Source organism: Prosopis cineraria, unplaced genomic scaffold, assembly GCF_029017545.1.
Source record: "Prosopis cineraria cultivar Desert tree isolate PC_DT_omini unplaced genomic scaffold, ASM2901754v1 PC10, whole genome shotgun sequence".
Taxonomy (NCBI): Eukaryota; Viridiplantae; Streptophyta; class Magnoliopsida; order Fabales; family Fabaceae; genus Prosopis; species Prosopis cineraria.
This window is the reverse complement of record NW_026555341.1, coordinates 14,693,971-14,766,059: the sequence shown is the minus strand read 5'-3', so window position 1 is coordinate 14,766,059 and position 72,089 is coordinate 14,693,971. Positions and strand designations below refer to the sequence as shown.

The window sequence follows — 72,089 nt, the reverse complement described above, 5'->3', positions numbered from 1 at the left end:
ACAAACAATGAGAATTGAAAGACAGAGAATTAGCACGAAGAGCATGCCATCTCATCGGAACCATGCATGTATGAATGTGCGGGTGTGTGTATGTGTGTGTATTCCTCCAGTTCTATATAATAATCACATTTTTAAAGTATAATCTAATTCACTTTATAACTCACTAACTGATGAGATTGTTTTGCTTCAAATTAAAATATCAAAACTACCTTTAAAAAGTAAGAGAGAGAAAAACAGAAAAAATAATATTATATTATTTGTTTACTTTTTATTTTTTATTTGACAATTATATTTGAAATTTCACGTATTTTTAATTCCTTGTACTTTTGTTGATATTGATGAGATTAGTATAGATAACTTATAAATATAATCAAAGGGAGTATATAATATCAAATATTCTTGCCTTTAACCCTTTAGTTCTGAATGGAATGAATTTAAATAAATTTTGTTGTGAATTTAAGCAAGGTTACTTGTGAGTCAATGGATACATGATTGTGAATGAACAGATAGTTTGATAAATTTATATATCACCACTTATGAATTTAAAGACAATCTTTTGTGAATTTGAGGAAGGTCAATGAATTATATTTATGAAAATCCACAAGTAGTTGTCCATAAATTTACATGTGTATGAATGTTTTAAAAACTAGGCCAGATATTGAACCTAAAATGTAAGGGTGTCTGCGGTAAAACTGGTGACATAAGAATTAAATAAAAATAATATACATATATTTATATATTTAAACTTATAATATAAATTAATATTTTTATATTTCACCATTTACTGAACAATGACCTTGTAAGTAAAATTGATATCATAATAAAATAACAAGATTGGTTAATAATAAAAAAATATAATGTATAGATAATATATAATAAATAATGATATAATGGAAAGATATAATATATCGATCAATAGATAATAATAAAAAATATCATGCAAAATTTTTTATTTTCGTTGTTCAAAAAATTCTAGCTTTTTCTTATTTAATTTAATCAATTAAGAACATAAATAGAGTCGTTAATTAGGGTCGAGTCCGTCGGGCCAGCCCTTTTAAGTCTGAAAAAAATTTAGGACCAAGCCTCTAGTTTAGAATGTAAAATGACAATTCAGACTTAAAGCCCTAAAATAAAAGGGCCAGGGTCGGCCCTTTTAAGTCCTTTTATAATTTTTTAAATTTTAATATTAAAAATTTAAATAATATACTAATTTTAAAACCCTAGCCTTATTTCACAAGAATGAAGAAAGAATATATGAAAAGATTAATATCTTTTTTACTAATTAGGCTCTACAAGGAGAAGGATGAAATTATATTGATGTTGATGATAATAAAAATAATCAAGATTTAGTTGATGATGCTAGTAAGGTTTGATTGTTATCGATATTGATTTTATGATAATATTATTTTTATTAGACTTAAATTTGTTATTGTATGTATTGACTTAAATTTATTTTTCTATATTTAATGTTTTATGTAATACTCCCTCCGTTCAAAATGTAAGGCATTTTTTGAAAAGTTGGATGTTTAAAAAATATATGACATTTTTAGTCGTTTAAGGTGTAATCATTGCCTTTTTTCAAAAGTACCCCTATTGATAATAACTTTATATTTATTGTAGGGTGTTTAATAGAGGTAAATATAAAAAAATAAGATTATTTTGAAAGTATGTAACTACTTTATTGGGGGTGTGATTCTGTCAAAAATACTTTATATTTTTGAATGGAGGGAGTAAATTTTTTAGGATCTTAAATATGTTTCTTTTTTAGATTTTTAAATTGAAAGATAGAAAAAAAAAATAGGGCCGAGGCCCTAAGGACTAAGGTTGGACTGACTAAAATAGAGCCCTACAGTATAATCTGCCTTAATAGGGTCAGCCTATTTAGGCCTCGGCCCTTCAAGTACCGGCCCTTTAAGGTCAAGCTAGCCCTAATTAATAGCTCTAAATATAAATAAGAATTAAAATAATAACATAAAGAATAAATTTTAAATACAAATAAAAAATTTAAAAAAATTAAAGTGGTAAAAGATATTGATTTGATTTAATTTTTTTTGATAAATTTTTTTGGCCAAATTTTTAGGTAAATTAAGTCTTCAAAAAAATAATGATTTAATATCAATAAAAGTCTTTTTTAGATGGCAATTGCCAAATTCGAGATTCCCTTTACAAAAATAGATTTTTAAATATCTTTTTATTAATCATTAAATCTTAACAAACATTACCACAATCCCAATCCATTAAACTCTTTAAAATAGCAGTTAGATTCTTAATCTTCTTTTCTTCTAAGCTTCTTCAAAAATAAGGTAATATCACATTGCTTTTTAGTAGAGTTGTACGCTCATGGCAAGTAAGAAAAGTAACAGCTATATGTATTTGCTACTCTGACAAAAGATAGGTAAGTTAATATCAGTAGAGCCAAATGCTACACCTATAAAGGATGAGGATAGATTTGATTAGTGTTTAATCCTAATTAAGCTTGTATATAAAAGGCTTCTAGGTAGATAATAAGGATAAAACAACACTTAGAATGTGAAAGGAATGCAAAACGAATGAGACTTGAAGTTCACAAGTTGTGAAATGCAAAATAGAGCACTTTTCTTCATAGACGTATCAGTATAAATGTCCACTCTAATGGTATAAGAAAAAATATTTTGGAGAAGAAATGCTAAGATATTGTTTGGGTACAAAGAAATTGTATTGGAATAGTTTTTTTTTTTAAAGATGACTAATAATGTATTGCCCTCACTAACATTATCATATGCTCTACTACAATCAATCTAATCACTTCGAAATCATTTAAGTTGTAAGCAATGAAAAGTATGGAGATCCCAATAAAAGATTTTTAGAAATCATTTTATAAATCACTTGGGTTATAAAACCCCATACACAAATACATATACAGTGAAAGCATTTTGTCTTTGTGCATTAAAGATCAAGGAAACATGTGCAAACCTGGAAAAACAAGGTGAAATTTTGCACTGTGTGCCGCAGTTCATGTCACATGCACTACGGCATGTGGCATAGAGACCACAATTGCTCGCTTTGTGCCGTGCACCACGGCATGCGGGTACATGTATCGCAGTACACACACTTGAATTTGCTGTCAAATGACAATTTCTGATATAAAATTTAAATGCGTGTCATTTTCACATATGATGTTTGATTAGAATGGTTCAAGTGCCCACACGAAGCTTGTTCTGAAATTTAACTAATGATACTAGTTTCATTTTAATCCGATATTTCTATCAAAAATTAAACACTAAAGTACAATTTGACCATTTTTTGGCAAAATTTTGTCACCTAAATGTCTCAATTTGAAACCAATTATCATTAGTCACTTTTTGGGTCTTAACTATGTCCAAATGGACAATACACACTTGATTAATCACACACATACATAATATATCACACATACATATATTTGGCTTATAAATCGCCCATTTCACACTTTGGGCCAAAGTCATATTTTCACTTCTTTAATCCCATACAAGGCCAAACCACTATATATACTCTTCAACCAACTCATATTCACACACATATGCATTCATCCACTAGCCCATCCACTCATTTTGTCTTTTACACATACATGAGGGCTAGGGTACTTCAAATTCATCAAAACATGACATAAATACAACTTCATGCATATGATTGAATCTTATGGCAACTTATACTTATTTACAACCACTAGCAACAAATTCATTACACCAATTCTTACAAAGACTTTGGCGAGAGATGCCAACTCAGCCTATATCTTTTTCCTTTGATCTACTAGCACTAAAGCTTGAAAAATGTAAATAGCAACGGGTGAAATAAAAATCTCAGTAACTAATATAGCTCATTTAATGCCTATTACCACAATATAACCATGCTCAAGTAATGAAAATAAAGTAATATCACATATATATCAAAGTATGAAGAAATATCATCTTTTTAAAGTCATTCCACACAAATACGCTTTAGCGTGATCATTTAGCCACCAAACCTCTAATGCTCCCAAACTTGAAATCATAGGCTCTCCTGGATCAACCACTTGTTAACCCGAGTACACTTTCAGTGGTAAAAACACTCGACCAAAGTAATCTAACCCACCTATGGACTATGGTTTCCCTCTTCACATACTTGTGATAGAAGCATCGACTCCTAACCGTACCCTATCGGGCACTAGAGAGTTGCCAGACTATCCAGATGTCTCATGGTAATAATTCTATAATATGCTGTACCGGATTACCCATGATAATAGCCCGTATAATGCTGCACTAGATGTTCTATGATGTCCGCCCGACCATATGAATTTTTCACTCACATATCTCCACACACACACATCCCTACATATCCTGGGTGAACTCCCACCCCCTATGGTCATGCTCTTTTACAATTATCACTACTTATCCACATTTCCACACATATACTTTCACATCATATATATATATGTATATATCATTTGAAATCAAACAACCTTTCAAATCTCATTTCTCAAATCATTATACATGCTAAAACCATTTTAATAGCAAATCATGCACAAAACTCTTAAAATAACAATTTTTCTCATTTGATATTTACTTCTACATAGTTATAATAGTTAATAAATATAATAAACTATATGGTTACCTCAACCCTTCTATTTACTAAAAAGGATTACCTATGTAACTTCAACCCTATTCAAGCTCCTTCCTCATAATTCATGCATCACGTACTAAAATCTAAACAAAATTAGCAACCCAAAGTCCATTTTTACTATTGACAAAAGTGCCAATTGTCACATTTAATTACCAAATCGCTATCACATCCACATTTCATACTCGATTACATGCTTTACCATTGATTACCCCTCATTTCAAGCTTTAACATTTTCTAGCAATTTTATCTCACTACTCTCTCTCTAGGTTAGGGCAATTCTCACCTAAAGCTTCAAAGCTTTATCATTTTGACTTAAACCAATCACAAAGCACTAGTTTAGTTTCGAAGAACCTTTTTATTACTATAGGGTAAGAAATCAACTCCTTAAAACTCCCGAATTCAATTTCTCACTAGTTAAAACTAAGTGAAAATGAGATAGAATCAGAGGTTAAGGCAATATGTGACTTATCCAATAAGTAATAGGTCAAAAACACTGTCTTTGCTCTTGTTTATGCTTGCCCTAGCACATCCCTTGCTCTTCTCCATGCTAGACCTCTCCTCTCTTATACACCCTTTCTATTTTCAGGAGCTAGCATGTCCCTATTAATCAAAATTTTGTACCATGCGCCACGGCGCATTCGTCCCCTGTCACGATGTGTGGCACAATGAGAAAAATCCTCACTATGCTCACACGTTTGCTTTGAGATTCTGCTCTTCAGCTCGTATTTGTTCATATAACATCTCAGTGGGTCAAAATAACACTTCACTATTCAGAACCTTAATCCCACATTAAATCACTAATCTATTCCTAATCAGTCATTAACGTAAGATTAAAAATTCAGGATGTTACAATTTAAAGATTTACTATTTAGGAATAAAGGTGCTTATCCTAATAGGCAAGTTTGTACCCAAATAGCGATAACTATTTTCAAATAGGGACCACTATACCCCAAAAAGAATAGCTATACTTAAATAATGATAATTGTTCTAGAACAATGGTTATAAAGTGAAGATTAAGGGAATAAGATCATTATATCGGAATAAGGAGTGATTTTTGAGGGATAAGTCTACTATACCAATATAAGGAAGCTTTGTACTAGTATAAGAATGTTACATGGGTATAAATGAAGAAGGTAAGAAAATAAGGGTGCTATATCGGTATAAAGAACCAAAAAACATTTAAGGCACAGAGAAGCTTCAGTGATTAAAATGATATGAAAGAGAGATTATACTCAAAGGGAACACTTCTCAAATATGTTCAAGAAGAATTCTGAGGGAAATCAAATACCTAACTCAAAAAGAATCTCACAAAATCAAGACTTAAAAATATAAGAGATTCAAACTCATTTCGGTATAAGCAAACAGTAAGGGTATAAGGGCAAAGTGGAGTTTAGAAGAACAAAGTTTAATGCATATGATTACAATTATCCTTAATTGCCATTAAATAAAATATTTTCTATTTTGTAATTATGAAAACCAAGGTTCAACACATTTGTGTTTGCATCTATCTATAATTTGGTCTTTTATCTAATTTTGTTTTCAATAAATGAAAAAATTAATCCTAAACTATAGGTTCATAAGCATTTGAGACTCTAAACTCATCTTTTGTGCAATATTACCTTTTAACTTTTTAAAATAGTGCAATTAACTGTTGCCATTAATAAAAGTTGATTTTTACTGTCAATACACTAAAAAATGCTAGAAAAAGACCTTGAAAATTATACAAAAAGAAGACTCAAAAATTACAATACAAAACCAAAAAAATTATAAAAAGGACAGAATTTTTTATCCTTTTTTATCAATTAACAGTCAAATATAACTTTTATTAACAACAAGAGTTGAATTTTACTATTTTCAAAAGTTAAAGAAAAATATTAAACAAAAAATAAGTTTAAGATTCCAAAGGCTTTCTGAACTATTATTTGAGTTAATTTTCTCATTTACCCATTTTTTTTCCTTCATATGAGTTTTTTTTTTTTTTCCATTCACATGTCATGCCAAACATATTTTTTTAAATTGTGATCGTGTTTCCACTTCCATTCTCAATCCTTCAAAATTCACTGTGGTGTACCAAATAGGGTTTAAAGTGCTAAGCATATATAGACACACGAGGATTCTGATAATGTATTAGAAGAAGCAGTGAACGAATTGACATAAAAAAGAAGTAACTTTTCTGAATAAGAGGAGGAAGAGGAAGAAAACTTTAAGGGCCATTTGGTATGATTGGAAATGAAAAATTTACCAATTTCAATTTCACCAAAATTAATGAAATTGGCTTCCATAAAAAACCTCAATTTTCAAATTACATCCGCCCTTTTTCCTTTTTTTTTTTTTCCGACTCAACGTTCCCATTGAACTTCTCAGCACCTGGCAACCAGTGCAAGCGACCTTAGCATCGGCAACCTCTAACAACCAGCGTCGACAATCTCCAGCACCTGGCTACAGTGAACTCCCGCGTTGAGACACCGATCGTGAGTGACTTTTAACGACAGCAACCTCTATTAATGGCAGAAATCGATGGCAACTCTTCATCTTCCTCTTCCAATGACAGCAACCTCCGATTTTATGGCTAAAGATCGAAGGTGACTCTTCCTTTGTCCTCTCTGTTGTTCTTCGACTCTTCTCCTTCCTTTGAGATCTTTATTCTATAAACATGAGGGTGTTCATTTTGTAAACCTCTCGATCTTCATCTCTTTGACATCAAAGAGACCAGGTGCCATCGTTGTCCTCTTTACATCGTCGTCCTCAGAACCAAGCTTCTTAACTCGGAATCAGAATACTCGAACTCATCATCCTCAAGGTGCAACCTCTAAAAATAAGAACTTTCTCGACCTTTCCTTTTTGAATCAATTTTCTCTTGTAGGTTGCAACATCTTCAATTATTTCTTCTCATCCAGGTCACCTGCCATGCTCATGGACAACAAAGCCACTAGATCCTTCATGGTTCGGGGCCCATTGAAGAGAAAACCAAGCCATTCCCCTACTTATGCCAATTTGATTGATTTTTGAAGGTGGCGACTTTGATTTTGAAGGCAGCAACTACATTTCTTTTCTTTTTTTGATTGTTTTGGATTTTTTCTTTGAACATTGATTGGATTTGGTCATGTTGGCTGTAACTTACTGCACTTAATCAACAATGATGATACTTCGGCGAGGGCAAAATTTTTCAAACAAGGACATTTTAATCTTTTTGTATTATAAATATGCATACTATATGAAAATAACTCATGAATTCATGTCTAATATTTATATTAAACATATTTTTAAAGCCCATCTCCATCTCCTACAAAATCATTTCCACAAACTAAACGAGCTCTAAAGAAGATGATGATGATGGTTAGAGACAAGCAAGACAAGGAAAATGACTCCTTTGACAAACTAAACTTTCCTTTTTAGAATTAGAGCTTCAGACTCAGTGCCGTTGGAACGTCTGAGTGTTTTTGTTTCTGAACAGATCACCCCTGTTGGGGTAGCCTTGACTATTTGTTATTTCACTCTTTCAAGCTGTGAGGCTTGCCCTGTTAATTTTTTTTTTTTTTTTGAGGAAAGATTTTTAAAGTCACTTGTGCACTTAGAAAGATAGCCATTGGTAGACCTGTTGACTTCAAGAAATTTGAAAACTAGAATGTTCGATGAGTTGGAGAATCGTTTGAAATTGGATCTGGTGGGCACCGATTATCGTGATTAATTATTAATGAACGTGTACATGAAGACCTGATTAGAAAATTTTACTACAGCGTGAGGAAGGACGAGAATGGAGATATTTTCTCATTCGTTCAAGGAAAGACTGTCAAATTGAATGAAGAAATTCTGGGAAAGTCAGTGAATTTGAAATTTTCAGATTTAAATTCTATAAAATTGAGATACCGTAAATTTATGTGAAGTTTGCATTTAAAAAAAACAATGAGAATATTTATATTTTATAAAAAAATAAAATAAGAAAAAATATTATAAAATGAAAACTTTACATAAATTTATACATCTCAACTTTAGAAGATTTAAATTTAAAATTTTCGGACAAGGGTTTTTAATTAAAGACTAACAGTAATACAAGTCTATCTTGGCTCTTATAGGCTTGGCAAACTTCTTTTTTTTACTCATAAAATAGTTAATATAGGTAACCTGTGACAGTATATACATATGTAAGCTGTGATAATATATTAAAAAGTCATGAGAGACCCTAAAAATGATTTCAAATATTTTTCAGGAAAAAAAGTCGAAAAGGGAGTTGCCAATTGTCACTTACCAACTTTAGGGTGCAAATTGTTCTTTTTTAAATATTTCACTTGGAACAATATCCCTTAACTCAAAATTTCGTTCAATTTTCAAATATACATGTTACCAAGTATTAGTCAACTATTTTTAAGATTTTGAAGTTAACAAATATTATCGTTTGTATTAATTCAGGGGCCACATTGCAATGATTTTTACACTTGATGAACAATATTATTTCAATAAATAATTTAAATTTTAAAAAAATTAAAACACTAGTTTTAAAAATAAAATGAGCGTAATTTTAAAATTAGTGCATGGCTTTTTTTTTTTTTTCCTGCGCCAACTAGTGTATAGACTGTAGAGTATTTCATGGCTAGTGTTATTTAAAAACTTTTAGGGCATTATTTTAAAATCAACTAGAGCATGTGGACTTAGAACTAATAATATGGGTTAGCTGCCAACTTGTGGGTTGCGTCGCGGTGGGTTACAGGATTGGCAGGACGGGTTAATATAACATACAGTAAATTGGCGGATTAGTGGACTAACCCACCAATAAAAAATATTTTTATATGTATTTTTTTAATTGTGAAAACTACAAGTTCACTTCTTTTCATTGTTTTTTTGTGCTAAAAAAATCATATTTTGTCCCTAAAAACTAATTATCCAAATAACAATAAAACTCTTTCTAAATCATTAAAAAAATACAAATTAAAAATGCATTAACTCAATCCAAAATAAATATATATCAATCACAAACAAACATAGTAAAAAGTTTAATTACAATTTAAAGCTTGAATTAATATTTCTTCTAATCAATCATAATATAAGAAGTTTTATCAGAAGTTATAATAACACTAATTTGAGTAAATTTCTCCAACATCTCATAAAAAAAAATAAAACATAATTAAGCATGAAATATAACTAACATGTATAAGTCTAAAAAGTGAATGAAAAAATATAGTTATTACGGTACGGAGATTTTGATGTCTTTTATTTTTATTGACATAACTAAATTTCTTTCTCTTATATATTATATGGAATAAAAAGTGCAGCTTGGTATATTAATTTTGTTTATATTATATGTTGATATTGATTTCAGCAATGAAAATTTATTCTTCATTTCTTTTTGTCTAAATGAAGGCTTCCTATCCTTTAATGAAGGTTAATTAGTTTAATTGTTAAGGATATGTTATAATACCTTGAGATCAGTTTTGGTTTGGATGATCCAGCTTAACAAATTTTATTTTTTATAATTATTAAAATAAAAATTATAAAAAATTAATAAATATATTTATTATCAGTCTCAATAATATAGATTTCATATTTTGGCCCAATTCAATATTAAAAGTTTTTAGAATTTTTATAAATTAATTATCCAGAGCTCCTCTAGACAATTCAATTTTAAAATTTTGGCGAATTGAAAAATTGAGAGTGATTCTATGATTTTTATTTGTTTTTTTTTTAAATAAGTGGGCTGACTCGCCAACCCGCAAGTTAGCCTGTTACAAGTTCAAACTATACTGGACGGGCCAAAACCATTCTGTATAAAAAGAAATATCTTTTTTCAACCCAACCCACATTTTTTTATATGTTGGTAGGTTGAGCCCATATTACGAGCTATACTTATACTGTGGCCTTCGAGAAAAAAAGTGTTTGCTAAGTTTGAGCATGTCCAGCCAACTAGGCTCCTATGTCTTTAGGGATATAGTTTTACAATTTGATAATTTTTTTAAAACTTATTTTAAAGTCCTATAAATAATCTAAATATAAAAAAAATCTAAAAAAGTTATGAAATTATTGAAGAGTTTTATATTTTTTGTTAGGAAAAATGACATTAAAATCCCACCAAAATATATAAATGACAAGCAAGTCCTTGAAATGTTATAATTCTTTTAAAGTCCTTGGATTCCTTTCTAACGTTAATAATTTTAGGTTAGATGATTAAATTTTTCTTTGTTTAAAATAAAAAAAAATAACAAGTTCACATGCCATGTTGTTCTTGTTCAATGTTTGCTATTCACATAATATAAATTATGATTGCTTAAATAAAAGTTGTAACTAGTTATATTTAAAACTTGGACTTCAATAATAAAAAGAAATTTTACGTAAAACATTGTGATTTTTTATTCAATTTTTATAATTAATATAATCAAAGTTGTGATTGTTTAAATAAAAATTGTGATTAAGACCAATTATTTTCAAAACTTTTTTATTAATCATAAAAGAGATTTCATGTGAGAAGTTGTAATTTTTTATTTAATTTTTACGATTCATAAAACAAAAGTTGTGATTGTTTAAATAAAACTTTAATTCTTTTATGTTCACAAATCTCTTCATATATTGAATTACATTAGTCATTTACATGTAATTTAGGGGCACTGATAGTGGTTGTACTATCTGTTTGTTTGATTTATATGTAATTCACTAGATATCACATATAATTTCTGCACGTGCATGTTCGTGAATCTCTTTATTTGTGGAATTACATGTAATCCATAGCATTTACATGAAATTTAAGGGCACTGATAATGGCATTCTCTGTGTGTATTTTTTAATATAATCTGTAACATCTCAATTTAAATTTTAATAGTTAATTTGGATTAATAGAAATTTTAAAAAAATATTTAGAGGTAAGCAAATTAGTAGGAGATTATTATTAAATAACTTAGGATACAATTCTAAATTAAAATTTAAAAAAATTATTATAATTATAATTATAATTATTATTATTAAATAAAAAAAATGTGTATGAGAAAGAGGAAGGAAAAAAAAAGAAGAAAAAGTGGCTGCTTTCGGTGCTCTCCCACGTGGTGCAATCATCACATATATATAATAATAATAAAAAGAAAGAAAGAAGAAAGAAGAGATAGGAAAGAGGAAAATAATAAAAAAAAATATTGGACCTATAGTATTTTTTTAAAAAAACTCACCTCTTTCTTTCATTTTTTCATTCTTTTCTTCATGCGCAAGCTGAGGCAGAGTGAGCGTGAGTCGCCGGTGAGGGAGATCTGAGTTTTTAAGGTAAGAGTTTTTAATAGGATATTTAGAGTGTGATTTCAAGCTTTTCAAGACTAAGTAAGTGATCTAAAATTTATTCTTAGCCATCCTTCCTCCTTGGTTTCTAATTTTGTGGTGGTAGAAAATTAAGGATTTGGAAGAAGGATGAATTTATGTTGAATAAATATAGTTTTTGAGGTTGTTAGTAGTATAATAAATGTTTTAGAGTATAAATTTATTGATGATATTTGAATTTGTGGCTTATGGATCAAATCCTAGACTAGATTTTTATTAAATCTGAAAATATATGTTGATTTATTGAGGTTTAGATGATTATTTGGGATGAGAAATGAATTATTATGGCTATAGTATTATGATTCTAAGCTAAAGACTCAATTTTTAATTTTTGGGTATTTTAGGTGCGAATTTATGAAATAAAAAGAAAATTTTGATAATAGAAATTAGTTTAGAAGTTGATTTTTAAATTATTAATATTTATTGATGAGTAAAAGAGGAGTTAAAAATTTTACTTAATAGTATTAACTCTAGATTTGTATTAAGATTGAGATTTGGAATTGTGTTATATTTTTAATTCTATTATTAGAATTATTTTATTAGTTTCAAAAATTGAAACTAATATTTATAAATAATATGTTATTTGTAGATTGTATCATTGGTGAAGATTGTGGTGGGAGAGAAATTGTAAGGAATAATTTATTGAAAAAGCCACAAGGTAACCATGCTTTTAATTTGTGATTAGTGTTACTTCATGTTAATTGGGTGATTATTGAGAAAATTGTGAATTTTGTAATATTGTATAATTGTGCAATATTGTTATGAATTTTATTTGATTATTGTGGGAGGTGTTGGGAGACTTGCTATTATTATTGTATTTATGTGCCACGTGGTACGCCCTTATTAGAGCTCAATATGTGGCTTGTAAGGGCTTGGGCTAATCTACCTTTGGCCGGGTAATTTAGCATCGAGTGAGGGTTACGGCTTGAGGTTAATGAAAGGATATAAGGATGGTTGTTTGTGTGTATTGTAATATTTCTTATATTTTATTAGAATTATATTATTTTTGATTCCCACTTAGTAAGCACACACTTAACTGTTTGTACACACTATTATAAATTGGCATTGGTTACTGAGACTTTTGAGTCTTATTATGTGGTTAACAATTTTCAGGAGAAGAGCCACGAGTGACACGTGGAGGAGTCCCAGGGGCTTAGTGGCATAGATCCACTGTCTCTATTGGATATTTGATTTATGATTTATAATATGTTATATTGTCAATATTAGGGCTTTTTGTTTATTGACAATTATATGAATATGTAAATGCAATCATGCCTTTCAAACTATTTCTATTTTTGGTACACTTTGAATGACTATAATTTTAATATTTGATTTACTTTGGATTCGTTAAAATGGCATGATTATGAGGTCAAATAACTGGCTTGTTTTAAAAATTGACTAAATTATTTATTTTACTTGTTGGTCTATGGTTTGCACTTGTTGGGAGTATAAGGATGGACAAATGTGATTTAGCTTAATGGTATGTGGGAGGTAAAAATTTATCTGAAATGTTGTATTGTGTAAGTTTAAGCCAATTATAAAATATTTTTATATTGAATTTATTGATATAAAATGTGTTGGGTGGCTGTAACCCAACTATGGTTGAGTTAAATTATTTAAAAAAAAAATTTGGTATGTTACATAATCAATTAGATATTACATGTAAACTTTCACATACTAATTTATATGCCCTCTATATGTTCAAATTATATGTAATTGTTTACAATTATCATGAAATCTAAAGTCATAAGCTTTCACTCTATTTGTTAAAATTATATGTAATTGTCTATAATTATTATGTAATTGTTTATAATTATATGTAATTATTGATGGTTATCATGAAAGAATTTTGGGAATACTAAGTTTTCTCTATTTTAAGTATTATACATTGTATAGAAAATCATATTAACCTGTAAATAATGAGAATTCAATAATGTAACATGAATGACAACTGAATTATCACCAAAAAATGAGTAAATTGAAGAGGAATAATGAACAACAAAAATTTCAATGAAACAACAATAATACCACTAGGTTTGGTTTGTCTTCTTGTTAAGTATAATCAAAATGATAAATAAAAATTATAGGGCACCCCATATCAAAAAATATAACATGGGAGTAACAATGACACCATGCATATATTAAACTATATCTTACCCTATACAAAAAACAAATAAGGGAGACGGTCATAAGTACACTTCAAAATACAATCACATTTTTATTCAATCTTTCAAGGAAATTTCTTGATTAGCATTTTCTTATAGCTCACTTGAGTTATGAGATGCATACATGGAGCTTCTTGACTTGAATTATTTTTCTCCTCTTCAAATAAAAACTTATGTTTCAATGCGTTTAAAATATTATGCTTGAAATGAAAATTAATAATCACTACAAGTGAGCCATCCAAACATTAATACATAATACTTACAAAATTTAACTAGCTTCTTGGGCAATACAAGTTCAACACAATTTTTTTTTATGACCCCTGAAAGAGTTACTGAAAAGTTAATTTCCCAATAAAAGAATAGATGCCATATAGATTCCTTTGAGATCAAAACTTGTATGTTTGAACAATTCATTCGTTAGTCTTAGAAAGATATTTGTATCACAAGTGTCAGTCTCTATCCTTTGATTTTCACTAAACATATTAAGTAAATTAAAGCCATGTCAAGAACGCCAACTAATTGATCCATCGCCACCCACATGTACAAGTTTATTAGATATCACCAATGGCCCCACACAATAGATTGCATTCAAAGGTGACTATATATTAACAATGGCAAGCAAACCCATCATCTCTTTCAATTTTAATCAACCGAAAATGCGATAAGCTTAGGATAGAGTGTGAGAATTTTTTAGTAAAATCTTCGAAAGTCTTCTCACATTTAAAAATGACAAGTGGATGCATATACATGTGCATGTGATTCAACTATCAACATGTAGGAAGAACATGACAGTGAAGAGACCTGGCACAATGTTTCTCTAAGCATCATCCTAAAAAGACCTCTACAAATAAGTAGTGAGCGATGCCTGCTCACTCCATTCTTTAACAGCCATATCAACTACTCTCAACTCAATCACCAAATAAAGATTGATTAATTAAAATAAATGTTTCAAAGAGTAATGCTGAGTGAATCATAATGGTTATGGGGGCAGGAAGGATGAGGAAATCTTACGTGGCTGTTGTTGATCTCCTTCTCAAGGAACTCATTGATATTCTAGACAAGAGCATTTGAACCTTCAAAATATGATTTTGATGGAAGTGGCAGATCTGGACCTTTGAAATCCATATATGCAATGGCGATGAACTTCTCCTATGAGGCGTTGACAGCAGCGGGCTTCTTCGACGAGGTCTACGGCTCCAATAATGATGGGTCGCTGATTGTAGACGGAGGACATCATTGACAGAGAAGGAGGAGGGAGGCAGGGAGGGAGGGAGAAAGGAGAAAGTTGAGTGAGAGAGCTGAAGCTACATGACCATTTTGGTAAATTGAACATATTGTTTAATGAAAATATTAGACTTGGTTCTTAAATTTGGCTTAATCACTGGAACAATTTGGTTTTCAACTTTGTCTTTATTACTAAGTTTCCCTAATTATTTTTATACTTAAAATATCATGTTAACATATATTTACATCACCAATAGACCAATACAGATTTAGCGAAGACTTTTCTAAGGTTACGAGCCACCTAGACGCTCTACCGCATAATATAATAATGAAGTGAACAATCTATCTCAATCAACGCAAAACAATTTTTTTTTAATTTATTGATACGGATGCTATAAAAAATTGAACTAACTAATGTATTTGGCGGTAGAATCTCCAATCTATCTGTCTTTTAATAATATTATATAAGAATACAATGCTTTGTTTATTTTTTCTATTTTGTATTAATTATACAGATCTTTTTTATTTTAAAAATATACAATTTAGTTCAATCCATTAACTTTGTTAAAAATATTCTAAAAATATTTTAAAAACTTATTTTTAAATTTAAATTTATATTAAAATAAAATTTATTAATAATTTATTCCTCGCCTTGATAAATCCCTAAATTATATTATTGTGAGGGTTACACGAATTTCATTGTGAAGAAGACTATTCAATTTTCAAGTGTTTTCTTTTTCTTTCTTTCATTTTTGTTTAGAAAGTAGTTATTTGCTTAATGTTTATAGCAAATTGGAATAAAAGGTTAAGTAATTTCCAGCTGAAGTAGACGTCAAAATCTTCATTGAAGATTTGATTATTTTTTAAATAAAATTAAATGTGTTTATAAATGTTTGTTGAAAAAATTATGTTTACAAATTTTAAATTATAAATTTAAATAGTTTATATAATCTATTGAACTTACATCGTTTTATGCTATGTGATGAAAAATATGTATTTGAAATATATTTTTAACAATTTATAAAACAAAAAATAAACCAGTATCAATAATTTTGATTAAAAAGTATAATTTATAATTTTATAATATAATAAAAATTAATAAATTTTATAATATAATAAAAGTTTGAAAATGTATTTATTGTATTTTTTATATACAAAAATATTTTTTAGGAAATGTAGATGGTTAGATAATTCTTACATTAAAGAGGGTCATTTAAGTTAAATTAGAAATTCAAAAGTCAAACTTAATGATCAATTAATGGTTGGAAGAATGGAAAAAAATCTCATATATATAAGAAATGTTTATATAACTATATTTTAGTTTAATGAGAGATTTACATAAATTTTTAAAATGGAAAAATATTTATATAATTAAAATAAAATCAAAGGATGGTGAGTGCGATTTCCTCTAATATTAATTCACGGGACCCAATTCATAGTCAAAAGAAACCCTATTCACGAGAGCGTTAGGCTTGCCGTTTGTGACTCAAAAAATTAAAAAAATAAGTATTCACCACTCATCAGTCACCGCACGAAAATGTCACGGGGCGGCGACGTCGTTTATTCAAAAAAATTAGCTTCACAATCCTTGATATTTGAACAATGATATAATTATTTTGCCCAAATTAACTTGTTAAAATTTTGATTTTCTAAAAATTTACATCTTTTCAATTGTACTCTTAAATAAAATAAATATAATATTTGACTTATTTAAAATTAGAAATTCAAAGTCAAACTTAATGATCAATTAATGGTTGGAAGAATGGAAATAAAATCTCATATATATAAGAAATGTTTATATAAATGAGAGATATTTTACATAAATTTTAAAATAAAATTTTTAAAAAATAAAATATTTAAATAAAAGGATAAAAGGATGAGTGCGATTCCTCTAATATTAATTCACGGGACCCAATTCACGAGAGCGTTAGGCTTGCCGAACCCTATTCAAAAAATTAAAAACTCAAAAAATTAAAAAAATCATCAGTCACCGCACGAAAATGTCACGGGGCGGCGACGTCGTTTATTCAAAAAAATTAGCTTCACAATCCTTGATATTTGAACAATGATATTTATTTTGCCCAAATTAACTTGTTAAAATTTTGATTTTCTAAAAAATTTTACATCTTTTCAATTGTACTCTTAAATAAAATAAATATAATATTTGACTTATTTAAAACAATCTCATTACTTAGTAGAGTAGAATATAATAAAATAAGAGTATACTTGAAAAAATATATAAAACCTACCCAATTTATTAAATTTTAAATGTTTTTAGAAAATGCTTATATTTTACTCCTTCTAGTCTAAAATATAACCATTTTCTCCAAACAAATATTGATTCCAAATATAAGTAACTTACTATGTATAGAAATTTATTTCATTTTATTCCTTATATTTATTAATCTAACTTCTTGCATTTTTATTGCTTGAAGGTTTATTAACATAGGATTTTCTATATGTAATTTATAACATTCTTGTTACTTATTATAAATTAAAACTGAGGATAAAAAGAGAAAACAGTACGTTGTCCATCCTTTTATTTTACTTAATTATATAGACATTTCCTTTATGTTGAAAACTCAAATAAACCTTTATTAAAATTAAAATATACGTTACTTAAACCCTTTTTTATATATTTAAAATTTTATTTTCATCAATTCAATTGTTAGTTGACCATTAAATTTGACTTTTAAACTTTTAACTTGACCAACATGCCCCTCTTTAACATAAAATTATCTAAAGTCTATAATTACCAAAACATTTATATTTGTATACAACTAAAAAAATATAATTAATACATTTTCAAATTTTTATTATATTATAAAATCTATTAATTTTTATCATATTATAAAATATTATGATTTTGATTTTTATCAAAGTTTTTAAACTTATATATTTATATTTTTTTAATTTTATAAAACACATACTAAATACATTTTTCATCACAGAATATAAAATGATATAAGTTCAAGAAATTTTATAAATAATTTAAATTTAAAATTTAAAATTTGTAAACATATTTTTTACAGTGAAATGATGTAACTATCAGATTAATATAATTTGGATTTATTATGGTGTGGGGTAAATTAGTAAATAAAATTTGTTTTAATATAAATTTTAATTTAAAAACATGTTTTTAGAATCCAGTTAGAATATTTCTAATGAAGTTAACAAATTAGACTAAATTGTATGTTTTTAAAATGAAAGTCTGTATAATTAAGGCAAAATAAAAATATGGTTAGAACATTTTACCCATTACTTTTTTATAAAAGAATATTGCAATTTTGTTTTGAGGACATATCATCTAAAGACTCTTAGAGAGTTTTTTTTTTAAAAAAAATCAAGAAGAATCTTAAAAATATGAAATTTCATTGCATCCACATGTACATATCTTAAAATAAAATTTTATGAGCATATATTTGGATTTTGATAAGTAATCATACATAATTAATAATAACCCTTTTAGAAATGAACTAATTGTAAAAACTAATAGCACATGCTTAATTGTAAACAAACATTTATTTGGGTGCATAGGTATATTTACTTGTCTTGTATGAGTAAGGATCTATTCAAGTTTTAACTTGTAACCATATGTAAGAATAATTTATTTATAATTAATAAGTAACTATAACTGATAGAACATGTTTAATTATATGAGTGTTAATGTTGTATAAACAAAACATTTATTGGGGTTTTAACAATTAAATCATACATAATTGACAACCTATTAAATTATTGAACTTTAGGGGTCTCTAATTATAAAATCTTATTTTTAGAGATGTGTCAAGGAAGTGTAGTGGAATTTCAGATTTTCAATGCCTTTCTTTGATATAACAACTTTTCAGGGGTCTTGGGCGATATTTTCCCTTTTGTTTTTGTAGCTTGAGGAATTACACCAACTTGAAGTCCACGTTTCTTAAGTGTACTGTTCAGTTATTCGTCCGTCATTACTCATCAAGTCATCAGTCTCGTACGCATGGCCCCATGTCTGAACACGAAGCGTCGTGTTAGAGCCGTTGATAATGGCAGTAGAGATACAATTATATTTGAACCCTTCAAATCTATCGATTTCTCTCCTAACACGTAAAGCACAGAGAATCCGAAATTGCTTTCTCTTCTATCTAATCTTCTCGACATTCAGAATCCGATTCCTTGAGGAAATTACCAGAATACCACCGGAAAGTACCAGTATTATTCTCGAGAAATCACAGACCTCACAGTTCCGGAAGCAGTCTCCTTCGTTCTCTACGAAGCAATATAGATTCGTCACTCAGAAATGTCACCGGACGGCGACGTCGTTCCGTCGACTCCGGGGGCATTCAGGCTCCGGTGGGACGTCTTCTTGAGCTTCAGAGGTGCGGATACTCGTGGTTGCCTCACCAAACCACTCTTCAGCTCGCTCCAATCTCACGGAGTTCGGGTTTTCTACGATGACGATGGATTGGATCGCGGTGACCAGATAGCCCCGAGCCTGCTCGAAGCCATTGATGATTCAGCGGCTTCGATCATCATCATCTCTCCTAACTATGCTTCTTCTCATTGGTGTTTGGAGGAGCTCGCCGAGATTTGCAAGTGCCGGAGACTGATTCTGCCGGTGTTCTTCAACGTAGACCCGAGAGATGTCCGGAAACAAGGAGGTCCATTCGAAGATTCTTTCAAAATTCACGAAAAAAAGAGGCGTGAAGACGAGGTAATCAGGTGGAGGAAAGCTATGAACAAAGTAGGTGGAATTGCTGGCTACCCTTTTCGAAATCCCAGGTCTTCTCTCTCTATTCTCCTAACACTCTTTTAATTTTTCCACCGTTACGTCCTTACTGAGTAATTTGTTTAATTTGCTGTTATAGTGAAACGGAAAATGACTTGACAAGGCAAAAAGAAAAGGAAGATGACCTTATTCGACTTTTAGTGAAAAGGATTATGAGAGAACTGCGTAATACGCCGGTGGGTGTGGCTGAATTTACCGTTGGACTCGATGCTCGTATTGAAGAACTATTGGAATTGTTAGAGGTGAGATCCAACGGCATAAGAGTGTTGGGATTGTATGGGATGGGTGGGGTTGGTAAGACAACCCTTACGAAGGCACTTTTTAACAGACTCGTTGTGCATTTTGAGCATCGCAGCTTCATTTCAAGTGTCAGAGAATTAGCTTCATCCATAGATGGAGGTTTAATTGCTCTGAGAAAAAGAATCATCACTGACATTTCCTCTCAAGCAGTTGACGATGATGATGTTTCTGCTTTCAGAAGAACAGTTAGTGAAAATCGTGGCCTGATAATCCTGGATGATGTGGATGATGTGAAGCAGCTGGATACTCTAATAGTTAAAAGAGAATGGTTCCATGAGGGAAGCCGTATATTAGTCACCTCAAGGGATAAAAGAGCTTTGCCTGAGACTCATGTTAATGTCTTGTACGAGGTTAAGACATTGGATGACCCCAAGTCACTAGAACTATTCTGTTACCATGCAATGAGAAGAAATGAACCTGCAGACAAAAAATTTCTGAAATTGTCCAAGGAAATAGTGTCTCTAACGGGAGGGTTGCCTTTGGCTCTGGAAGTGTTTGGTTCAATGTTGTTTGGTAAGAGAAGGGAAGAGGAATGGGTTGATATTGTGGAGAAACTGAAGCTGATTCGACCTGGGAATCTGCAGGAAGTGTTGAAGATCAGTTATGAGGGGTTAGATGAGCAAGAGAAATGCATCTTCCTTGACATTGCTTGTTTGTTCGTTCAGAAGAGGATGAAGCGAGAAGATGTGATTGATATATTGAGGGGTTGTGGATTTGGAGGAGAGATAGAAATCACAGTTCTCACAGAAAAATGTCTGATCAAAATCCGAGAGGACGAAACCATTTGGATGCATGATCAAATTAGAGACATGGGAAGGCAAATTGTCGTGGATGAGAACCTTTTTAATCCCGGCATGCGTAGTAGATTGTGGGATCGATCTCAAGTTTTTGATGTTTTAAGGAATGTCGAGGTAATTAATAAGGATCCTTAAAGATGTCTATAGTTTGAAGCTAATTTCCTTTTTATTTGATTTGAAGTGCTTAATTCGTCACTCCTTAAATTTTTATTTCCTTTTTATTCAATTTTCCATGAATTATTTTGCTTTCTTAAGATGTTAATTTAATTCTAACTAAATTTATTAAAAGCAGGCTACCTAATTATGATTTAGACTAAATTGAATAATTGATGGATATATAACATATATAATAACATTGTTCTAGCTATAATATATGATTAATGAGTTTTACATGTTTTTTCAAGAGTTTACATTTGTTTATGTAATGATTTATGTAGTTGGTCTAATTTACTCTTTCTGGTCCTTACTGCAAGGAACGTTCTTGATATAGTCATAATGAATATATATATATATATATATATAAAAGGTGTGTTGTAATGCTTTATAATGGTTGGATATTTTTTTATTTCCAAAGCATTTTGGTGAGCCTCTCATAAATTATATATGATAGCAAGGGTGGGAAGATGTATGTTTACAGGGAGAGTTACTTGTGTCAATTTTTGTGCTTTCAAATCTTTTTGGACCTAATTTTACAAGGTAGCATGCTGTGCATATATCATACCAAATGGAAATAGATGACACTAAAACATTGTAGGGTAAATGTGCAAAGTACCCTTTGAATTTTAGGTCTAGTAGCATAATAGACCTTGAACTTGTTTATTATATAAATTATTCTCTCAACTTTTAAAAACACTGCAATTTGGTCCTGCCGTTAACAAAATATAACTTTGTTAGTTCACTCGAAAATGATACGAAAGGATCACAAAAATTACAAAAAGACAAAAATATATATATAAAGGATAAAAGGACACAAAAATTATAAAAAAAGGATCCAAAATTATTTTTGGTCTTTTCCTTGTAATTTTTGAGATTTTTTTTTATCAACTAACATTCAAAATTAACTTTTATTAACCTCAGGGGCTGAATTTTACCATTTTCAAAAGTTAAGGGAACAATTTGCACAATAAATAAGTTTAGTGTTTATGATGCTATTAGATCTAAAGTTTAGAAGATAATTTGCTTATTTTTCTAATATTGTATAATGTATCAACAAAGATTAGTTTGGTTAATGAGGATTTGACTTGTAACTCATAAGGTCATGAGTTTAAATCCTGCTATTGAGGTGGGAATTTATAATTACCTTAGCTTTTTGAGTATGGAGATATGTCCTAATCTTAGTGAAACATCGAAACCAAACTCACATAAACTTTTACTTTATTAAAAAAATATATTACATAATATATAACACGTACCAATTTCTTATACAGTATGATTATGTTTGCTTTGGAAATCATAGGGAACTCGGAGCATTCGAGGGATGGTCCTAGACTTGGAGGAAGGATCTGGTAAAGATCACAAGGATGAAGAAATTTCTGGGAAAAACGTTAGGCGTGGTTCCCGCTGTTTCGCAAATATTTTGAAGAAATATTTTCAACGAGCTGAGAAACACAAAGAGGTTCTTGGGCTTCACACCAAGTCCTTCGAATCAATGGTGAAATTAGTGTTGCTTCAGATCAATAATGTCAGATTGGAAGGCAAGTTCAAATCTTTCCCTGCAGAATTGAAGTTGCTACAATGGCAAGGATGTTCTTTAAAATGCATGCCTTCTGATTTTTGGCCCCAAAAATTGGCTGTGCTTGATCTCTCACGCAGCAAAATTGAAAACTTGTGGAATCGGAAAGGCTACAAGATAAAGGTATGTATTATTCTTCATGCTTCAATTCAGTTCCCATATTCATTATCTCGTTAATTATTAGTTATTAATGCAATAATCAGTAAAGCATGGGAGACCATGTTATTAGAGCTGGTAATTTGGTATAAACTCGACAAACCTACTCAAATATGACCCTGAACCTAAATAGCTAAGCTTGAATAGCCTGTATTTTTTTATTTTTAATAAAATATAATTAAAATTACACAAAAATTGAAAATCTTAAGTTTTTAAAATAAAAAATGAAATTGACTATAAAAATAAAAAATAAAATAAAATAATATTTAACAATTTAAGTATTTAAACTAATTTGAATAAGTCCAAAAGCTATAGGTGATAAGGCGAGCTTAACTATATAAGGTTTTTTATGTTTTGATATTTTAAATTTATTTGAATAAACTCGGTTCAAATTAAGCCTGTCAATCCAAATTACGAAGCTTTGCCTCTGTGTTATTAACTTAGTATGGAAATCTTATAGTTATTGGTCACATTGGTAAAATATTGAAACTCGAAAGAATTGTCAAATTAGCTAGGTCACCTGCAGGGAAGACTAATTCCAATGAGGTCAAGGTGGGGTGCCTTAGTTTTGTTACAATGTTATGTAGCCATTCCACCAATTATGTCACTTAATACAATAACAATGTAAATTAAAATTGTACACATTACATACGCTCCAAAACCATTTTAGAACCAACAATATATATGGATTGGAGATTGATTTTTTCACGGACGTACGTGCATGTATATACATATAATATTTTGTATAATTATTTTAAATGGAATTAGTGACTTCATTATATGGCTTTAGGAAATTTTGGAAATCGAGAATCCAAATTCAAATCCCCCATTCTCTATGACTTTATCATCCTTTCACTTATTAAGGGTTGACCGGAATATCGATCAAGGGTTAGAGATTATTTTTCTTTTCTTTTTTCCCCATTGAGAAAGGCAATGTCCCTCAAATAATTTTTTTCGAGGGGCAATTTTGTCTTTTCAATATCAACCTTATGTGGGTCCCATTAACAATGACAGCACCTGAGGCTCACCCATTTGCCATCTGACCTGGATTCTCCCTTTCAACCGAGACGACGTCTTCCAGTACCCTGTAGTCATACTCGTGTCAATAGTCAAGCATTTCTGGTTTAACAACGGATTTGTGCTTCTCTGAGTTCTTCATTTGACACGTGCATTCTATAGTCACTTGTTTAGAAAGCGATGTTAATCCAAAAGGACTGAAGCTATGGCCTCCTCTGCCTTTGGACTGCGCCTTGGAGAGACACTGTGAGCTTCATGGCTGTGGCTCCCAAGGGGCTTCGATTCTAGTCGTCGGGTTCAGTGGCTGTGGCTCCCAAAATACAGAGTCCAATAACCCAAGTTCTTGATGTTTTATATGGCAAATTAATTCATTCCCACTCTTTCAAGCTCGGATTTGAGTCCTATCTTTATGTTTCTAATGCCTTGCTTCATGTGCACGCTTCTTGTGGCGATTGGGGTCTTGCGCAGAAGTTGTTTGATGAAATGGATGGAAGAGATTTGGTTTCTTGAATTCTTTGATATGTGGGTATAGCCAATGCAATAAATTTAGAGAGGTTTTGGGTCTTTTTGAGGCAATGCAGGCAGTAAATGTGAAGGCTGACGCAGTCACAATAATGAGGCTGTTTTGGCAAGCTCTGTATTCTAATTAAACCCGAAATGCTTTGATCTAAACGTGCATGATCTGAGAGATCTTGTGAGTCACGAAACCAGACTTGCCGACGTCGGAGAAGATGAATGGAGGAGGAGACGAGATTGAGAGAGAGATGGATTGGTGAGGGAGAGACGATGATCACGATGAAAGGGAAGAGAGAGCGGTCGCGAATGAGCGTCCGAGATGAGGGAGAACGTAGGCGTCGTTTCAATTGGAGAAGCCAGGTCAGATGGTTAAATGGGTCAGACTCACATGTTGTCATTGTTCAGGGGCCCATTCATAATACACATAAGCAGATTACAATGAAATTGACTGGTTCTTAAGGAAAAACAATAACATAGCTCTTCAAAAAATTATTTAGGAAATATTATCTTACTTTTTAGCACAGGTGCTCAGCGCTTTTTTAAAAAAAGTTCAGAGAAAAAATGATCTTTAGCCTAACATCAAAGGTCTGTTGCCCGCAATTAGCTGAGGCGTTTCTTAAAACTTGAATAAATTTATTTTTCTTCTATTTTTTGGGATATGCTGTGTTTGAGCTTTATCAAAACTTAAGAGAGGTAATATTTTACTATCAGTCAACTTTACTCTTTGTGCTAATACTAAAAAAGGTTACTCCCTCCATTTTTATTTGTTAGAAAAGCTGCCACTTTTATTTTATTTTTTTAAGCAAAATTGCAATTTCTTTATTTTCATACAGCTATTACTGTTAACCGATTTTTTAAAAGTGCATGATATAGTTTTTTTTCCTCTTATTATAGTTAACTGATTTTCTTTTAATATATTACTTTTATTCTTTTAGTATATTAATATAATGCATGAAACGGATTAAATCTGGCACGCAAATTCGTATGCCACAACTAAAATGCGAATATCATTCTATAATATCATAACAACATATGTTATGTTGGGTTGCAGATGCCAGAGAACATAATGGTCATGAACTTGTCCCACTGCTACCACCTAGAATCTCTTCCTGATCTCTCTGGGTGTCGACGTTTAGAGAAGATTGTTCTTGAGAACTGCTTTAACCTAAGAAGGATTCATGAATCAGTTGGCAATTTGACGACACTTCGTCATTTGAATCTGACTCTTTGTAGGCAACTTACTGAGTTACCCGAGGATATATCTGGGCTGAAACATCTAGAGAGCCTCTGTCTCTCTGACTGCTTCGAGTTGAAATCGTTACCAGGAAACATGAGCAACTTGAAATCACTGAGAAAGCTTATTGCTGATCGCACGGCTCTGGTAGAGCTTCCCGGGACTATTTTTCACCTTGAGAAACTTGAAATTCTTATTTTAAATGGTTGCCAAAACATCAAAAGGCTACCCGACAACATCGGACTCTTGTGTTCTCTGCAAGAGCTGTTTCTCAACCAATCTGGATTAGAAGAACTACCAAGTTCTGTCGGGCGTTTGCAAAACCTTGAGAATCTTGGTTTGATGCATTGTAAATCTCTCACTAGGATTCCTGATTCGATTGGAAATCTTGTATCACTTTCAAAGCTTTGGCTTTCTGGTAGTGCTATAGGGGAGCTTCCTTCTTCGGTTGGATCATTGTCTTATCTAAAAGAACTATTAGTGGGAAACTGTAAGTTTCTGAATAAATTGCCCGAGTCCATTAAGTCTTTGGTTTCCATTGTTGAGCTTCAGCTAGATGGGGCAGCGATCACAGATTTGCCAGATGAGATCGGAAACATGACATTACTCAAAAGGCTTGAAATGAGGAATTGCCAGATGAGATATCTACCTAAATCGATTGGCAACCTCACAGCTCTTACAACCTGGAACATTCCCAATGGTAACATTGTTGAACTACCAGAGTCCATCGGAAAGCTTGAAAATCTAGTCCATTTAAGGTTGGACCGATGCAGCATGCTCAGAAGGCTTCCTAATTCTATAGGACATTTGAAGTCCTTGTACCATCTTCGGATGGAGGAAACGGGTCTGACAGAATTACCTGAAAGCTTTGGTAAGCTTACGAGCTTAAGGACTTTGAAAATGGCCAAGAAGTCTGAAGATAACTTGCTTCACGATTCTACTGAAATGTCCTCTTTTTTCTGCAATATGGTATTTTTGACTGATCTGGATGCTCGTGGTTGGAGAATATCTGGGAAAATTCATGATGATTTTGAGAAATTATCGTGTTTGGAGAATTTGAATCTAAGCCAAAACAAATTTCACAGCCTTCCTTCAAGTTTGGCGGGTCTTTCCGTTCTCAAGGAACTCGCTCTTCAGAACTGCACCGAGCTGCTTTCTCTCCCTGCTCTTCCCTCAAGCTTGACAAAGCTGAATGCTGCAAACTGTAGTGCCTTGCAAACCATTCATGACCTTTCAAATTTAAAAAGTCTACAGGATCTGGACCTCACAAATTGTGTAGAATTGGTGGATATCCCTGGCGTTGAACAGTTAGGGTCTCTGAGAAGGCTGTACTTGGGCGGATGCATTGCATGCTCCTCCACAGTACGCAAGAGATTCTCCAAGGTTAATTCTTTCCCTCTTGTATGAATAATTTCATGTTTATTTTTTGGATAAATCGAATTGATGTGTAATTCGTCATTTTGTTCCTAGTCAACTCATGACCCCCTTGTCCATATATGACAGGTTACACTGAGGAATTTAAGGAACTTGAGCATGCCAGGAACAAGAATACCCAGGTGGTTTTCTGGACAATCTGTAAGCTTTTCGAAGCCCAAGAGCCGTGAACTAACTGGTGTAGTTATAGGAATCATTCTTTCAATCAACCGGGATATAAATAGTGAACTGCGAGATCAGCTTCCTGCAGTGGTTGATATCAAGGCAAATGTACTCAAACTTGGCGAAAATATATATAGTTCAGTATTGAACTTGCGTGGGTTGCCAAGAACAAATGAAGAAAACATGCACCTTTGCAGGTTCCCAGATTACCATCCACTTGTCTCTATTTTGCGACGCGGTGACACATTTTGTGTGACTCTGAGAAACCCGCCCGTGGATGAGGGGTTAGAGTTGAAAAAATGTGGGGTTCATTTGATCTTTGAAGGGGATGACGATTTTGGTGGAAATGAAGAATCCGTGGAAAGAAGTCTACGATCTGTTTCAGAAAAATTGGCCAAGTTTTTCAACACTTATGAAGAAGATAGCCCCGAAGATGGTGTTTGAGAGCAACGATGACGTGCATCACCTCTGATGAGCACCAAAGTTAAATGCTTGTTATACCGCCAAGGAAAAATAGTTGTCCTGCACTGTCAAGTATCAATACTTCTTAATGTACTTATAATTAAATAATGTTAATGTACTTCTTAATATCATACCCATGTGGCCTATGGGTATGATATTGAATAATGTTGGCAAGAGTAAAGATTCTTTCTTTATCATTATCATTAGAAACTGCTTGCCATAATTACTGATCAAGCCAACAGTCATCCTTAAAAGAAGAGTTAAGCTCTCATTGGTTAGCATGGAATAGAAACTGGGACCGAACCAGTCAGTTAGGTAATAACTATAATTCTTATATTAACAATTTTACTTTTGTAAGTTTTGTTACTAATAACTTCGGTTTGGATTTTAATAATCACTCCTTCTACTCCTTTAGTTATATTTATACAATAAAAAGATGAAAAAATTTGGTCTCATTTATAGGACATTGACTAAATTTTAATACTTCTCTCTAAATTCTTGCCTTTATTAAATTTTTTTAAATAAAAATATTAGTAATGAGATTTAATATTTATTAACGATAGATGTGAAAATTTATTAAATTTTAAGATAAAATTTATAAGATTTAAGATTTTTCTTAGTTTTAGTAAACATGCTAAAAGCGACTGATAAATAAGATCAGATGGAGTATTATTTTGTAAAAATAAAAAATGTAATTGTGTATAACAATTTATGTAAGATAAGTGATCATATGGACTTTAAAGTAATTATTATTTTGTGGTACTCTTTCATCATTTTTCTATTTTGATGAGATTTATTTGTCATTCTCCCTTAATTTAAGGTAAAAGAACAAATTAGCTCCTAAGCTATACATCAAAGAACATTTGGGACTAGAAACTTATTTTTTATGCAATATTTTCTTTCAATTTTTGAAAATGATGCAATCTGACTCTTGCTGTTAATAAAAGTTAATTTTGGTTATTAGTTGACTAAAAAATAATAGAAAAAATTAAAAAAAAGATCAATAAAATTTTTTTGGTCCTTTTCTATAATTTTTATATTTTTTTATAATTTTTTGGGTTATTTTCTATAATTTTTGCAATATTTTTGTCAATTAACGATTAAAATTAATTTTTGTTAACAGTAAAAGTCAAATTGCACCATTTAAAAAAGTTAAAGGAGAGTATTGCATCAAAAGTAAGTTTAGGATTCCAAGCACTTTCGAACCCATAATTTAGAGGATAATTCACCATTTAACCCAATATTTTATGCCTCTAATAAAAATGATGAGAAATGTTTACCAGTTTACAAGATTATGTAATGGTACTCAATTATGCCTCAATTGGTCTTGGAACAGATACTTCTCTACAAAATGGATACTTCTTTACCCTTATTAAATACAGATTTTTTTAATTATATAATTTCTCTCACCAACATTTAATGGAAGATAAAAAGGAAAAAATTATGATAAAAAAAAATGAATGACATGACTTACTCCAAGGAAATGAGCTTGGATATGATCATTTAATCAGCTTGGCTGGAGAAGTATTAAGGAAGATATCTACTTCAAATAAGTGTTGGAAAGGGGAAAAAAAAAAGAAAGAAATATACAAGATATATGCATGCATCCACCCTAAAATTGTAAATTATGACTGTATATATGCTTTTGGATGAAAAGGATGGAATATTGATATTTCCTTTATTTTACTATATGATATTTTTAATTTCATTTTTATCATCATGGATGATAATTTTTTTCTATGTTAAGTATATATTATTTGAATATATTAATTTAATCATGAGTTAATTATAGTCCAATTATTGAACTATGAATTGGTCTTGGCCGATTAAATGGCTGATTCAATCTTCTTAAACTTTCATTTACTTCTCATTGCAGATTTTTTAAGTTGGTAATTTTTTTAAAAAGAAATCTATGTGCTTGTTGGTCATCATCAGATTGACAGATTAAATAATGAATATTAAGTGATTTCTATTAAGAAAATTTTTTTTATCAAAATATATAAATGATAATTAAATCCCTTGAAATGCTATAATTTCTTTGAAGTTCTTAAACACCTTTCTGACATGAATAATTTTAGGTTAAATGATTAAATTGTCTCTTTTTTAAAATAAAAAAATGGGTTTATGTGATAAATTATAATTTATTATTTAATTCTTGTGATTTACAAAATAAAAGTTGTGGTTGCTTAAACAAAAGTTATAACTAGTTTTTTTTTTTAAATTTAAACTTCAATGATAAAAAAATTTTATGTGAAAAGTTGTGATTTTTGATTCAATTCTTATAATTCACAGAATAAAAGATATAATTATTTAAACAATATGATTGGTTATTTTCAGAACTTCAACTTTGATGATAAAATAAATTTCATGTGGGAAGTTATTATTTCTTATTTAATTTTTGTAATTTACAAAATCAAAGTTATGATTGCTTGAATAAAAATTATAATTTGGACAAATTATTTCAGAACTTGTTTATTAATTATAAAAGAAATTTTTTATGAAAAGTTATGATTTTTTATTCAATTTTTGTGATTTACAAAACTAAAGTTATGATTACTTAAACAAAAGTTATGATCAAGAAAATGGAACCAAGCCTATTATTTTTATTTCAAATAAGGAACAATTTAAGGGACTTTAGAGAAATTATAATATTTTGAGGGACCTGTTTATTGGGGATTTTATTGTTATTTTCCCATTCCTATCCTTGTCTTGATTTTTTTTTAAGTAATTATGTTTTCTCATATAGAGAATTCTTACATGGATTAAGTATACCATAACAACCATGCTTTGTTCAATAAAAGCATGTCATGTTAGATTATTATAAATATAAATTGATTTTACAATTAACATAATAAAGAAATAAATGACAAGACATTAAATAGACACCTTATTCCAAAAATAAATCAATTAAAAATAATGACACATTAGATTTTATTTGAATCAACTGATATAACATGAACATGATTTATTTTTATTGGACAGAATATAAATGATGTGATCCACCAAGTTTATTTAATAATTTCTCTTTTGGTATATTTGTTTGTTTATTTTTATTAAGGATCAAATACAAGTATGACCAATGATTTCTTTATTATTATTTAATCAATTTTTTCTCAATGGACAGACGCTTTTTTTCTTTTCTTTTCTTTTTCTTTTTCCGGCCAAATGGATACATGCTTATATGCTCAATTGATTAACAGTTCCTGTCAAAGGTGATCCAACTTAATTTTTTAAAAAAAAATTAGAAGATATGAAAAATGATTTTATCCATCAATGGAAAATAAAATATTTTCTATAATTGAAAACGCATTCATTTCAAAATTAATATTGGGATGAAGATTAATCATGTTAAAAAGGGGGTTAAAAGACATTTTAATTCCTAAACTATTGTACTGAGAATATTAAATGTCTTAAAATATTTATTTGAATAATGTCACTCTTCAAATAATAAAATTGTTGCAATATAACCTCTTGACTAACGGATATTGTCTATTGATTTCAAATTGACTTTAGATTAAAAAGTAATTTTACCCTCATAGTATGTTTTGATTAATGACATTTTGGATTTAAATTTGAATTAAATCTCATTTAAATACGCACAAATTTATGGATTCAATATTTCCTTTACAATTTCAAATTTTCTTTACATCTTAATTATTTAAAATTTTAATCACTTCAAACCTTTCTTTTTCTTTATGTTTTCATTATCAGTACCTCTATGACTAGATAGGAATATAAGTGGAGGCATGATATAAGATTACTCCATAAAATATATATATTTTTATTTGTAACACATGAAAATTAATTTCATCGCCCACTTGTAATCTTTCATTTTTTTGCCTCCCTTGTATCCCTTGTATGATTGCTAAATCCATCCCGGTTTACGACTTTCAAATCATCTTTTATCAATTGCCCCCGGGGGGGGGGGGGATCCAGCACTTTCAATTTTTCACTTTCATTTCAAATACCAATTTATCTCTTCCTTATCAATTTTTTTAAATATATAAATTTTAAATGCAATATTTTAAATCTAAAACTCATCCAAATTTACCAATCCGAAGATTACTTTTCTTGGAGGCGTAACTAACACTTTAAAGTTTAATAATGTGAAATGATTGAAATTCCTATCTTTCACCGAAACATGTCACATCATGTTTAGGATATTATATGACTTGCTTACTAAATTTATTGTCATTTAATACTCACGATGATGTAATAATCTACATCAGCACAAAATACAAAAAGTATGGAGTTACATACTCATTGCCTGCAAAAACAAAATGATTCCCCACAAATTTTATGCCTCATAAAATTTTCAAGTAGCATTGTTGAAGGAATTCACTCAGTCAAATCAAAGACAAATTTTATGCACCTCAAAATTTTGAAAACAGAGAATTTCAATACAAAACCTACTGAAAAATAAAGATACTCAAGACTAGCAAAAGAAAGTTTGAACCTGGGCTCATCTCAATTCTACCAAGACTCTGAATAACAAAATTTTTCCGTCAAAGCTGATTTACATAAACATCACAAGTATTTCACCTCCCTAGAAAGCAATACGGGCAAATTTACCAAAAGCAATACTTTTCTGCCATGAAGATATTGAGGCAAGTGGCCTTCTATGGAAAAAATAACACCACCACCAAATTCAATGGCTTCTTTCCCTTCAGAAACTGTTGGAAGTGTATGGTTTTAACATCCAAATGTGTCAACATCTGTGGAGTGGAGCAGGATATATGTCCAGTGACTGATATCGAAGTCTGTCATTATGAGGCAACGGACCCTCCTAAAATGATAGAAGAGTAAGTTACTAAAGTTACTTATGGTGTTCATTAAAAGAAAAGAGAGAACAAAATAGGGCTTAAAGAAAGGTGTCAAGCGAAAATAGCTAGAAATGGTCAATTTGGATTTGCTGCTGCAAAAAATTTCCGCATCTATCTCTCCGTGTTCCGAAACAAACGGGAACAGGTGTGATTTAAAAAAAAACAGAGAGACCAAGATTTAACCTCAAATGTCCATGAAATAACCAAATCGACCATTTCTAGCAATGAAAATCAAGAATGTTTCTGAACAAGCCAGGAAACTAAATAATGCTATTACATTATAGTGCAAATTATTATAATGATCCATATTTATGATTCCACCTTTTATTTTTTACACCTAAGTTTCATAATCTGTTATTACTTTAGATTTATGTTTGCAGCTTTTGTTTATAGTAAGGGTTTTAATAATTAATTGAAATGGAAATAAAGTATTAACTATAACTACAATGCGAATCAAATCATACATACAAGTACATTGATGGTTTGATATTAGTAAACATGTATCTCCACGAGTCCCACAAGGGTACCCACTTCAAACGATAATGCTAGCCAAATTAAAGAACTTACCTCTTCCAAGTTTATCTGGAAAGGCTTCACAAAATCCTCAAACATTACTGGAGACAAGTCCTTCATTTTTTCTTCAACCTCCTAAGGAGCAGAAGCAACAGAAGATACTCAAAAATGGAATCACAACATTCATATGTTTGTATAAGGAAAAAAGGAAGAAATTAAATCCAAAAGATCCAAAAAAATTAAGAAGTGAATATACTTCAGCATTCATTTTGTTAAAAAATGTACTGCCAAATTATTTTGATTGATAAGACTCCTAACACCTGGGAAAATAGATTCAAAAAGTAGTGGATGGACATTAGGAATTTAAGCAATTTCTTCATTTTAGAAAAATTTCATGTCAGTTTGTTTTACTGCATCTGACATTTGCTAACTAAGCAGATAACGACAGAAATATATGCAGAACTCACCAATCCAGTTATTCTTGACTTTTCCAATAGTTCCCTTGCAACTAAGTCCAGTATGTGTCTGTTGTCCCTCAAAGCTTTCATTGCCAATTCTTCTGTCTCTTCTATGTACTGTCAGGACAGTCAAACCCATAACATGTAAGAAAATAAGCATTAATATAAAGTAATCACATAGGAAGAGAACACTATATATCAGTTACTCAACATTCTCATTTAAAACCATTATACTTTTTTCTATAGGACAATAAACTTTTGGAAGGATAAGATAACCTCAGAATAGAAATAACAAGTGAAAGGTCAAGAACATAAAATCATAACAGTTCACCATAAAGTCCTGATTAAAACATGAACAGACAATGCCCATAAGAATGTAATAAACGGTCTAGTTGTTACTTATCATTGCTCAAAAGTCATTTCCCTTCTGATATTCAAGTTTTCGCCAAGACAAATAATAATTACAGCATTGAGGAAATCAGCTACTTCAGTAGATGGAAAACTTTCAAGGGCTACACCAAATATGTTGGAATTTAATAGTTAATACAGTTTCTGCGTCATTCAATTAAGTCTCTCCCTTAGTCTACCTTCTAAAGCAAATATATCATATTAACGTCATGTCCTCCAAAATAGGAGGTTGATCAGATTAAAGAATTCAAGAAGGTAATGCCACCTAGAGTTTCTCAAAATGAATATACAAAAAAGATGAAAAGCCAGGAAATCATAATTACCCTCGTCAACTCCCGAGTAAAGAGTTCAGACACCTCTAATGTCATGTCAGCAGGAATTACTTGTGGGTCATCCCACTACACATTCATCAAGAGAGAAAATGAATTATTTTTACGTTATAGATGCAAAGAATGTCCATATTTGTGACCTCAAAAGATAAAAATACCCTATATCTTATCAACTCGCCATCTGGATTGTCTGGTCGGTCAACTAAGCCAACCCTTTTTGTCAAAGCGATTAACCCCAATCTTCTATTTTGAGGGCTGATTACCATCTCCCTAGCAATCTGGAAATCAACTTTTAGTCAGACTAATTTAAATTAAAATACATATAAAAAAACACAGATTTATTATGCACCACCATAGGAAGATTTAGATTCTAGAAGCATATGGAACTTGTTTTGGGGGGTAAAAGCAAGAGCAAAGAAAATTAAAAAAAAAAAAAAGAACACTTCCACTTGTTAATCTTCCTATTTCCTAGTTCTCATCAGTTTAACAAAAAAAACAAGCCAAAAAACTTCAAGAGTCATTCATGAGAAAATCCTGAACAAGTTGTAAATAATAAGATACAGACAAGCTTTGTACATAAAATGTACTAAAGATGCACAACCTACTTCAAAAAAATGAGAAGCAAAGAGCTTTCAAAGTGATGCGGTAGCTGTAATATAATCCTGCAAAGTTGTCGTGTCTTCATAGGAAGGAATAAGATGAAAGCATATAAAGACGTGAGTGAATTAGATTAGTTCAAGAAATAAGACAAAAGGATACCATGGCATTGTTTTCTATTTTCATTAGTCCCTTCTAATTTTATTTTGAACAAATGAACTCCTATAGAAAGGAAGGCTAAAACAACAAGAAGCAGCTTTATTCCACAAAGTGAAATAAAAAAGAAACTAAAGAAGATAAAATATCAGAAATAGATAGACAGATAGACAGACAAATAGAAAGATAGATATGCTTCCTCTGGTCCTATTTGTAAGACACTTTTTAGAAGTAACTTTGGGTCCAAAATGTAAGACACATTGTAATAATTAAACTACTTTTTCCAATTTTACCCTTTATTGATTGTGTGAAAGTATTTAATGTAGTTATATCATTATTTAAAGCTAAGGGTAAAAATGGAAGTATATCTCATTCTTTTTATGATATCAAGAAAAAAAAAACTCTTTTTAAGATGTATAAAACGGTTGAAAGTTTCCTACAATAAGAACCAGAGGAGTACACACAAATACATATACATATATATATATATAGAGAGAGAGAGAGAGTGCAAAGCCACCTCTGAAGTAACCATTGGCTTAACATCAAATACCAATTCTATACCACTAGAACAAAATTATTAAACCCAATGCAGCAATTAACTTAAATTCAAACTGTGTTGGCAATAGAACAGTGTTTATAATACATTCTAGGTAGTAAAATCTAGTGACTTGATATGTTGATTACCTTTGTTATCTTTTCTAGATCATCTGTTCCCCCATCAGTTATGTCATCACCAAACACGATGCGTTCAGCACAACGACCACCATGAGCCACTACCATTTGCATTTTCAAATAGCCAAAGGTTGTGTAACCTTGGTCTACCATATCCTCTCGCGGGTAGAACACAGATATTGCAGTTTCCTGCTCAAGTGGGGCAAAAATGTCTCATAAAATTAAGAATATCAAACAAATATAATCACAATGCATTTTTTCTGCAACCAGAAGTCATACCTTGCCGCCAGGAAGAAGCTGCGAAAATGCATGCCAATCAAATCGAGGAAATAAGTGAGCTAACACAATATGACCAGCTTCATGGACAGCAAGCAGTCTCTTCTTTTCCACAGATATCTGCAATATAGCAAAAAGTTCAGCACCAAATGATTTTCCATGACAAGGACCCAATAATAAGAACCATATGGATACACATACACTCTGTTCAATTTTCTGCTGCTCTTCCTCAGTGAGAAGGACGCCCATACCCTCAAGCAGTTGTTTGTCTAAAACATCAACAATGTCTTGCTGGGAAATTTTGGAATGCCCTTTCCTTACCTGTAGGCAAAAAAGATATGCATGACTAACAAAGTAAAAATTAAAGACATAGATTAATTGTCTTATGGTTTGCTACTGGAGAGAGAGATTTTAAAATACTACACAAGGCTTCCACGTGATTAAACTAAATAGGCAAACCAAACATCACAAATCCAGATCACTACATCATAATCCAGTCAGCAAGAAACCCCTTGTAGAGCTAAGTGGGTTCTAAAGTTACCATACATATTTTTAAGTTTAAAACTAATATTCTAAAGTCAAACCATAAAAGCATAAAAATAATAATGGACTAAGAAAGGCACATCAAGAGAGCGCAAGCTACACGTTCTAATATGCCCCCACCTTGTGGTAGAATTTAGTTATAAAGAAGTAAAATTTGCAAAATTGTTCTACAAATTCGCAAGATTATATCTGACTTAATGGTCAAAGAAGAAGGTGGCTTGCAGCTTCTGGCTCTATTACAGTCATACATATGGACACGTGAATAATGGTGAATCATCTGCCTACGCAGATCAATAAAAACCAAGGAAAGGTTGACCATGTTGTTAGGGCACTTCCTTGGAGGCAGGCAGGAATGCGGAGACAATAGGTGAGTGGGTTATTTGAGGGAGGGTGTTGTTAGCTGTTGGTCGGACTAAAAGCAACAAAAGAATGCTTAAAAATATGATCAAAGGCAACAAAAGAGAAAGGCATTGGTTTGTGATCAGAAATCGGCAAGAATTCTCACATTTTTGCATCTCTAATTTGAAATTACTATATTTTCAAAGTCGACATATCTGATTAACTAATAAGAAGCAGATGATCACTCAAAAAGATGTTAGAAAATGCTTCAACTGTGTCCAAAAATGCTTCATCTACGAACAAAATACTTACATTGGGAAAAAAATAAGTGTACCTTCCACAGAAATTGGGATGTTGTTATTCCATTTTTCTATGGAAGAAGAACTTGAACAAGGAGGTAAGATATTCAACTTAAAATGGGAACAAAAGAAAAGGAGAAATTCTATTTCAATTTCCTTCTCTATAAATATAAATAGGTATCCGTTTTATAAATTTCAATTCATCAAGTTACACCAAGACAAAGCAACTACTATCGTATGGCTAAGATAAACCACCAGTTAACCGGGAAACTTTACATGTCACGTGGAAGTAGATGATTATTCTCTTCAACAAAATGCAAAAATAGGACTTACCGACATTATTGCTGCTTCATTCACAAGGTTTCTTATATCTGCTCCAGAGAATCCAACTGTGCGAAACACAAGCTGTTGATTAGAAAGGAGGCAGTAACAGTCAGCATAAAGCAGATAGTGTCTCATCTATAGACAAACTTTACTAGGAACGTGGAAGTATGTAGCCAACAGAAGAAAATGGATTTATCTGACATTCAACGAGGCTGAATAAATATACTAATACAAGCTAAATGAGCTTAAGGAGACGTGAATTTAGTAAAAAGTTCATCCAACATCTTAGCATCTCCTATAAAATAATAAGCCCTATTTCATTTTTGAACAGAGAAGTCAAATGGATACGGATACCATTATCTGGTTCATAATGATATCAGAACCAAAATGCAGTACTCCAAAAACCTTGAGAAATGATATATATACACTATTGCCTCATTATTTGTTGAAACAAAACCAATGTTTAATTTTGGCAGGTGTTAGCTAGTTGAAAATGTAGAATGCATCCTATTCAGTATATAGCTCATCATCTTTCTCACATTGCTCCTGGCAGCAGCATTGCATATATATTATATTTCCACAGGACAGTAGCACTGATACATAACTCCAACTTTTAATTATGCCTTTGCCTTTTAGTATGTCCAGATGTGTTTAACTATTCTTCATTATCAAGTTGTGCACTGTCACTGAGTGACTGTACAACTTCCATAAAAGATAGTCCAACATTATATACCTTTCCAAAGTCCACGTCCTCCGCCAGCTGCTTTTTTGCACTATGCACCCCAAAGATCTGGACTCTTTGCTTTGCATCAGGTAAACCAATGTAAAGACGACGATCAATACGCCCCGGGCGAACAAATTCAAGATCTAGTTCATCTGGCCTATTTGTTGCGCAGATGAAAATAACAGCTTGTCTGAGGGATAGACGATCAACACCTGTTTTTTCCTTCCTAGCATCACATGAATTGATGACAACAAAAATAATCATCAAGAAAGAAATTCCTAATAAAACAGTTTATTACCAAATCCTTAGACCATAGCACAAAAGTTGTATGTTGAAACCAAGTACCTAAAAGTAAAGTAAAAAGATGCCAGAGCAAAGCTCTTCAACAAATTAAGTCTTTCAGGGATGACTTGGGTGGTATTTATTATGGGAACATTTGAAACTATATATTCCTTTTTCCATTTCACAATCTATATTTATTTTTAGAAGAGAACAATAATGAGACGATAGAATCCTAACAAACACTGAGAAGGCAAACAACTTTCAAAAAGCAGGAAATGACAACCTACAAAGAATACCATATGCATTGAAAAAGCTTTTGCCAGATAAGTTTGGATTGGTTTCCATCAGATCATTTCCTGGTCATACAGAATGCTGGATAACAATCATCTCACACCTCATGAATTATAAAGTTACCTATAAGACAAGGTATTAGTGATTATGATGGTAATTCTAGCAGATAAGGCTGTTATATCAGACTTCAACCTTATCATTTACCCTTATACCATAATCATAATTTCATCTTGTAAATTACCAGTCCGTCAACTGCCATAAATCATCTCTTGTTTGCAAATAAAAACATTGCTGTGTAGTTTAATTTTCTTCTGGAATTTTGAAAGGGCCTTTTAACGCTGTCTACCAAGGTAGTAGATCTTGAAAATTGATAAATATAAAGCAAAAACCAAAAAATTAAGAAAATTAGACTAGGCATCTCATGTAGAGCTAGATTGCACAAATCTCATAAAGGGTTTGATCACACAAGTCAACAATGAAGAAGCCTATTTTGTAAATAATCTAGCATAACAGTTGTGGACCATATTAATTGTCATTTATTGTAAATATGCTAGCTTATTCATTGTAACATTTCCAGCGTAAGTTTAGGGATTAGACTATCTGCCCTCTGTCTTGTGCAAGAATGCCACTGCTTCATGTAAATATCCTCTACAGCTCTTTACTTGACACATACCAGTGAATACAGCAGTGTTAATGTGCTATCATAACACAACTTCTATGGTACTCCAACCTTTACTTGTTACAGAAAAATTAGACAACTGACTAACAACATTTCCTCACTAAAGAAGCCATTCTCCAATAATGGAAAGCTCAAGGTTGTATTTTGGAAATTCCTGGTCCAAACAAAAAATTTCTCCATCATGAATCTCATGAGACTGAACATTGCCACTTTGTGACTCTTCAGTAGTCACCCAAAAAAACTATGCTTAATCCACACTATTTAATGTCTCTAACCTACCAATATACTCCAAATTATAGCAACACAAGTTATCATGACTTAAAAATCCAAAATCCACATCATATCCCTCATAAAAAGTAATAACTTACTCCCCATCAAGCTGTGCAATCAGAGCCTCAAATGTTGCCCTTCTTCGTGGATCCTTTCTTGCATGCCTTCCAGCTATAGCATCTATTTCATCGACAAATATAAAACAAGGAGCCTACACAAATAATGATAAATATAAGCCACGTCTCCTAAGTTTCAATTTTTAAGTGCTATTCACCCAAGAAAAATAATTAGGAAAAATAAATTCTTCTCAATTAAGGAAAAGCATGCTGAGCTTAATGTATCTGGGATACAAGAATAAGACTAAGGAGTAGTTATCTAATTGTACACTTGCTTTCCATAAGCGTCCACATGTGACCCAATAAAATAAAGGATATAAGGAATTCCCGTTCCATCTGAAACCCTGGTACTATGATACCTCCCTTAATGCGAGACTAGTCTGAGGTTCACGTAGAAACAGGACCTAGGAAATGCTGAAAAAGTTGCAACAAAAAATAGGAGGCCAAGACATGAAAATATGCTTTTATGCATGCTAAATGCCTCCAGGAAAAGTATTGGATTAGAAACTATGCACAAGAAAAAGATAAAACAAGTCCTCTGTTTTCCCATCTGCTGGTACAAGGATCTAATGGTGTGGACACTGAACAAGCAATTATGAACGTAAACTAGATTCCTTTTCCAGTGCAATGTATGGGATAAATAATAACCTGATAGAAAATCTTAAACTAAATGACATATTGATTTGAATATAATTTAAGTGGAAAATTCAAAATTCAAATTCCATTAATAAAAAGGAGAAAAGATAAGGGAAAAAACAATAATGATAAAATAAGAGGCATGGAGCCCAAAGAAAGTCACAGTATTAACGTGACTTGTAAATTAAATCATAGAGAGAAGCTACGCTGTCAATGACTTGCGAAAAATGTGGTTTGTCTAAGACTTTATAGACACGTAGGTATAGATAGATAGTTTACAGAACAAAGGAATGCATTCAAATTCTAAACACAGCTACCAGACATTGTACTCCCTTCATCCCATTTTATAAGACATATTTAGACTAAATCACACATACCAATAAAATTCATTAAATACACTTTACAACTTTATTTTTTTTAAAACAAAAATATAAACTTTTAAAAATGCCCCTCATTCACTGCTCCATTTATGAAAGAATATTAAAGATAGAGAATATATGTGAAGGGTAATATTGAAAAAACATTATTAATGAAACCTTATTCTTGTCAAAGTGTCTTATATTTTGATATGCTGAATCTCCCCTAAAAGTGACTTATAATTTAGGACAAAGGGAGTATCAAATAGTAAAATGGATCAAACATCACCTAGCACAATAATGTCTAACTAATAGTATAGAACAAAATCCACAGTGAAAATTATTCACATTTTATATTGTATTCAATGTTGGTACTAGCTGATTCTTACATTTCTCCTGGCAATGGCAAACATCTCATTGATCCTAGCTGCTCCACTTTTTTCACTATCTGTGAACTCAGCACCAGCTGCAAAAACAAAAGGCAATCCACTTTCTTTTGCAAGGGTTCTGGCAAAAAGTGTTTTCCCCGTTCCTGGAGGTCCAGAGAGGAGAACGCCCTGAAACATTCTTGCCCATTAAACTACTTATCTGGTTACATATCTTAAGATTAAAAGCAATGCATTGAGGAGGTCAACTATTGATATATAAAAATTAGTTTTTTACCCGCACAAACTGCACACCCCTTTCATAAAACTGCATAGGGTTTCCCATATAGATCATCAATTCGTCGAGAAGATCCCAAACATCACCCCCTAGTACAACTTCCTTGTACATAGATTTAGTGTCACCAACATCCCCAACTGGCTGACAATCAATATAGGGAGACAGATGAATAAAACAAAAAATAGTTAGAGTCAGTTGCCCATGTCAAATCTAGATTTCAATCTTCAAGTAAAAATGCATGTTTACTACATAATAATAACTACATATCCTCTTCAAGTTAATAACATAAAAGGTCACTTCAATATAAACACATAAACATCAAACAAATATCCTAATGTGAAGCCTAAATTTTTCAAAAATAACAAGGTTTTATGTTATTAAAGTATTATGAGCAAAATATTTGTAGCTAAAAATATGTAAGGATAATAAAACTTTTAGTCCATTATATTTGTTATAGTTATCAATTAATTTAAGTTTAATTTTTATCAATTTGGTCCTTTAAATTTGCCTTAATCATTGACTTGGTTCTTATTGTTTGAAGGGGAGATGACACCGTTAAATTCCGTTAACATGAATAACGGAATATTGAGTTGATAGCCATGCAGATTAATGAAAAGAAGTGTGATTATTAGACAGGAAAAAGAAAACAAACTCAAAAATTTCAAAAAACAAAAGAATAAAAAACAGCATAGGAGACTAAATTAATAAAAATTAAACTAATTTGGGGGCCGATTGGTTCTCATTTAACTACACATCCATGCCAAGTTATCAACATATTTTACACATCACATTAATTTTAAGTCCAATTTGCGTTTCAAAGCCTAAAAAACTGATGTGATAACTTAAGAAAATGTGAGGCATTAAATTAATAAAAATTAAAAGTGAAACCAAATTGATGATTGAGTCAAACTTAAGAGACTAAAAGTTCCATTATCCCAAATATATTTCTAAAAATTTAATTCATCTTATACAAAATTTTGCAAAATACAGTAATTTGCAGCTGCTGTATATGGTCTAAAGTGTGTTGGAGACTGAAAGCTTACCAGAATGAAATTTTCTGCATAAGCCATATCAAAAAGCTGATTATACTTTTTATATAGAAAGCGCTTGGAAGTAACGTGTAAGAGCATCACAGACTCCCTTATAAGCCAGAGAATTAATATCCCAGGTAATAGTGCAATCAAAACCTTCATAAAATAATGGATCTGCCGCCTTTGAAGGAGATCTACTTCAACTCCAGAATTAGAAATCATCTCAAATAAATAAGGATCAAGCGGGATATCAACCTACGAGAAAAGAATAGCATTAATATAAACCCAAAAAAAATGCATTAATCAATTGTTAGGAAGCACAGATATTGACATAAATACAGGACACAAGCATGGCAACATGACAATTTGAATGTCTGCATTCAATTTGAAGTGTCATCTAGTGTTGTGCCGTTTCATGTCTAATTTGAGAGTACACTACCTGTCACACATGGAACATGGCTCTTTTTGTGTAGTGTTCATGCTGTGTAGATCAATTATAACAACAAAGAGAGGATTCTAAACAGAAGTAACAATTTAGAGGCAAACTTACAATATATTCCAAAGGAAAACCTTCTTTCATGGTCACATACAATCTTTTTAAATCTTCTGTAAAAACAACAGCAGCAACCTGTCCACAAGAATACACTTCACAAACTGGCATAAGTTTGTCAAAGACTTAATATGCATGAAATTTAATGAGTTTGACTCTTCTGGACTTCACATTATATTAACTGATTTAATAATAGGGTCACTGTACCAATCATTTAGTTTAAATTTTAATGAAGCCAGCCATGGCCAAATCTAATTTGACTCCACAATTGTATTTCCAGTGATGTTAGTTAATTTTTTTGTATAGGATTGTGCTTGGTCTTGCTCATTTCATTCATGGATGTGGGAGCGGGACTTCTATTCTCTTGCAATGTTAACAGACAAGAAGGTGGAAAAGCATTAATGCCAAAACATAATATCATCTATAAGGATTAACAGTCCATCACATCAATTTACATTGCCATCAAGTTCTACCAGGATTATATAGTCATTTTACCATGCTATTAGTAACATAAAGATTTACAATTCAAATAAATTATGTGCTAGAATGAACCCTTTTAATGGCTCATCATTCCATCTAATTAATACAATTCATTAGACTCGTGACGTATCCACCAACTTGATAGAATAAAACCAGTACAGTAAAAAGCCTAAGATCTTCAGTGAAGCAGTTCTGCACCACCTTCATGTTTGTAGTATATGAGCTACCAACACTCGCCACTATATTTTAACAAATCTTTACTCCACAATACCTACTTAAAACTGAAAAGGTTCGATAATAGGTGATAGTATATGTACTATCAAGATGATACAGAATCTCACCTCAGAACTATCAAGTTTGTCAAGAAAATACGTGTAAGGAAGTTTAGGACGATAGCGCCACCATCTCTTAGATATCCATAGTGCTCTAGTTCCCTGAGTGGCTGCAGCCTTCTCTACCACATCTTTGCGAAGACTATTTTCAACCTCTTTCATGTCAAATTCAACTACATATTTTGCATTTAAGGAACCTAATTGCTCTGCAAGGCGTTCTTTTGCTAGGATCTCCCTCCATTTATGGAGTCTCTCACGCCATGAGCCCTCCGTTTGAACTTCACCTGCCATAATAACAAGAAAATCATACCATGCTAGAAATCAAGAGGATAAATTCACTACAGAAAGATGAAACCAAATTCTCTACATAATTTACTTGATTTCACCATCTTATTCATACCATTATAAACCAAGCAATGTCTATAACATCAAGAAACCAGGACTATAAATGATCTGTAGTTTTAGTTTTAGGAAAAGAGAGGGCACCAGTTTTAGAAATATTAAATGAGAGACTTTGAGCTGCTATGTCGGGGATGGAAAGATGCATAATTTGATAGGGGTACGTAGTTAGGTTTAGTCAAGCTCAGATATAGTCAATATAACTAATTTACATGAAGTAGGACATTCTTCAATCTTTCTGCATCACAGTGATAACATTAACAACCTATGGTGGTAAGCTTGTCAAGGGTGTGCACTGTGCAGTGATCATGTAATATTTTTTTTCTTAATAAAAGAAATATTATGGCAGACACATCCTTTTTCTCTAATTTATTATTCATTAGCAAAAAGTACTACAAGTAGCAAATTATATTTCCCCATGAAAAGCGAAACTGTGAAAAAGACTGGTGATTTCCCCCAGCATACAAATATTTCTTGAGATCATCTAGCAAGGGATAACTGCACCATTTCAAAAGCAGAAATTCTTATAATCACTTAGCAAGTTTAAAATAGAAAAAGCACCAAAATTGATAAGGATCCAAATCAGCTTAGGAGACCACTAATAACTTATCATCGTAGAAAGAAGAGGAAGATAGTTGAAACTGATGCTGTCATGCATGTTTTAAGAGATTTATCTGATTTAAATTAATTGTTGCTGTTATTTTATTTGTTATTTGAATTGTTATTCTGTTAATTGCTAAATAATAGGACCTCAAGGCTGTTAGGGAGGTTCCTGCGAGTAGTTCCTAATTTTTAGGCTAGTATCTTGCATAATTTGAATTATTCAGTTGTACTCTCTTATTTTAAATATCCTAGTTCTCATACACAGCAGGATATGAATGAAGAAATAATTCCATTATTCCTTTGGAGATTCTCCTACTTGGCTGTTAAGTTATTTAGAGTAAGATCCTTGCTCTAGCTAACTTAATAGATTACTTTTCCTGAACCCTACTCTTCTAAGTCCCCATCAATTTGGTATCAGAGCCTGGTTCGATCAGCATGGTGACCACACGTTCAGGCAACGAAACTATAGATCCAAATGCCACTTCCTCCAATAATCCCCCTGTAAACCCATTTTCAGATGACCCGTTAATAGTAATTGCTTCCAAATTAGAGACACTTGATTTGTTGAAAGAAAAGGTTGAGGCACTTGAAGCTTCTACAAATGGGAGAGGTAGGCGATCCATGGAAGGTCATTATAGGCGCTCTCATTGGGAGGAAGATAGTGAAGATGACTTTGACAGAAGAGGCCCACGACCACCATATACAAAAATGGATTTTCCAAAATTTAGTGGAGGGGACCCATGAGGTTGGATTTTGAAGGCTGAGAAATTTTTCCGGTATTATCAAACACCGGAAGACTTAAAGGTAGATGTTGCTTCCATGAATTTAGAGGGAGATGCATTGGATTTATTCTCTTGGATTAATTCAGCACGCACCTTACTTTACTAGGATGAACTCGTGAGAGCTTTGCAAGAGCACTATGGACCACCTGAATTTCAAAATCCTAATGAGCACCTTTGTTCCATCAAGCAAACCAGATCTGTGCAGGAATATAGACAGGAATTTGCTAAGCGTGTAGCCCGAGTTTCTCACTGGACAGAACACTGCCTCCTTGGAGTTTTTTTAAGCGGCTTAAAGGAAGAATTGAGAGCTGATGTGCGAATTCAGAAGCCACGTACTGTGTTTAAGGAAGTAAGTCTTGCCCTAGAATATGAGAAAAAGTCTCAACTCCAACGTGGGCCCAAGCCCATAGCTTCTTATGGTCAAAACTGGTCCAATCCTTATTTCAGCTAGCAAAATAATATTACACGTGATGCACAGGGGACAGCTTCAGCATTCTCACCAAACGCACCTAGGAGCTCCAACGCGTCGTCTTCGAACTTCCGTCCGGCAAGCACGACGTTGCTTAGACTGGCTCTCTCGGACTCGAACAGCAACACCGCAGGGATAAAGGTCTCTGTTTCCGTTGTGGAGATGTTTTTCGACCTGGGCATCGCTGCAAAACTTCTTCTTTCTCTCTTATGGAGATCGACGAGGATGGCCAGCCACTATCTGAGCACAACAAAGCTGTTACAGAAGCCGAAGATGAGATTCCAGAGACTGCAGAGATTTCGTTTAATGCGATACTGGGCAATAACACTGCAGCAACGATGAAACTCAGTGGGTTAGTGCAGAACCATGACGTCTTGCTCCTTGTGGATAGTGGATCCACTCATAACTTCATTTCTAATTTATTGGTGCAAGAACTGGGCCTGCCGACTTGCTCTATGTCTTTTTTTAGAGTTCAAATTGGAGATGGCAGAATTGTTCGCTGCAACAAGGTATGTAAAGAAGTGGAAGTAAAGCTTCCAAGTTTAACTCTTAAGCAAGACTTCTACCCCTTCTCTCTTGCTGGAACGGATTTAGTCCTGGGCATTAAGTGGTTAGACTCATCAAACACAATCCAAGCCAACTGGAATGAAATGTTTTTAATTTTTTGAGTTGATGGTAAGAGTTATAAGCTTCAAGGAGTGCCTCCATCCACCAACCAAAAAGCAAGCTTGCACTTAATGTTTTCTTCTGAGCTTAAATTGAGGTCACCAGATGCTAAGTCAATAGATGTGGACGAGCTCATAGTGGAGTTTGATAGTTTGTTTAATGAACCCACTAACTTGCCGCCTTTCAGAGATCATTATCATGCCATCCATTTGCTACCGGGGGTTCAACCTCCTAACTTACGTCCTTATCGCTATCCTTACTTCCAGAAGACTGAGATTGAACGACAGGTAGATGAGCTGTTACATAAAGGTTTCATATAGCCAAGCTCAAGCCCTTTTGCCAGTCCAGTCTTGTTAGTAAAGAAAAAGGATGACTCTTGGAGATTTTGCGTAGACTACAGGGCTTTGAACCAAATCACGATCCCGAATAAATACCGGATTCCCAACATTGATGAGCTTTTAGATGAGTTACATGGCGCCACTTATTTTTCTAAGATCGACCTTCGTTCTGGGTACCACCAAATTCGGGTCCTACCAGTTGACATTCACAAGACAGCATTCAGAACACATAGTGGACACTATGAATTTGTTGTCATGCCTTTCGGACTAACAAACGCCCCTGCTACTTTTCAGGCAGCTATGAATGATCTTTTTCGCCCTTATCTTCGGAAGTTTGTACTGGTTTTCTTTGATGACATCCTAGTCTATAGCTCCACTTCAGAACAGCATGAAGAGCACCTCCGATTAGTATTTATTACCTTGCAGCAGCAACATTACTATGCCAACTTTAAGAAGTGTGAATTTAGGAAGACTCGTGTTTCCTTCTTGGGGCATAAAGTTTCAGCACAAGGAGTGGAAACCGACTTTGAAAAGATCAGCACTGTGAGTGAGTGGCCAGAACCTACCAATGTGACCGAGCTTCGTGGCTTCTTGGGACTTACCGGCTATTACCGACGGTTTGTCAAGAACTATGGTATTATTGCTCGTCCCCTTACTGAATTAACCAAAAAGAACCCTTTTTGCTGGTCACCTGAAGCACAGAGAGCTTTTGATAGGCTTAAATGTCATCTTATTACTGCTCCTGTTTTAAAACCTCCTGATTTTACTGCTGAGTTTGTTGTAGAATGTGATGCCTCTATGGACGGTGTTGGGGTAATTCTTATGCAGAATGACCATCCCATTGCTTTTTATAGCAAAGGGCTATCTTTCTCTAACAGGTTTCAGTCTGCTTATGATCGAGAGCTATTGGCATTAGTATTGGCACTACAAAAATGGCGTCATTACTTATTGGGGAGGCATTTCACAGTGAGGACTGATCATAGCAGTTTAAAGAATTTGCTACAGCAAAGAATTTTGACAAATACCCAACAACGCCTTATCCTTAAGCTCCTTCCTTTTGATTTTAGTATTGTGTATAAGGCTGGAAAAGAAAATATTGGAGCTGATTCACTGTCCAAGAGGCCCCAACATGCTGATTTTCTCACTATAGTGATACCTGTGCCGTTGGACTATCTAGAATTACAAGAGGCTTTGCTTGTTGACTCATTTACAGCTGATATCATTGCTGCTTTAAAAGAAAATCCAAGCTCTCGCCCTGGGTACAGCTTGGTTGAGCAGAAACTATATTTTAATGGGCGCTTGGTCATTCCCCAATGCTCCTCTCTTCGCTCCAAGCTGCTACAAGAGGCACATGTGACACCTTCTGGCGTTCATAGGGGCTTCTTGAAAACTTTAAATCGTCTATCAGGTACGGTCTACTGGCCCAAAATGAAACATGATGTGAAAGCAATAGTGCAGCAATGCTTTACTTGTCAGAAGAATAAGTATGAAACTTTATCTCCTGCTGGTCTGTTGCAGCCGTTACCTATTCCTACCCATATTTGGGAAGATATTTCCCTTGATTTTATTGTGGGATTACCCAAATCTGGTGGCTTTGACACTATTTTGGTAGTAGTTGATAGGCTGAGTAAATACTGCCATTTTATTCCCCTATCACATCCTTATACTGCCAAATCTGTGGCCACTCGTTTTTGTGAAGAAATTGTTCGTTTGCATGGCATACCTCGTTCTATTGTTTCAGATAGGGACCCGCTTTTCCTAAGTGCCTTTTGGCAGGAATTGTTTAAATTAAATCAAACTCGCCTTCAGATGAGTACCGCCTACCACCCACAGAGTGATGGGCAAACTGAAGTGGTCAACCGTTGTCTTGAGACTTACCTAAGGTGTTTTGCACATGAACAGCCACGCTCCTGGAATAAGTTCTTATGTTGGGCTGAATTTTCATTCAACACTAGTTTTCATGTTTCTGCCAACACTACTCCCTTCAAGATGGTGTATGGTAGGGACCCACCTCCCCTTCATCCTTTCATTAAAGGTGAAACTCATATTGATGACCTTGCTGTACAATTGGAAACTAGAGATCAAATGCTGCAACTGCTTAAGGATAATTTGACCAAAGCTCAACACCGAATGAAGAGGTGTGCTGACCATCATCGGCGTGAGCTCTCTTTTGAGGTAGGAGATGCAGATTTCTTAAGAATTCAGCCTTTCAGGCAACACTCATTGTCGCACAAGAAGTATGACAAGCTCTCACCTAGGTTTTTTGGGCCTTATACCATAGTTCACAAAGTGGGACCAGTGGCTTATGAACTGAAGCTCCCTTCAACAGCTAAAGTTCACCCAATTTTTCATGTCTCATTATTGCAAGCAGCTCGGGGACTACCTCCTCTGGACCCTCCAGCTGAATTGCCACTTTCAGCGGATTTTGAACTCATTTTGGCACCTGAAACCATACTATCTCATCGTTGGAAGGGGCCTCATTTGGAGCTATTGATCCAGTGGGAATCCCGACCAAAGGAAGACGCAAGTTGGGAAGATTATGATCTCTTTGCACGGCAATTTCCAACTTTCCGCCTTGAGGACAAGTCGTTTTTCCAGGGGGGAAGTAATGATAAGGATCCAAATCAGCTTAAGAGACCACTAATAACTTATCATCGTAGAAAGAAGAGGAAGATAGTTGAAACTGATGCTGTCATGCATGTTTTAAGGGATTTATCTGATTTAAATTAATTGTTGCTGTTATTTTATTTGTTATTTGAATTGTTATTCTGTTAATTGCTAAATAATAGGACCTCAAGGCTGTTTAGGGAGGTTCCTGCGAGTAGTTCCTAATTTTTACGCTAGTATCTTGCATTATTTGAATTATTCAGTTGTACTCTCTTATTTTAAATATCCTAGCTCTCATACACAGCAGGATATGAATGAAGAAATAATTCCATTATTCCTTTGGAGATTCTCCTACTTGGCTGTTAAGTTATTTAGAGTGAGATCCTTATAAGTACCAACCAAATAGAACAAGATTAATACATAGTTTTGGTCCAATTTTTACTATTACCCATATCTTCTGTCAGAAGCACTAGTAGAATACCTGAAATTCCCAATCCCTCTGTTAGTTCTTTCTTCTTTTCTTTATCTAATCTTTCATCATTCTTGATCATCTGTTTTACATTTTCCTGCGGTGTCTCTCGATCATCATCCCACGCATCCTCTCCAACATAAGAACTATCATGAACAAGTGTTCCATCAGGTCTTTCAATGAATTTTTTCATTTTAAGGCCTTTGGGCGTTGTCTTCCTCCACATACCCTTCTTAAATCTGCAATTTCAAGAATTAAGAAATTATCCAGGATAAAAGAACATAACATGTTGCAAAGTTGAGTATCTAAAATGGCTTCCTATTTTGGCTTCTGAGATCTAAAAAGGGTGAAGTTTGATGGCTATCTGGAAGTAGGAAAACCTGAGCAAGAGGAGTGTCTTAACAGGCAACAACATGTAGGAGGAATGGAGGATACAAGTTCAATGTGTACAACCAGAGAAGTTTACAATAAAAAATATATGGTTTATCACAAAAGTTACATCCTCCTTGAAAGCCCAAGGCCTGGGCCATGTTCCATCTAGGATCTGACATCAAAATGGCATTGTGTGTGTCTGTGTATGTCTGTTATTATAACACATGATTAAGGCATCTGAAAATAAAAGAGGATCAACTTACCTTCTAATGTTAATGGGGGATGGTTCTGGAATTAATGCTTCCATGTAAGCCTCTGTTAATTCTTTTTTTTGACGACTCAGATAAGGAGCTCGAACTGCTACATATATTCCTCTACAAGAAAAAGCTATGACAAGGATATAAAGAGCAAGGACGCCAATTCGTTTAGCTTCCCAGTTCTTGAGATCCTAGAAAAACAAGACGCTACATTGTTCAGTTTAAATGGAAGAATATAAGCAATACATCAGAGTTTGCTCCCAAAAAAAAAAAAGCAATACATCAAAGGCAAAAAATAACTGAACCACATTGCATAGATTCAGCAACAGTTGCTAAACCAAAGTTGCCATTACTTCTCTTTCAAATAAAATTTCAGAATTGGCAAAATAAATAAATAAACAATGTCAAAAGGATTGACACAAATTTCAATAAGGACTAAAATAAATGAATGCCATATAGCCATCAACCCAGCACCACCGATCAAACAAACACAATCTCATGTGATAACTTTCATTTACATTTTAGTGAAAGAGAATAGAAGAACACATGCCAATATGGAAGCATTAAAACAAAAGGCACTTTTCATGAAACCAGAAAACCATTTTGTTTAACAATAGCAGCTATTGTCATAAAGGATATATAATGCAATTATGCCAGCTTAATTGTTATCATGGAGATGCCAGTAGGAATTAGTTTTTACACTAAGTTTCTTGTGTTGCATCATGCTTAAAAGTCAGCCCTTGATACTATTAAACTTTAGAATATGATTACGAAGGAGAGGCAGTATGCAATAGCATGAAAGGCAGTTCATTCTATTTTGCTGCAGACATTTTCCACTTGAATGCAACACCTCCTTTTTCTTTTTTCTTTTCTTGAAGAACTGAATGCAACACTTCTTTATCAATAATAAGGCGCGCAACTTTGGAGAAGTTAAAAATCAATTTTCAGCAAAGAGCGGGCAAATTACCTTCCAACGTTCCCAACGATTCCAAGTGACAAACGCAGGTATCCCCTCAGTCCTAAACCTTTCCAATTCGGCTCTAATCTTATCGACTTCATCCCTAACTTGCTCCACAAACTCAACCACCTTCCTATTAGCATCTCCCAAGTCCAAACTCGTTTCCTTCTTCACCACATCCCCAAACTTCAACCAAAACCTCTTTGATCCATTCCGAAACGATCGACTAATGTCTGACCATGAAAACCCATCTGCCCCACCTGGATTTGCCGAAGCTGAAGCCTGAAGCTTGGATTTCCTACGGGAAATTTTCGCCCCATGCAATGTGGTCAACCTGAAGAACTTGGAATTTTGAGAGGTTCCAGTGAGTGCTGATGAAGAAACAAGAAGTGGGTTTGTTCTACAGGGGACAATAAGGTCCATTTTTTACTTCCTTATTGGAAATGGGAGATGCTATATTATCAATACAGTTCGCGGAAGCAATAATTTGCATGGGTAAGCTCTCGCAAAGACAGGAATATAAGTTAATCGGCGTCCGAATTAATGCCACTTCAAGAATAGTGCAGCATCTGGTTTTTCCATTTGAGAATTGGATAGTGGGGGTTTAAGGGGTTTCATCCACACATCCTACGGTGAAGGACTGAGGGCGAAGACCGAGGCACCCTACAAACAAACAACAAACTACTAACCACACTACTTCAAGTTTCAACGCCATTTTCATTTTCTTGGTTACTCGGAATTTCTTTAAACAAATTTTTGAGGTAAAATACAATCACTGTTTGCTAAAAAAAATCACTATTTAAATTATAAACACCTCCCCTGTTTGTTTTACTGCCTGTTTGGATAGGATAAAAAAAAATAATTTTTTTGGGGCTAAAATTATTTTTGAAAGAAAATTATCTAAATAGCACCGAATTTGCATAATGGATTATCAATTAATGAACTAAAATCACGTTTAAAACTAAGTTTGGAGAGACAATTTTTGAATTTAATTTTACCATTACCAATATTAATTATTTGTCAAAGTCTCTCACCTATCAATATTACCCTCATCAATGTGATTACATCTATTTAAATTTTATGCGTCATGAAAGAAATATCAAATAAAACATGACGATGAGGAAGATCGTCATGTTCATAAATGTTTATTCTTATCATCATCCATAACATCTTTATCAGATATACCTCATATTTATTATGTTATTAGAGATCAACTTATATATTATCATCTTTATTAGTTATTGCAAAATTAATGCTTAGTATTTAAGAATTATATCTTTCTCTTTTGTTAAATTTATTTGAAGTTAGATTTATTGAGTCATTTATTTATGTAAATTTAAATGTTAATATTAATATAATTTAAATTTCTATAATTAATCAGATGTATAAGTTAAATAACATATTTTACTTTCTAAATAAAGTTTAACAAATTTACTAATATTAGATACAAATTTATTAATAATTTAATTTTAAAAAGTAATGTCCTTTAAGGTAATCTATATAGCTAAAATTAATTTTAACAAAATTATCTAAACATTTTTAATTCTGTTAAAACTAATTTTAAAAAAATAGTATCCAAACAGATTGCATTATAATATAATTAATTATAATCAAAATCGATCATATTAAGAAATTATTTTTATAATTAATTATATCAAACTAAAATCCAAATGAGCTCTTAACAACACCTCTCCTATTTTTAAAACTTAAACTTTACTTCAAATTTTAATACGACTAAAAACATTTTGTTAACTATTTTAAATTATTTAATTTTTATTTATAGTTATGTTGAAAAAATTTAAAATTATCAATTTACCTTTATGATGTAATTATCTTCTTTCTCCTCCAAATTTAAAAGCTTTTGAATGATTAAGTATGACGGCATTTAAATAAATAATTAAAAAATATTATGTGCAAAATTTAAATAAAAATTTATATTTTTGAAAATTTAAAAATTATTAAATAAATATGTTCACATAAATAAAAAAATAAAGGGTTAGGAGGTAAATTTGTCTCAAAAATTTTGTTAGGCACAACTACTATCCTTTAATTTTTTTTTATTGGTGTAATATTAATCTAGAAATTTCAAAAATAGAACAATTTTATCATATAATAATATTTGACCAATGTTGACTATTATTCATTAAATTAAAAAATGCATTAAATTTGTTTTTAGGTAATTTAAATGAATTTTATATAATATCTATAACATCACACCCCCCAGCCCACTGCTGCAAGTGGTGGACTAGGCCGTGCCACCTCACGGCAACCAAGACCCACTGCGCTAAGGGAGCCTTCCTGGGTTCGATCCTCCAACCTCTCCTATTTAGAGAAGTTGAGGCTGAACCTGGTACCATTGAGTCGCGCCTTTTATGTAACAGTCACACCCCCCGAGCCCACTGCTGCGAGTGGTGGATTGGGCTGTGCCACCTCACGGCTACCCAGCCAGCTTTCCCAACTGATTCAATGGTACCAGGTTCGGCCTCAACTTCGCTATGTAGGAGAGGTTGGAGGATCGAACCTGGGAAGGCTCCCTTAACGCAGTGGGTGCGGGGAATAACCCATGAACTACCATAGGGAAAGCCGGCTGGGTAGCCGTGAGGTGGCACAGCCCAGTCCACCACTCGCAGCAGTGGGCTCGGGGGGTGTGACTGTTACAATATCTGTGTTTGAATAAGAATATTTTGGTCCAATGCATTAGATTGCTGGATGAATTGAGATGAAATAGTGACATCCTAAAATTTAAATAGAGTTAACTAGGCTAATTAAGGGTAGAGTTAATTGAGGATTAATTTGAGTTAATCAAAGTGGACAAATGACCTTTAGGTCTACAGGACCCTATATCATGTAAGATCTCCCTTTCTATTCACCAATTAACTCCAAAATTCAAGATAATTAAGAGATTACCTTCAAAGTATGATTACCAAGTTTGTAGAATTACAATTTAGGATCCCAAGTCTTTCAAAATTAAAACATTACAATAAACTTTTACAAATCAAAATCAGAGCAATTAGATATATGCGGAAACATGTGATCTTTGACAATTTAAAGCATTTGCATAAAATAGACAAACAACAAAAATTGTGTAGAAAAACAGACATGCGCCATGGCTTATCATACATGCGCCATGACTTATATGTCTTTGTGCCATGCTGTAATGCATTGCATATATTTGACAACACTACTATTGTCATTTGACAATACCAGGGGTGAACTTCCGATGTACCCCTTTTTCACTGTTCGACGTCTAATTGAGATGATCTAGATGTTTATAGAAAGCTTTCTTTTAAACCTAGATAATGACATTAGTTTCACAATCAAATCATTTCTCAGTCAAAAATTGAACACCCATTTCACAACTCCCTCCTTTACACCATGGAAACACAACTTGAATGTCCTAATTTCATACCAAGTGTCAAAAACTTCAAACACAACTCAGACCACATTTAACAGACTATTTCGAACCTCTACAATACACCGCACCACTAACAACACATATGCAACATATTTTCAATGCCCAATCTCTCAATTTAAAAAACAACAAGGGGAGCCTCAATGTCATAAATCATTCAACAATTACATGAATTTCTTATCCCTTACTTGTACTATTATCTCGGCCTTAAATTGATTTCACATTTACCATATATACATCTTATGGTCCAAAATACACAATTTAACATCGACCAACACTTAATGAAAGAAAGTGTACATGTAAAATTCTTAATTGGCAACATCATCAATAATTATACACATATAATACTCAAAATACAAGAGGCCTATAAAGTTTAGGATAGAATCCTAAGCCTGGTTTGTTTCCCTCAATCCTAACCCAATAAACTAGCTCCTACAATATTGCAGAGAAATGAGTGAATATAACCACTTAGTAACTAAGGTCCATCTGACTTATAATTATGCATGTAAATCAATTTAAATACAAGTGGCAAACATAGTCATACACATGACAAATTCAATATGTTCAAGCATAGAATCACACTTCACATTATTATGAGCATATAATTACCAAGTGACAATACAATATCTCATTTTACATTATTATGCGCAAATCACATGTTTTCATTATGAGGGCCACAGTACAGACAATCATGTGCCCTTTTATCATAATATGCATGATCACACTTCCCTTATATCCACCATATATCTCTGAAATGAAATTGTGGGCTACTACACACTAAGGTCATCTATGATATTGGAAAATAAAACATGAATATTGAGTAACTTCTGTTCTTTAACCATACACATCTCTAGTTTTGAAAAAAGAACAACATATTGGTTCAAAAGAAAATTTTGGCTTAGGTTATTTAGGAAACCACCTAGCCAAAATGAAACTTCTAAAAACAGAACTCCAAGAAGGGGAACGTACAATAGAAGTAGCTTTTGATAAATGCCGAGTTAGCAATAGAGGACAAGCCCTTTAAAGTAAAACAACTAAAGTCTTCCATGTAGACACAAAAATCATTCCAAAATCTTATTCAATGGATGCTCCTCAAGATTGACTCATGATTAAAGAAGTCAGGAATTCATGGGCAATAAAGACACAATAATATGAAGATGCAAACATTTTTACATAATAGAAGTAGAACCAAGAATTGTTATTACTTAGTTAAATTAGAAAAACTAAAATAGACAATGTACATAAAAAATTCACTAAAACCAACCAAGATACTCGAAAGAACCACCTCTTTCAGTAGTTCTTTTGATCTTTGTAGTGCAGAAGCCATATATAGTTAGTAACATAAGAACACTAATAATTTACTAGATCGATGAACACTGTGCCTCCTCAAACCCAAAACATAAGCAGGACAAAAAAAATATATCGCTTCATTCAACTAATCACTACCTACAACTCTTGCCAATCTAGTTCATTAACAATTAAGTTATAGTGATTGTTGTCAGCTAATTCATCAAATAGCCTTATTGTAGTAGGGTTAATATAATCAATATCAATATATCAATAAATAAACTGAAAGCCATAATGTTTACATAATTGTAAACAATGTGGATTCTAATTTTAGTAACATACAAGGGCTGAGATCTATCTATATTTGGGCAACCAATTCCAAGAACATTATAAATGAAAGAGTTACTTTTTGAACTTCCCCATTCACTCTAAAGTTCTCGTCAATAGGAACTATATTACAAATGTAGTTGCCAATCTTGAAAGCTTCTACATATATTCCTTTACCAAATTTGATGATAGTTTCAGGATCACTGAAAGTAAAAAAAATTATTCCTATAAGCATGAGGATGCATTAATTGTGAAAAACTTGGTCATATCTATAATTCAAGTTACAAAGGTCCTCTACGTTAAGCTAACAACTAGTTATGCTATGCTAATATAAGGCAATATTACTTGATCTTTTTTTTTTTTTACAAATAACAAGAGGCTAAGGATTTGTAAATTTAATTTCCTTTAATTTACAAGTTTGAGTTCTCCTAAATGGATATGTAAAAATGCAATAAATAAATAAATAATCTTAATTGAATAAAGGAACCAACTTATAGGAAAAAATAAAAGAATGCCCACCAAAAAATGAAAGAAATAATCGAAGACTGCCTAGCATAGAAGAAAGATCATCCAATTCCAGAGACACTCAAGCACTAGACATTAGATGAAAGGGCTTTGTTTTTTATTTTTATGAATAGAGATATAAACACATACTCCTTCAAGTCTGTGGTAGAAATCCTGAGAAATATGCAAATCCATATTAGCAGTGAAAACCGATCAAGAATCCCATCAAAGATTCATAATAAATCAAAGATTACCTGATAATAGTTTTCCTCCTCCTAAATACAAAATGAACAATGAGATGAGGAGGGAGGGAGATCTGTCTATGACTAAGGGGAGAGAAGTTCGTTAGGAACAATGCTTTCTCACCTTTGAACAATGCTATTGATTGAGGATTTAGGTTTAGGTCCCATAATCTTGGCCGGAAGTTCTTAGCTGCTCCCTCTTTAACATCACTCAAACTAATCTCTCCATAAACCTTAGCCATGAACCCTAACCATGTTACTTCCAACATTGATTGAAGCAATCAATGCCCAAGGTGGTTTCTACAAGTGGAGAATGGACTCTAATGAGGATACAAATATGGATGATAGAGGTGGGGGCAGGAGTGAAGAAAGGGTGCAGAAGAGAGGAAAGGTTACGAATAAGAGAAGAGAGAGCACAGTCCCTAGAGCTTCTTCTTTTTCATTTTATAGACCATCTACTCTCCCTATCTTGTCTAGAAAATATATTTAAAACTAGTTTATTATACAACTAGTTTAAGAAGTCTTTCAATATCTACTAAAATTCTCTGAAAAGGCTGTTTAAATTAGCTTTTTTTCTATTAATGTGTGTATAACAATTATGAGTTCAAATGTGTAATCAATAAGGTCATAAGATGATGGTATTGTTATATTAACATGTAACTATAGTATGTATGTGTGAAATGGAGAATATGCATATATCGTATAAGGTTGAAAATAGAAATGGAGTGTGTAAATTAAAATTGATTGTGGTGCTCACATGTAATAGCTTAATATATTAATGAATTAAGCTTGCATTTGTATTTATAAAATAAGTTAGCATTATTTATTACATGATCACTTAGTAGGAGTTAGCCTAGGAAGAAGAGTAGATAAATCCACATGGTATTATATGATCGCCTTTCAATAATCGAAGGTTAGCCTTGTCTCCTTGTTTGTTGAGGGGCTGTTTCGTTGTTTGTCAAGGAATTTGAGCCCATCTATCTCCACCTGCTTATTAAGGAGACTAACTTAAGGTTTATGAAACCCTAGAGACTCGAGAATAGGGGAAGCCATAGTTAAGATTGAGTATAATGACCTCTGGCTGGTTTGCTTCTCACAATTAGCAAGCTTAAGAAGTCTATTCATACTTATGGAACTTTTTTTGAATTATAGCCCACAGTTTCAATTAAAGGAAATAATGAGGAATCGATCATGCATATTATATGACATGTCACATGATTGTTAAATTTGTGACAAGGCATGATTATTGAAGTGCCATTGTCACACGGTTGTCAATTGTGCGAAAATGAGCATTATGATGTGATTGTAAGACATATGATGATCTAGTATGCATGTGATGTGAAATAAATGTGTTTATGTGACTATGTGATCATATGGCTTATGTAATTATATTTAATGATAATTGATATGCAATTACATAAATTAGGTATACCTTAGTTATTGAGTGATTGTACTCACCCCTTTCTTTTAATATTTTACAGGCTCTAACTTATGTATGAATAAGGGAAAGGCTCTTGAAGCTTAGGAATTTATATATTCCTACTGTAAAGCCTCTCATCTTAATTTATTTTGTGTAATTAGGAAGATATTGCCAACTAGGGATTGCATTCTTTTTCATATTTTCACTATGTTATCTACATGATTTGACTATTGTATTTTAAGCCCTAAAATTGTTGTATGAGAATTTGATTATTTCAAATAAGGTTAAAATATTAGTGTGAGTGTAAAGAAAACTATGATATTGTTGTAATTAAAACTAAGTGATTAAATGTAGTGCTAAACCTCCCCTTTCTATTTTGGTATTAAGGAGTTAAGGGGTGAAAATGAGATTTTATCATTATTATGTGCATATGGTGTGCTACACAGGTAGTCCTAAGCCCATTATGTAACATCCTAAATTTTTAACTCCTTGATTAATCAAGAAATCAAAGGGTAATTGATTTAAATCTAACAGGAATTAAGTTGGAGGGTATTAGGGAGGGTAACGAATTTATTGGGCTTTGGTTATAGCCTTAGCATTGGGTTTTAAATGAAGTTCAACCCATTTGGACCCAAAAGAGGGAGAAAAATCAGTGAAAGGTGACTCTGTTCCACACGATGTGGCGCATCAAGCTAGAAATGAGAGGAGGACCTCTTTGTGTCATTTGTCATGACACATGTAGGTTCCATTATGGTGCATGGACCACATAAGCTTAGGAGTGGCTCTATGTGCCATACACAGAGCGTGAATTAGTTGAAAATAAAGGAGAAAAATAAGGTGCGAGCAAGAAAGGAAAAGAGGAACTAAGAAACTCTGCTAGGGCAAGCAAAAATTAGAGCTTTGGGAGAGTTTCCAAGCTATCTAACATTAAGGTAAGTTTCTATAACCCTAATCTTTCTTCCTTTTCCCTTTTTGAAAGATTTTAGATTAGGGTTTGTTGATTGGAAGTAAATTTCAGACCTATAGGGTTATGGTTCCAAACTCATTAATCTAAATTGAACTAATGAGAGTTGTTTAAGTGTTTTACACCTAGTTTGGGAAGTTTCATAAGATTGTGAAGTTAGGTCATAACTTTTAGACAAATCCTCTAAGGATGATTTTTCAAAATTGTAAGGCTAGATATTCAAACCTATTGACTTAAATACAATTAATGAAAATTATTTATGTTATCTAAATATATTATTGTGGATTTTGAGCGTTCTTGGAATTGAACTCTCATTAATGGATGAACCCTATATTCTATGAGTATGATTTTGAATTTTTGAATGAAATATTGGGGAGCATTTAAGCTAATTTGAGCTAAAGGGAGTAAATTCACTTAATGAGTAAACCCAAATGCTAGACAAGGGCTTTAGAATATGTAAAGTATTGAAATAAAAAGTTAAGAGATTATAAATGGTAATATTGATGATGATTGTAGTATCCTAATTTAAATTTCAAATAGTCAATTTGAATTAATAGAAATTAAAAAAAATGTTTGAAGGTAACTGAATTAATTAGGATATGTTTATCAAATAAAAATATAAATAAATAAATATAAAAAGAAAGAAAGAGATTTAAATATAAAATTAAAAAAAGGAAAAGGGGTGTGGGAAAACAGTTTTCGTTTGGATGTGTGAGTGTGTAAAAAGTAAAAAAGAAAAGAAAAGAAGGAATAAGATTGTGGGGCCACAGTCAATTAAAAACACCACACAGCTCTTTCATTTTCATTTCCCTTCCCTTTTTCATTTCATTGGGTGTGAACGGAGAGACCAAGAGTGAGGGAGCTAATTTTAAAGGTCAGACTTTCTAATAGAATATTTTAAATGAAATTTTAAATATTTTAAAACTATATAAGTATCCTAAATATTTTTTTAGTCATATTTTCTCTTGAGTTTCTGATTTCAGGGTTATGAAAAATCTAGTGTTTGAAATGGAGATAAATTTATGATGAATAAATATAATTGTTAAGGTTATTGGTAGTATAATAAATATTCTAGAGTATTATTTTATTTAAAATTTAAGTTTGAGACTTTTGAGTAAAATCCTAGACTCATATGGTCAGATTTTTGGCTAAATTTGAAAATATAAGTTAATTTGTTGATATTTAGATAATTATTTAAGATGAGAAATAGATTATTATGATTATAGAATGATGATTCTAGGCTTAAGACTAAGTTTGTAATTTTTGAGTATTTTTAGGTGTGTGAATTTATGAAATAAAAATAGAAATTTTGATATTAAAAAATTATTTAAAGGATGATTTTAGTTAAAATTTTAATAAAACTATTGTAAAGAAAGCTATTGAATTAAGTAAATAGGTTCAAATATATGAAATTAAATTTTAGAATTTAAAAGGCTAAAACTAAGGTCTTAAAAAATACTTAAGTGTTGTACTATGAGTAGAAATTATGTAATAATATTAGTGACACATTGTGATATGATTAACTATAGATTAATTGTCATTTGACACCATTTAAACTTTAAAAAGCTTTGAAAGTATTGATTTGAGGGGTAACCTTATACCTCTTAAAAGTTAAAGTAATCGAGAGAAATTTATTTTATACATTTTTGTGTTAATTAATTATTTATGTTTGTGAAACAAATGAATATATATATATATATATATATCACCAAAACTTGAAATTGTTGTTTGTAATACATATGTAGCAATGTTGAGATCCCATGATTAGTGACAAAGTTAATTCTAGCACATGTAAAAAATTTAAATGTGATCACCGTATATGTAGAAAAAGAAATGAATATGAAAGCTTGCTTATAATGTGGAATGTTAATATTAATTTATGCTTTCATGGGATAATGTGACATGATTTGAGTAATGAAATTGAATGTTGTTGATTATGTACATACTCTTAATTATAAATTATAGATTATACATGATAATGAATTGTGTATGAACATTTTGAGTTTTCATATGATGCTAATGTAATTTATGTGGTAATGTGAAAATTGATACATGAGGCATGATTGAGATATGATGGTTCTCAATGCTTGTTGAGCATAAAAATTGAGGAACATGTGGGATAATTATGAATTACATATATGAGAGTTATTAAAATGCATTTTCTCATGAGGATAATCATATGGTGAGAGTTCGCCTTGGTGAAGGAACTAGTGGTTGTGTAAAATCTATATGACACTTGGTTATTAACCGTTAATCTTAGGAATTATAGCTATTACTTACCTTGTAGAATATTGTAGCATTGTTCCTATTAAGGGACTTTACCTTATTGACCTACTTAGAGTTTTAGGTAGAACTAGTCTTGAGTATAACACCCTATAGTGTGTGACTTAAAAAAAATCATGTTCATAAGTGAGTAAGGCAACCTTAACTCGGTAACCCCTCACGATATAATTAAGACCTTAGATAGTCTCATCATATGAACAATCCCTTTTAGTTGTTGGGCACAAATTTCATGTTAAAGGAAATGGGGGGGATATATGGAAGAGATTGGTCATGCATTTTATTATTGTTATGCCATTTAAGTGATTGATGACTATGTTTGAGACTATGATTATAATTGTGAAAATGAGAACATGTGGTAAATATGTGAAAAATGTATATGTGGGCACATATGCCAATTTGTATGAACATTCAGTACTTGTGGGCAATCGTGCCAAATTTGTACTTGACTTTAGTCTTGAGATTATTCACATGAATTAGATATTAATATGATTAACATGATCTTGATATGATTATTTACACAGTTATCTTGATGTAGCCGCTTACATTTATGATTAATTATCATGCATTTATATAACTTAGACATATCTTGGTTATTGAGTGATTATACTCACCCCTCTCTTTTAACATATTACAGGAGTTAACTCATCTAGAAAAAAATAGAGGAAAGGAGCATTAAGCTAAGTGATAATAATCACTTTTGTAAGCCTTTCTCTTTTTATTTTGATATGTGTATTTAGTTTATGATATTACTAACCAGGATAATATATTCTTGATCTACTTATATTATAGGTTTTGTGTTGGGTGAAAATGTATTTTGGGCCCTTCAGAATGTGGTTTGGTGCTTATGTTTATATTAGTGGGCCAAAATATTTGTGCAAGTCAAAATAGTTATTATATGCATGATTTAAAAACTTGAATATTGTTCTAGTCTCCCCTCGTGTTTTTTTATGTCCAAGGGTGAGTAATTAATATTAAATATATATATCAATGAAGAGAAAAATTCATACATGTAATGAGCTATTGATGAATAGATGATATACATAGAGTATATTAACTAGGTGATAATCACGGTGATAAATCTGATTGAGACATTAGCCCTCTATTACCAGTTGTGGGAAGGTTTAAATGGCCAAATATTATGTTGGTGGATACACACACACACACACATATTATGTGAAGCAAGGCATAGAAAGGAAATGTGAGGGAAAGTTTTTCTCCCATCTTGAAATGCATTTGTTAGTGCTTAATCAATCTCATACTTCTGTAAGGTTTAATTCAATGATATGAGTTTTTGAATTATCTTAAGACTTAGGATTTTTTTATTTTAAATAGTTTATGAAAATACATATTAATGACTTATTTAGGTTAATCTTTTATTGGATAACCCTTTTGGGTTAGTTCTTGATTTACTATAGTTAGTATGATGATTTAAGTCCTAATTTAGGGCACCCTTACAATGATAGACTTGATTAATTATAAATTAATCATCTCGTGCACTAATTTGAGCTTCAGGTGAAGTTTTGAAAGCATTTATTAAGGGATAAACCTTTAGCTACTCAAGGTTTTGAGGTAATCAGGAAAATCTATTTTGTGTAATTATGTGTTAACTAATTTAAATTTTCACATAATATGTTTTTAATATGAAAAGTTAAAATTCCTATTTGTCATTATGTAACATGTTTTATAAAGCACATTTAAGGCTTTAGTAATTGTGTAAACTATAATGCCATGATGAAATGAATAAAACCACATGTTTTGTCATAACAATAAGAAATTTATAATGACTACTATGCAATGAAATGATTATGACATGAAAATGATTAACACTGTTGGCATGTGAAATGAGCTTGTGATATAAGGATAAATGGTTATATATAATGTTATAATATGAAATTCTGAGAGAAGCTCCCATGATTTGGCTTATTTTATGATGGAAAGTAATGTGCTTGTTACTGTGAAATATAAGTATGTAAATATGTGACTGTGAAATCATTGCATGATGATATTGGTAAGAGTTCACCTAGAGAGAGGAATAGATAAAATTCACGTGGTATTGACTGCTTATCATTGGAATCGAAAGCTAGCCTGACTTTCAACCGTTGAAATTGAGAAGTAGTCACTGTCCCACTATTTGTTAAGGGACTGCCTTATTATTTGTCGAGGAACTTAAACCTAACTTGTCTCTACTTGTTCCTTAAGGAGACTACCTTAAGGTTTACAAGAACCTAGGGATTAGAGAATGGGAGAAGCCATTATCCGAGAGTAAGAGTAGTGATTTTTGGCTAAGTTACCCTTAAAATTGGTAAGCTTGAATAGTCCATTCACAAGGACAAAGCCCTATTTGATTTATAGCCCATGGTTTCATTCAAAAAGAATAAGGAAGATATAAGGTGGTTCGATCATTCATATTATTTAACATATCATATGGTTTTTAAATTTGTGGCAAGTGATGATATTTGATTGTGCCAATATCACATGGTTGCATTATTGTGGTAATGTGCATTATTATATTTGATTAGGCTATTGTCACATGGTTGTTAGTATCATGACAATGTGTATTATTATATTTGATTAGGCCATTAGATTCAAAATACTAGTGCAAGTATAGTTATGATTATATGATGCAAATGAATGATTATTTTAATATATGCAATGTTGAGAACCCTCTATTATTTTTTAGACTTAGGGGTTGAGGGTTGAAAATGTAACATGTGAGATATGATTACTGTGGTATGTTACATATATTATCCTGAGTCCACTAAGTGTGATCTAGGTGTCGATGTAAGCTTCTGGCATATTGATTGGATTTTGGGAACCCTTGTTGTTGTTAAGTGTGTAAAGTAGTCTAATTATGTTTGGGTGCTCAATTTTCTTATATATAATAGTTTGAGAATGAGACTTGTGTCATTAGCAAGTTTATGAAAAAAAAAAATCTTTCTGTAGACGCAAAGATCGCCTTAATTGAATGTCAGATGGGAAAATGAGACACGTCAGAAGTTCACTCATAGGTGCTGTGACAACAGAATTATGTTAATTCAATATGATGCATCATAACACATGGCACAGAGAGAGTACATTGCGGCGTAGCATGTTCAATTGCAACAGATCCCTCTGTTTTTACATAAATCAAGTTTTGAACCCTATTTTCAATGGTTTAAAGTACAAATGAGGAAGAGCTTCAAAACAATCCGGTGGCTTCCAAACACTTCTCAACACAATTTTGTTCAAGATCTCAAATTACTAGAGGAAGAGCTTCATCCATCAACCGTTCCAGATAGGTGGGAGTTTGCAAGTGAGTTTTTCAAGAAGGGAGAAAAGCTTTCACTCATGTATGGCAGAAATTCCAATAGCAAAGCCTAGATCACAGCACATTGCACATCAAAACCTAGATCATAATGCATGGCAAAACCTAACGTGAAACCCAAATCCCTTTTAAATGAATGGTGATGAATTTGCTAGGGCCACATCACACAGCATCACGAGATAGGAGGAGAGGAGATCTATGAGTGTACATGTGCAGTAGCTTATAGGTGACGTGAATACTGTATTTTGTCAGGCATTTTTTTAATTTAATAAAAATAATAATAAATAACTAAAAATATATATATATATATATATATAAAAATACATAAAAAAAGGAGCTATTAGGATTTATAGGATTATATTTTCAAAAAAAAGTTATTATATTTTCTTTTTAGAATTATATTTTTAAAAAATATTTGTTTAATCCAAAATCAAATTTTTAAGTCCTTAATCCAATTTTTAAAATTAATAAACATAATTAAAAAAAGAGTTATTAAAAATTAAATATATAAAGTAAGTTGGGTCCTTCGTTCGTGCACACGTTACAGCAAAAAGGGAAAAAAACAGAAACAGCACACACAGGGATGAAAAGACAGGCACAGAAAGAAAGCAAAGCCAAGCACAGCAGAGCCAAAAGACAATTTTCTTTTCGGCACTGATTAGGGAGAATAGAGCACACGAGGATAAGTGGCACAAAGATGAAGCAGAAGCAGAAGCAGAAACATGAAACACCAACAAAGGAAGCAGACACAAGAACAGTAAAAGCAGATAGCAAATAGAAACAAGGTCAGACACACCAGTCGGAAACACAGAGAAAAACATAGAAAAAAGGGAACTTTCGGCCATGTAAAGCAACAGAAACACGAAACACCAACACAGAAAGCAAGCACACACAATCATAAAGGCAGAAAAGCAAAAAACACAGCCACACATGCACAAAAAAAATGCCAGAAAAACAGAGCACGAAAAAAAAAGCAGAAAAGGAGGGAGGAGAACGCAGGAGAATTTCTAGAGGGAGAGACCGAGAGTATAAAAGAACAGAAAACAAGAGCATGAGGACGAACAGAAGGGAGGAAAAGGCAGAGACAGTTGCATACATGCGGACGTGGGTTTTTTAGGAATAACAGAGAGGACATGAACGGAGACAGAGGAACGAGAGTTTTCTGAAAAGAAAACAGAGACTGAGAGAAAGAAGAAACAAAGAGAGGAGAAGGAGAGGCGATGGAGACTGAGAGGGGGCTGTTCTTACTGGAAAAAATAGAAAACGAAGAGAGGAAAAGGATAGAGGACAATCGAGAGTTGGAGGGACGAGCTTTTTTTTAGAAAAAAAAAAAAGGATTGGGAGAGGAGGAGGAAGAGATCGAGAGAGATGAGTTTTTTCTGAAAAAAGAGATTGGGAGAGGAGGAGGAAGAGACCGAGAGAGATGAGTTTTTTCTGAAAAAAGAGATTGGGAGAGGAAAGGAATTGAGCGGAGATCAGGGAGGAGCTTGCTGAAAAAAAAACAAAGATTCTTGATCAAAAATGGTGCGACAAATCTAGGATATTGAGAGGAAGAAGACATGCTACACACAGGTTCTCTAATATGCTTGCTTCTAAATTTGGAACGTTTACGTTTGATTTCGACTTATTATTTTCAAATAAATAAATTTCATGTTTAAATATCGGCTTTGATTAGTGTTGGGGACCATGAAAATTTCTGAACAAGAGGTTGACATATGCCTGATTTATCGTTTAGATGCTTGCATTTCTAATTATTTATTTGTTGTGTGAGATTTTAAAAATCTCGCAGACCTTTAAAATGATCATCTACCGTCTAATCAATAAAATTTTACATGTATAAAGATCCAATTTATATATAGTAAATAAGGGTTTCAATAACCCACCGTTAAAATTAACTTTTTTTTTATAATTTAAGTAATTTATTTAAGTTTCATGTAAGATTTAAAAATCTTTGTAGAGACTTAAATTAATCACATTATCGTGTAGGATAATAAATCCTCGCAGATATAGTGATTCTCAATTTCTATAATAAATAAGTTATTTTTGTAAATAATCATATAATATACAACTTAAAAAATTAATTAATCAAATTAATGAATTTGAAGTAATCACATTTACCGATTATATTTTTTAGTCATGTGAGATTTTTGAATCTCTGTAGACTTCTATGATAATCGTACGAGTCAATAAGACTCTGCAGATATAACGATTAAGTTTTTAAAATATATATATATATATATATACATAAATTATATTAAATCAATCAAATTAAAAATATACTTAATTGTATATTATTTAATCTTTTATTGTGTAAAATTTTAAAATCTCCACAGATATTTAAAATAATCATGTTACCGTATAAGTCAATAAGGCTTTACAGGTATGATGATTAATATTTTCAAAAAAAGTGTATATATACATACATGCTAAAAAAATTATTATCAATACTTAAAAATATACATAAAAATATAAATAAATAAATTAAATTGTTAAATTATTTTATCGTGAGATTTCAAAATCTCCGCAGATATTTAGAATAATTGTATTATTGTATAAGCCAATAAGGCTCTACAGGTATTGCAATTAAATTTTCAATCATAAAATATAAAAATAAAAATAAAAATAATTCTTAAACTCTTTTCTTTTTCTTTATTCTAAAAATTTAAAAATTAAAAAAATAATTAAAATTAAATTACTTTTTACAATTTAAAACACATATATCAAAATTTCAGAAATTATTTTATTTGCAAAATGATGAATTATATCTAATTAATTTCTCTTCAAAAAACAATATTTTCACCAACAACTTTCAAGCACAAATTACGTGGACTTTAATCCCTATCATGGGATACGTAGGTCTCAGAGTCAGATTCTGAGTCAAGTCCTCTTTCATATATAAATAAATATTTCTCACTTAATTCTTGTCATTTTTATATCAAACACATGAATATAAAAAAAATAATTAAAATAATTACAAAACTATATTAATAGAGCATAACAAACTTCAAGTAACCATTCTGACGAACGGGTGTTGTAGGGTGCCTAACACCTTCCCCACACTCAACCGACTTTCGAACCTATTTTTTATTTTTACAAACCATCATTATCCTCCTTTAAACGATTTCTCAAGATTTTTTTCAAAATCTTAGTGGCGACTCTTTGTTCATCCAGTTCCCCCCTCGAAGGCCGGGACCTCCACTCGCACACTGTCCATGTCACATTTTTCAGGTGCGACAAGTGACACAGTAAGCTTCTCAAGCTTTAAAGGTTGATTGGGATGCCTGTAATTTGAGGGAAAAGGAAGAGAGTATCCAAAAATGTAAAAGGAGAGAGGGATAGCAAGACCGTGAGCCAACTAGTGTGTTGTAAGGTGGGATAAGGAAGAGGAAGAGTTGACGTGGCAACTGACAAGTGACGTGGCTTCTAGAGATTTAAGTTTGACAGTCAAAAAGTTAATGTTAATGGTCAAAGTAATAACAGAGCAAATTTGTACTGTTTTTAAATACGTTGGGGGCAAAATTGTGCATTTAAATATTTTATGATATCAATTACACCTCCAGAAAAACTTTGAAGGTAGATTTGTGCTTTAACCTGAAAATTTAACTTGTAAATGAATTGAAAAAATAATTAATTTATTTTTATGTAGAACCTGATTGTAATTTTCTCATAATTAAATGAGGAGAAATATACCTCAAAATAATAATTGTTTTGCCAATTCAACTACAAGCAACCCAAACTTACTATGAACAGAGAAGAAATACTTGGCACAGTATAAAAATAGTAAAATACCTTGCAAGTGGCAAATATCCTGATCTTCGAATTCATAGAAGGTAATTGCTTCAACAAGTACAATGTAACTGCAATAGCAAAACTTAATCCGTATACTCTGAATCCTTCTTAAAATTAAGTAGAACTTCAAACGCAGATGATGCTTCAAGTAAATTTTTCATTTTCTAAAACCCAACTCACCTTTTCTCATCATTCTAGATAAAACATTGACTTTACTCACTAGGAACAAAAGGAGTTTCAAATTCCTAAAAAGTCTGTGAATGGACTTCCAGGAAAGCAACAGAAAGATCCCTGGGAAACATTTTCCCAAACATAATTATTTACAAACGAATTTCAAAACTATATCCATTACTCTACTACGACAACAAGTTTTATCCTACTAGGTGGAGTTACCTATTTGGATTGCGCAACATCATTGTGTTCTATCAACAACTAAGCCTTTGGATATATTGTGAACCAAAAAGTCTTGTTCAACAACTTTCCTCAAAACTATATCCATTACTCTAATATAGAGAAAACTGGGTATTCCAGGCAGGATTGCTGGATGTCCATTTCTGAGCAAAAAGCAAATTAGGACCACCTGACGCATGATTCAGCGAACAAAGTGGTTACCTGCTGACGCAGAATTTATTCACCTGCTTGGTTTCATTCATATCATGGGTATCTAATTCCTAACAGCTAGGCATGGGATAGTATAAATAGATCAGAAGACAAACTCCATTCCACTGCATCTATCCTGCAAAAGAGAAAGTAAACATAAAAGCCAGAAAAGAATAAATTACAGTTTAGCAACTGTAATGTGGCCCGTAATTAGTTTATCCTCTCGTGATCTAAAGGGAGTCTCAAATAAGTTTCCTGGAATATATTTTGTTAACCCACAACTATCCGATAGTAACTTCAGTTTTAATTTTAACACCAATAATCTACGTTGGTTAGCTTTAGCAAACATTTAGATAATATTTGAATTGATGGATTAAGATTTAGATTTTAGATTTTAGATTTAAATCTTGCATTTCAATTTTTGCATTTAAAATTCATGTATTTAAAATCTTTTGTTTGGACAATTTAAAAATTTTTTAAATGAAAAAAAGAGATGAGTTTAGATTCAAAATGAAAAGGGAAAATTGAAAATGACAAGTTTATATCTATTTTTTAATCAATGAGAGACGGGAATGAGAAATGATAAAAGACATGAGAGTAGTAGAGATATCAATAGTAAAAACGTGAAAAAAACAAGATATTTGAAGTGTCTAGAATTTCAGATGACTAAGGCACAGAGAGAATTTGAAATTATAAAAGAATTATAGTAAGAAATGGATTTAGATTTTAATCAAATTCAAATTCATAAATATTTGTATATTTAAATAAGGAATTTGATCCAAATCCAAATCCTTATTAATCTAAATCCACCATCAAGGTATTATTGATTAGCTCCATTAACATTTAACCAATTTCATCCTCCCACATGGATCACCTAACTTTGAAAACATAGAAACTTACAGGAGTGAATTGAAAAAATTTGAAATGCAGGAACCTGTTGAAAATCAATTTGAAATATAGGGATTAAATGGTTAATTTTTCCACATCAAAATGATGAACAATTCAATCATTCAAAGTATGTTCTCCTTAGTCCTTGAACATCTTTAGTATTTGAATATAGAAAATATTTTCAAAGCTTGTATCTCGTAACTGAAACTTTACGCTACATTCTTGAAATAGCCTAGAATACTAGAAAATATCCAAAAACTAATCGAATTCATGTAAGTGAAATTGTTCGATGTTCAACATGATTATTTATTAATTTAAATCACAATAAATAAACTATCAAGGGTCACACTCGGAAAGGTAATTTTAGAGGCAGAGATGCTACCTGGTCAGCAACTTGAAGAAAATAAAGTTCTTTTTCTATACGTTTTTGTGGTTCATCATTCGCTTGAATACATGGTCTCTTCAATTCTCCTAATTACAACACTAAGACTTGCACCATTTTCCAAGGCTTTAACAACAGCTCGATGTGCAGATCTATGCCACTTGAGTAGATTATAAGATTGCAAAACCGACCATCTTGCTTGATTAGACATCTGCTCAAAGCAGTAACATGAAAGTTCATATTTCAGTATCACAAAGATAAAACAAGATAACCAAAACAAGTGCATCAGCTATACAGAGTGACCTCGGCTACAGATAATGGAGGATCAAGTAGAAGACAGATGCTTCTAAATAGATTTTCGTCATTTTCTCCACCCTCTGCCTCTCCATAAACTAGAGCTTCAGCTGCAATGCCTGCAAAAAGCACCATGCAGTACCTAAACAATTGGTTATGTAAACCATCAGTATCACTCGAAAAGCTGAAAAGAAATGAAAAGTAAGACTCAAGTTAACAGCTTCAATATTCAATGTGAGCATTAAACATTTCCATCTTTACTTCCATACGACAGCTTTCAAGCAGAATAAGCTATTTGCACTTTCAAGACAAAACAGCCTGTTAGACTACGATCCAATGGCTAGTCTGCCTATGACCAATTATTAATTGAAATCTAGTTACAGAGCACAAATTTCTAAAGCTAAAAGACACACTAAGAGATTTGGCTCAACTTTCTCCATCAACACACAGCAAGC

The 72,089-nt window shown here is 32.1% G+C and overlaps 3 protein-coding genes across 5 annotated transcripts in view; 1 reads left to right on the top strand and 2 right to left on the bottom strand.

Moving 5' to 3' along the window:
- Positions 1-19,381: 19,381 nt before the first annotated feature.
- On the top strand, positions 19,382-28,071 carry LOC129284317 (disease resistance protein RPV1-like). Its single transcript, XM_054919738.1, has 5 exons — positions 19,382-20,054; positions 20,141-21,272; positions 22,615-23,013; positions 25,631-27,196; positions 27,317-28,071. Exons 1-5 carry the CDS (start codon positions 19,573-19,575, stop codon positions 27,851-27,853), a joined length of 4,116 nt encoding a protein of 1,371 aa, XP_054775713.1. The 5' UTR covers positions 19,382-19,572; the 3' UTR covers positions 27,854-28,071.
- A 4,081-nt stretch (positions 28,072-32,152) lies between these two features.
- Positions 32,153-52,595, bottom strand: LOC129284316 (ATP-dependent zinc metalloprotease FTSH 12, chloroplastic). Its single transcript, XM_054919736.1, has 19 exons — positions 51,948-52,595; positions 50,987-51,171; positions 50,364-50,590; positions 44,028-44,302; positions 43,207-43,284; positions 42,669-42,911; positions 41,626-41,766; positions 41,352-41,519; positions 39,953-40,065; positions 38,342-38,558; positions 37,618-37,689; positions 36,305-36,424; positions 36,107-36,223; positions 35,840-36,016; positions 34,561-34,680; positions 34,397-34,471; positions 33,675-33,782; positions 33,262-33,342; positions 32,153-32,657 (listed from the first exon to the last, which is right to left on the bottom strand). The coding sequence occupies exons 1-19, from the start codon at positions 52,359-52,361 to the stop codon at positions 32,580-32,582; spliced, it is 3,009 nt and encodes a 1,002-aa protein (XP_054775711.1). The 5' UTR covers positions 52,362-52,595; the 3' UTR covers positions 32,153-32,579.
- A 16,883-nt stretch (positions 52,596-69,478) lies between these two features.
- Positions 69,479-72,089, bottom strand: part of LOC129284314 (uncharacterized) — a 6,440-nt gene continuing 3,829 nt past the window's right edge. Inside the window, exons 6-9 of one of the 3 annotated variants that reach the window (XM_054919735.1) lie at positions 71,644-71,776; positions 71,341-71,551; positions 70,971-71,004; positions 69,479-70,206 (exon numbers count right to left, since the gene is read on the bottom strand). In XM_054919735.1, the coding sequence (XP_054775710.1) occupies positions 71,396-71,551; positions 71,644-71,776 (289 nt within the window). In that variant the 3' untranslated portion in view covers positions 69,479-70,206; positions 70,971-71,004; positions 71,341-71,395. The remainder of the gene's footprint in view (positions 70,207-70,970; positions 71,005-71,340; positions 71,552-71,643; positions 71,777-72,089) is intronic. The other 2 variants (XM_054919734.1, XM_054919733.1) reach the window with 2 other exon arrangements.

Excerpts from the sequence above, each read along its gene's own strand:
- LOC129284317 (XM_054919738.1), top strand. The coding sequence starts at position 19,573 with ATGTCACCGGACGGCGACGTCGTTCCGTCGACTCCGGGGGCATTCAGG. Across the intron at positions 23,014-25,630 it reads GGAAAGGCTACAAGATAAAG|ATGCCAGAGAACATAATGGT; the intron begins GTATGTATTATT and ends GTTGGGTTGCAG. Across the intron at positions 27,197-27,316 it reads TACGCAAGAGATTCTCCAAG|GTTACACTGAGGAATTTAAG; the intron begins GTTAATTCTTTC and ends CATATATGACAG.
- LOC129284316 (XM_054919736.1), bottom strand. The coding sequence starts at position 52,361 with ATGGACCTTATTGTCCCCTGTAGAACAAACCCACTTCTTGTTTCTTCA. Across the intron at positions 44,303-50,363 it reads AGAGGGATTGGGAATTTCAG|GTGAAGTTCAAACGGAGGGC; the intron begins GTATTCTACTAG and ends TTATTATGGCAG. Across the intron at positions 37,690-38,341 it reads AGGACGTGGACTTTGGAAAG|CTTGTGTTTCGCACAGTTGG; the intron begins GTATATAATGTT and ends TCTAATCAACAG.